Here is a 63,680-nt window from a genome sequence, read left to right as displayed (position 1 = left end):
TGTACAAAGTCGCCACACTCGTAGGACACCAGCAATCCCTACTTTCAACAGTCAAGCGGCGTAAGCTGGTCTTCTTTGGCCATGTGACCCAGCTTGACACTGTCCAAGACACTCTGCAAGGTACATTTGAGGGCAGTGGACAAAGATTGGTGTAACACGTGACCTGGTCATTAGCAGCACCATAGCTCGTGTACCCTCCCCCAGCAACAAGACATCATGGACGCCCCCGAGCGCTCGCATCTCACTGATTACTTGGAATAGGGGTCAGCGAGACATGGAAAAGGTCTGTGGCATCAGGTTTACTACAAAGTACAATCTGTACAAGTCCCTTGTAGTACTGATGCTGCTTTTAGGGATGTCAAACGTAGACCCAGTCAACAGTCAAGCGTGTAAGGTGGTCTTTGGCCATGTGACCCAGCTTGACACTGTCCAAGACTCTGCAAGGTACATTGGAGGGCAGTGGACACCGTGGTAGTCAGAAAAAAACTGATTTACGAACGTCAGGGACTGGGTTGGTGGTCTTGTACAAGGAGGGGTTGTATTTTAGTACACATTTAAAGGATTTTGTGTTGGGTAGCTGGGGAATGTGGAAGGGGAGCCGTTGTTTAGCTGCACAATAACTAAACATTCTGTGACCACATGTTGTTCTTCTTCTGCTAAATTGCTTAGTTCAATATGGTTATCATACGAAGAGCGTAGTTGTTTGGTTGGGAAGAAAGGACAGAGAAGTTTAGAGAAATAGTGAAGTCAGGAGCTTGCAAAGAAAATAAAACACAAGAGTACAGGTAGGGCGCGTAGAGAATAAGAAGACTGACAGACACCTGTAACTTTAATCATAGTTGGCAGACTGACAAACACCTGCAGCTTCATAATAGACTGACAGACACCTGTAGCTCATCTGTCAAGGTAATGTTAGCAGTGACATACAATCCCAGATTCCTGGTGAAGGTGGTTTTTGCCCAACGTGACGTGCTTGGGCTGACTGCGGACTGAAGTACGATGACTGATTTCTTCTCGAGCATAGAAGTTCACGCGACCATCTGAACTTTTAATCACTCAAAAAACTCTCGTGAAAAAAGTACCGCTGCTTGGCTGTTGGCTATGGCGGGGAAGTGCTTTCACCTAGAAGAGATTTCGCACTATGAGGGGAAAGTGATGAAGGAGGAAACCTGACGAAAATCTCCTGACAGGTATCCCTGAGAATAGATGTCCCATTGAGGACGTGTCCCATCTGAACCCAGGGTCAGTGGAGACAAGTCAATGTTTTAACCACTACGCTAATTGGCGCCCCACCAGTCATCATGCTTGCTGAATTATCTACAAACAAAATATCAGCTATCCTTTCAGATTGCCCTACAATTTCTGGAAATAGGGTATTTTCTTTTAGTTCTTTTCTTGCTGTGGTATAACATAATGTCTGGCTGGAAGCAAGCTGTGAACTTCAGCGTAGGGCCACCAGGCTTCACAAAAAAAAAACAAAAAAAACAACCGAATGCATTTTTTATTTAAGGCTAGAACAGTGGAAGACTGGCACCTTTGGTTACTTTGATTAAAGGATAAATATTTCAAAGTGCTCACAACTTATTTATATCTAAAATCGTAATAAAATTGTAAATTATTTTATGAGTTAAACAATTTTATTTTAATTTTAAGTCGAACTTTTAAAAATATATTGATTCAAGTGACCTTAGAATTACTAACACAAGTTATAACATCATTGTATAAAAATCTGCCCAACCCAACTGCCTCCCCGTGCCCTGGAGAACTCGGTTAGCGACCCAGGTTGACCAACTCCATACGAGCTGGCCGTCCCTTCCTCATTAAATTAGCCAGACTTATCTAATTTTTGACAGATAATATACTTTAAACACGATGTTCTTACGCGTTTCAAAACAACAAATATGCACTCATCTAACCACTTTTAAGACTTTGTTTGTGGATAACATTTTCGTGGGTTCTGTAGGTTGTCGATGCTTATTAATCTTTAAGTTCGTTACTTGCGGTGTTCTGCTTGGGTAGTTCTATTGAATATTACACACGTAGGTTTAATATCTTTCGTGGAATGACAAACACTACATTATAAAACTTCAGAAAAACACTAACGACAGTAAACGGGGTGTAAACATGAGGGTGTCATGTCCACTGAGAAGGGAAAGCTGCCAAAGTAGACACCAGACTCATCTCCCCGCTGCAGGTCAAGTGGTTCCTGATGAACCTCATCAACTCCTTCTCATTCCAGCTCCCCGAAGGTCAAAAGATGGAGAATCTTACGGCGAGCTACAGCAAAGAGGTCCTGCCACCAGTCAACGACGTGCAGGTTCACTTCCGGGTCAAACAGGCCGCAACGGTGTCTCCTTATGTAAACGGAACGACAGGTGCTGAATTTTTGTGGATTTTTTTTTTCAAAATAGTAACTCTGATACTTTGGTTTTAAGGTAATTTTCTGTGCAAGGCACTCTTACTGCATCCAATTGTGTGTAAGGTCTAAGCAGGACCAGAGCAAAGGATTTCGTTGACCTTTGACCCGTGTGCCTGACGTTCCATGCCTCTCATGACTAAGTATTATTTCATATTCATTAACCAAGGTACCGACGCATGTTAGAAACTAAATGTATAAATAAATACAAAACTTAATTAGTTGAATTATCTCTCATGTTGTATTTCACCAAAGGACAAAGGAATTCATTTTACTAGCAGCATTGAGTTCCGTTAGTGAGTTAAAAAGCTGATCGTAGAAAGTGTTAGGTTCTAAAGCTTCCAGTCAACATGTCCATTAACTCGTAAGTTGTCATGGCTTGCTTGTTGACAGAGATATTGTTTGTTTGTCGCTGACACACGATACAGGTGTTTGACACAAATACTCGGACATGTTAATGACAAGATGCTGGAGGATGTAAAGACCTTTCTTCACATCCAAAATTTAGTAAAGGTCAACCTGACCACGTGACGGGGACCAGTAGAAACCTGCGAGATAGACTGCGAGCCACACGCAAGTACAAATACCATTACTTTAATTTGTAATTGCTCTCTTGCACTCTCTAACCAACATACTAGACTTGGGAAATAGCATATTAATCGTATCACTATTATTATTAATATTATTAATATCACTGGCATTAATCATCAAATACTATTTCGCAAAGCTCACCATCTTAAGAGCAAAGAGCATTAACTTAATATTTCTTTCTTTCCTTCTTTTTTTCGCCTCTTCCGATGCATGCACGTCGTAACTTATCGAGTGAGATGACATCTCTTGTTCTCTATTATCTATTCTAGTCCGATGTGAAAAGAGGGGCGGGGCGAGTAGGGTGGAGCGAACCTATCGCGGCGCTCAGCATCAATGAATAGTTCAAATGCTCCTCCTTGAAGAGATTACTAATGCGCAGGTCGGCTGGCGCCTGACCAGACTTACCTTGTGTACTTATTTATTCGCCAAAGCTCACAGTGGAATAGTTTCTTTCTCGCAGGGCTACAGGCAAGACAGGGTGTCATCTACCTTTCTCCTTAGGAACGTCAGACGCAGCATCAGCATCAGAAATGTTGATCTCTGGAGTATTCATCTTGGTCATCTTTCTTGTTCTTGTGGCCTACCTTCGATTTACTTTTCGGATCAGGTAAGGAGAAAGAATAAATGAACCAGAAAATACTCTGTCGTTCTGTTCATATAGACCACCACCCGACACATGAAAAATGGATTGAATTGTGCACAGACCTGTTCATCATATCACATACATTTATTGTGTCAAATGTACTCTCTTCACATCATTATTGTATGTTGTTTTCTTCTCTGTTCTGGAAACCCATCATGATGATGATGATGATGATGATGATGATGATGATGATGATGATGTGTAGCAGATGGCTCTCTGCAAAGTAACTCTGGGCTCTTGAAATTGTGTTCTTTAGGCGGAAAAGCGAGCCTCCCTACGTACCCGGACATTTTCTGTGGGGTAACAGCGCGCAGTTCTCAAAACATCATGTGCGCTTCCTGCAGACATCTCAGAAACAGCTGGGCGACATCTTCACCATCCGTCTTCTTAACCACTACTTCACCGTCATCATGGACCCACACTGCTACGAAACCTTCGTTAAGGTGAAGAATTTTGATTTCTTTGCAATTATGCATCAAGTCCTCAACAACGTCTTCGCCCTTGAGGTGAAGTCTTCTCGCAAGTTGTCTATTGAGATCGCCAAACGCCTAAAAGGCATGTACGTGAACACTACGATGGACAACTTTGCGAAACACGTGCAGAACTCCTTCACAGATTTGACGAAGACCTCAGCCATGACCACCTCGGACTGCAATGCCAACATCAACACCGACGGTAACACCAGCGTCGACTGGAGAAGAGAAATGCTTTTCACGCTGATGTCGAAGACCATGTTTCCCTCCTTGTTCTACACCCTGTTCGGGCGCAGCGTGGACCCCTCAGGTGAGGAGAAAACAAAGAACTTCTGCCCGAAAGTTTTTCATGATAATTTTAACCTCTTTCACAAGTACTTCACCTACCTGTGGATTGGCTTGCCGCTGAAACTCTTTCCCCAAGCCGTCGAGGCGTTGACGGTCCTGTTACAGCAGCCGACATCCCACAACATGTTGCGGCGTGACGGAGTGTCCGAGCAAATCAAGGTCTCCATCAATCACTTTCACCAACACGGTCACAGCGAACAAGATATTGCACTTTATAACCTCGTTATTTTCCACGTCAACTACAATACTTTCCGTGCTGCCTACTGGTGCGTGTACAAACTGGCGGAGGACCCCCGCATTCTGAAGGACCTCGAGAGGGAGCTTCACGAAGCCATCGAAATGAAACGCGCAGACGGAGAGGAAAGTGTCGCCTTCACCTTGGCAGAGATCGGTGAATTCCCTCTTCTTGGTAAGTGTTCAATGAAGTATAGATATATAAATTTATGGTCTCATCATTATTCTGGTACAAAAGGCGATACTCTTAACTACTATCACATGGAAGTGTCGATCCTTTGGCGACCTGATAAAAGCGATTATTTTCTCTACATTCACTAACAGCATCGTGTCTCCTAGACACCGAATTCGCTAGAAAAAAATTATATCAAACTGTCTAAGCGAAATTAAGTTCTTCATTAACCTTAACTGTTTAAATGCAAAGAGACTGGCGAATATTATTTAAAACTATGAGTAATACTTATTCGCTTGAACTTTACTGTACAATCAACTCGTCTTTGCAGATTCCTTCTGGAAGGAGACCCTGAGGATGTACAGTGGCACCTTAATGACTCGGTACATCACTGAAGATACAGAGTTCGAGATGCCCAGCGGACAAAAGTACACAGTGCGCAAGGGGGACCGTGCAGTCATGTGTGCAGCAGGCGTTCACATGGACCCTGAAATCTTCGAAGATCCAGAGGTGAGTACATGTATCTCTACGATAGTCACAACGCCATTCATCAAAAACCATTATGGTTAAGATGACTGATAATTTTGCCATTCAAATAATTATTATGATTACTCTTTTAACAATCCGTAGTCGAATGCCTTGTTGAAGTCAAAATGTCTGGTCTGTAAAATAGCTTCTTCACCATTATAATATTTATTTCTTACAGTTATACTATTGTGTTCTTTTATCTCCTTGGTTGCGTAGGTTTTCAAGCACAAACGCTTTGTCAACACAACTTTCTACAAGTACGGCAAGGAGCTGAAGAAACTGATCTTCTCCTTTGGCTCACTCTGCCCAGGCCAACGTAGCGCCATACTGCAGGGCAAATGGTTCCTGATGAACCTCATCAACTCCTTCTCGCTCCAGCTCCCCGAGGGTCAGAAGGCGGAGCCTAATACGGAGAAGTATGGCAACGAGATCCTGCCACCAGTCAACGACGTGCAGATTGACTTCCGACCAAAAGAGGGCGCTCCAGTCCTAGTGTACAGCAAATGAGTTTGTGGACAAGAGGGCTTCCAACTCATTGAAGGGTTGTGGCTTTGCTGCCTCTGTCACTCCTGTTTAGAAATCTAGGAGTTCGAAGCAAGGTGGTTTTTCGGTTTTAACTTCTCTTGGTCTGTTTCTTAAGACTCTTTTATCTCATATATATATATATTAACCTTTTGATTGATGTCAGGGATTTTTGAGATCTGACATTTAGGCAATACGCTGGACGCGTTTGCTCAAAGCAAGAAGCATGGGGTTAGAATTAATAAAGTTAATATTTAAATATTTTATTGTATAAAGTCGTTCGTTTAAGTCAGGAAGACAATAAACTTCCTGCAGTTTTTATGCTTCGAAATCAGTGCAGCAGACAGTTTACAAAATTTTTACCTGGTTAATCGTTTTCCTTTTTTTACTAACTTTCAGTTCTGTTTGAGCAATCGTCTATGGTGTCCTTTGTTATTATTATTATCGTAAGCACTTTACGAATAATGAAAAGTTCATATAGCTTTATTGTTATGTCGTTATATGTGCATATACAGTGTGGGGACATTGAGCCACGGTCCAATGATCCGCTAAACATTCGAAAAATGCTTGGATTCCAAATTTTTGACACTTTAGATGGTACCGACCTGGAACTGGCCTCTCCAACACTCGAGACAGGTGTTGACAGTTGTCACTTTGGCATTTCCAATGTCCGTGATTAACATGCTAGTTACTATCGCCGATTAAATATTTAAATGCTGGCTTATAACTTCAGAGAAGTATTTCTAAAACATCAGTCTTTTATTTATCAACAAACAGTAAAGTAACTTACCATGAAATTCAAATATTAATCTTTTTTATCCACGCTGTGTGTCATCGTTATGGAGGCCGCCATTATAACCGATTCACACCTTACAATGCTACAAAATTAAGAAAAAGTAATGTGATGAAACCTTGTACTTTTTCATTATTTATTATAATTTATGCATTTCCAAAATTTAGTATGCCGAGGATAACCTTATCCGCGATGAAGCAGTTTGGACCTCAATCACCGCGGCTTAATGGCCCTACACTGGGTGTGTATATATATATATTGATGTTGTTATGTTTACATACATATATAACATATATAAAACAGAAAATATCATAAATTATATTTATTGCTATATATGTATATGTTGTGAGTCAATAAGTAAAACACTGAATTCAACGTAGACTGCATTAATTATAATAATGATGATGATGAGAATAATAAAAGTAAAAAATAAACCGGTTTAAAAGAAAGCACCTGACCGTTTGACTTTTATCGTCTTAGACATTTATTCACTACTAGGAGTTTATTCTCTCCTCACACATTTGGGTTACGATTAGTTTTCATTTACATAAGTCATTACTAGTGATGAAAATTTATTATGCGGTTATTTAAGTATATTAAATTTTGTTTACATATTTCAAACAACAATTACAATTTCCAAATCATTGACTGACATTCTCAGTCTTCTTATTCAAATTCTTAGTCATCGCTGTTTTCAGCACCGTGTCAAAATTGAAAGGTTTCAGTAGCTTACAAGGCTAGCTCAGACTGTTTATAATCAAGCACTCTAGTTTTGTATGTTAGTGCTTTCTCGATAAACTTTGTTAATATTTTGTTGTGCACTTTGTATACATATTTCTGTGTTCATCTGATACCGACCTTTAAAGGCGTTCTCTCTCGCCCGTGTGTAAAGCGTTTTAAATTCTGCTGATACAGAAAATTCAACTTCAAAATCTTTCTCTTCTTTTTATTAACCATGAAATATTGCCTTCTTTTGTTTTTTGTTTGTTTGTTTGTTTGTTTGTTTTGTTTTGTTTTGTTTTGTTTTTTTTTGGTTCTAAAAATTATTACTTTTTTTCACTGTTTTCTTACATCAATAAAAAAATTTGAAAGTTAGAAAAAAATTTCTATTCTCCTTGTGCTGTTGTCATGAGATGGTTTGATACATTCTGATATATTTATATAGACACGTAAATATTTTTACCTTTAAAAGATCTATGAGTGGTTTCGTAGACGTCTGTCAGTTAGTTTATTGCTGTGGCAGCCTGGAAGCGACTGCATTTGTTCCTACGACGGTTTTGGAACGCACGCGCAGGTCAATGGTCAAAACGTCGGTAGTGGTTGTGGTGGTGTCTATGGTGGTGGTATAGTCGCAGTCCGGACCCGGTGTCATGTCGGCCAGTACAGAAGAGTTGTCAGAGATGCTGGGAGACAATAGGGCCGCCGTCAGGATTGTTTCCCCTGCACTGCTGTGGTGAGACATTGTTTTCATGACGACCAAAGACAGAAAAGACGAATCGAACGCAAAAAAAAAAAGCAGTTAAAATAGAAGCAGTAGCATTTCTAACCACTTTTTTTCAAAATCAAACAGCCAATCAGTGATTGCTCTGTGTAAATAAGGAGGGGAGGTCTCGTGAACCACTTGCTTGACTCCACTGCACTGACAGTGAATGTTCAGATCTCGTCTATGGACATTCCCACATTAACTGAGATACGGAAAATGACAAAACAGCAGAAAAATAAACATATATGTGAGCCTACGAACAACGTAGGGGAAATAGGAGACAGCAAGTAAGGCTACATCACGGCAACAAGCAGGTGCTACATCCAGAGGAAGAACAGAGATGAGAAGAGAACTGAACCCAGGTCACCCAACTCCCATCGGATTGTCGCTGGAAGCAAAATAAATAAACCATTAATAGAGGACAACACATTCAATTTTTTAGATAAATATGGAGAATAGGGGCCGTAAAATTTAGAGGCAAAACACGACCAAACACACAAACATGACCCTTTAAACATAAAAAGATGAGGCAGTAAAACTTCTAACACAGATAAACATACTACTATAAATGAAGATAATAAAACAATTAAACATGGAAGACAAACAAGCAAAGAGTATTCCTGAATGCATCCTTAAATCAGAAAAAGAAAACAACTAAACTACAGAGGGAAATATGCAAATGTTGCTATAAACTAGGAAAGTAAACACTAGATTACATAGTCAAGTATAAGTGGCAATCAAGATGACAATGAAGATGTTTGCTCTTCAAATGTCATCACAGAGATAGAGATGAAGGCAGGTGATGTTGAACAGCGGTCAGAAAGAAAAGTGAAAAAGGTATATTGTATAAAGAAATGTTGACTGAGCACGTGTGTTTGTATGTTTGTCTGATTGTTAATGTCTTCTCTGTCATTCGGCATCATTACTTATTGTATGTGTACAGCGCATTCAACTCCTGTACGTGTTGGAAAATTCATTCTAGAAATCCCATTAATAATGTTAAATATTTTTATGCATAAACAAAATAAACTAATAATTGTATCTAGAATTTAAACAGTCTCGTTTCAAATTAGTTCAGAATTTAAAAAAAAGTATCTTAAAAATTATCAAGACGGTGTAAAATATTAAAAATTGTGCACAGCATAAGATAAATATAGAAGAAACGGAGTAATTTATTGAAAAATTAAGTGTAATGCAAGATGTAGTACAATGGAAAGTATTGAATGACAACATTACAGAAAGAGCAAGACATTATTTTAACCTGAGGACATGATGAAGAAAAGTCACGCATGCCTCTAAAATAAAATTAAGTTTGATTATCAAACCGCCTTTCCTGTCTAATATTCTTGGATATTGATGATAATGAGAAGTAGTAGTAGATTTTAAAACACATTTTTCCATTTTGAAGTAGACTCAATGCACAGTACAGTAGAGAAACAAAACGAAAAAATCGCATTGCAATTGTTTGTGTTTGTGTTTGTGTGTTAGAAAGACTGTCGTGGCTAAAGGAACTTTCTCTAATTTTGTTGTAAATACGTTTATCTTTGTTCGCCATTTAGGACGAAGTCACTTGAGAAATGTTGTATTTTATCGAAGGGGTAAGGAATTCGTTTTACTAGCAGAATTGAGTTCCGTTAGTGAGTTAAAAAAGTTGTCATAGAAAGTGTGAGGTTCAAAAGCTTCCAGTCAACATGTCCATTAACTCGTAAGTTGTCATGGCTTGCTTGTTGACAGAGATATTGTTTGTTTGTCGCTGACACACCATGCAGGTGTTTGACACAAATACTCTGACATGTTAATGACAAGATGCTGGAGGATGTAAAGACCTTTCTTCACATCCTAAATTTAGTAAAGGTCGACCTGACCACGTGTCGGGGACCAGTAGAAACGTGCGCCATAGACTGTGAGCGACACACAAGTACAAATATCATGTTCGCCACCATAACTTTAATTTGTAATTGCTGTCTTGCACTCTCTAATCAACATACTAGACTTAGAAATAGCATACTAATCGAATGAAGCATCAAACAGTATTTTGCAAAGCTCACCATCTTATGAGGACAGTAAAGGAAATGATTTTTTATCTTTCCTTTTTCGTGAAACAGGCTTAATTAAATTTTTTTATCCCTCTCTTTTTTTTTCCATTATTTCTCCTCTTCCGATGCATTCTGGTTGTAACTTATCTGCTCCTCGAGTGAGAGGACATGTCTTATTCTCTATTATCTATTCTAGTCAGATGTGAAAAGAGGGGCGGGGCGAGTAGGGTGGAGCGAACCTATTGCGGCGCACAGTATCAATGAATATTTGAAATGCTCCTCCTTGTAGAGATTTCGGACTATATCACAGTTCTTCTGTCACCTGACCAGACTTACCTTGTGTAGTTATTTATTCGCCAAAGAACACAGTGGAATAGTTTATTTCTCGCAGGGCTACAGGCAAGACAGGGTGTCATCTACCCGTCTCTTTGGCAACGTCCGATCTAGAAACCTCATCACAACCAGAAATGTTGACCGTTGGAGTATCCATCTTGATCGCCAGTTTTCTTCTTCTTGTCGTCTACCTTCGACTTGCTTTTCGTATCAGGTAAGGAGGAAGAAAGAATGAACCAAAAAGTACTCTGTCCTTCAGCTTTCATTTGTTTTGTATCAGGACTATTTTACCACCTAACCCAGACATAATGATCATCTAAATAACTGCTCGCACTAAAATGTTTTCTCCTTAAGAAGACATATTGAAATTAAAAGATTTAGTACTTAGTATTAATACTATGACTAGACCTTTGTTATTCTTTTTAATTAATTAAAGGTATGAGAAAGAAGATAACATATTCTAAAATATTCTTAATACAAAGAAGAAGAAGAACAAGAACAAGAACAAGAAGAACAAGAAGAACAAGATGAACAAGAACAAGAAGAACAAGAAGAAGAAATCTTATGTAGCAGATGGCTCTCTGCAAAGTAACTCTTTTCTCTTGAAATTGTGTCCTTTAGGCGGAAAAGCGAGCCTCCCTACGTACCCGGACATTTTCTGTGGGGTAACAGCGCACAGTTCTCAAAACATCTTGTGCGCTTCCTGCAGACATCTCAGAAACAGCTGGGCGACATCTTCACCATCCGTCTTCTTTACCACTACTTCACCATCATCATGGACCCGCACTGCTACGAAACCTTCGTTAAGGAGAAGAATTTTGATTTCTCTCTAGTTACGAAGCAAGTAATGACCAATGTCTTCGGCCTTGAGGTGAAGTCTCCTCACAAGTTGTTCAGTGAGACCACCAAACGCTTAAAAGGCGTGTACGTGAACACTACGATGGAGAACTTTGCGAAACACGTGCAGAACTCCTTCACAGATTTGACGAAGACCTCAGCCATGACCACCTCGGACTGCAATGCCAACATCAACACGGACGGGAACACCAGCGTCGACTGGAGAAGAGAAACGCTTCTCACGCTGATGTCGAGGACCGTCTTGACCTCCTTGTTCTACACCCTGTTCGGGCGCAGCGTGGACCCCTCAAAGAACTTCTGCCCGAACGTTTTTCATGATAATTTTATCATCTTTAACAAGTACTTCGATTACCTGTGGATTGGCTTGCCGCTGAAACTCTTTCCCAAAGCCGTCGAGGCGTTGACCATCCTGTTACAGCAGCCGACATCCCACAACATGTTGCAGCGTGACGGAGTGTCCGAGCAAGTCAAGGTCTCCATCAATCACTTCCGCCAGCAGGGTCACAGTGAAAAAGATATTGCAGTTTATATGCTCGTCTTATTTCGTGTCAACTACAATATTTTCCGTGTTTCCTTCTGGTGCGTGTACAAACTGGCGGAGGACCCCCGCATTCTGAAGGACCTCGAGAAGGAGCTTCACGAAGCCATCGAAATGAAACGAACAGACGGAGAGGAAAGTGTGGCCTTCACCTTGGCAGAGATCGATGAATTATCTCTTCTTGGTAAGTGTTCAATGAAGTATAGATATATATTTATATAAAGTTTATAGAAATATATATTTCTTTTTTATTTGTAACTTTTATCTCGTTATTCAAAGAAAAAAAACATTATGAATGCGTTAAATCAACCGATGTAAGATGTTGCCTAATCCATATTTATTGATCTACATTGCGTATAGTAGATTCTGTGTACAGATATGAGGACTTTGCTTTCTCCTGTTTTCTTGCTTTGTTTTGTGAATGGAGATCCAAAGGAATTCTCATAATTAATGATTAAACATACATTCTCAGCTTAACATACACACAGGGCACACAACCGCATGTGTAGTTCGTCGTCTGACGGCTGTAAGCTTTGATGTTTCTGCTGTTTAAATACCACGAAACTTGTAAATTTCATTTAAAACAACTAGCACTGCATTAAATTTATCTTTTTTTCGTCCTGTCGTATGAAGCAATTGTATTTCATTTGTAGTCTTAAGAAGTCCTCGATAAAAACTATAGAGATGTCATACAGAAGATAGGAGTTTTATCTGTTGTGGTGAGCTTTTATTTCAGTTCTTCACTTGATCTCTTGAATCAACTCACCTTTGCAGATTCCTTCTTGAAGGAGACATTGAGGATGTACAGCGGCGGTTTAATGGTTCGGTACATCACTGAAGATACAGAGTTCGAGATGCCCACCGGACAAAAGTACACAGTGCGCAAGGGGGACCGTGTAGTCATGTGTGCAGCAGGTGTTCACATGGACCCTGAAATCTTCGAAGATCCAGAGGTGTGTACATGTATCTCTGTGATATTCACAACGCAATTCCCTAGAAAGATGAAGTATAAAAGTATTGAGCAAACAACAAACACGCCAACAAAAAGCTCATCTTGTTATAATAAATTAGGCACTCAAAATTAAAAAAAAATTTAAATATATAATGGTTAAGATAACTTATCTTACCATTCGCAATATTGATATTAATCATTTAAAAATCTTTGTGTGGTCGAAAGTTTCGCTGAAGTCAAAATGTCGAGCCCATAAATTATGTTCTTTACCATTACAGTATTTATTTCTTTCAGGTGAAACGTTTTCTTTTATCTCCTTGCTTGCGCAGGTTTTCAAGCTCGAACGCTTTGTCAACACAACTTTCTACAAGTTCGGCAAGGAGGTGAAGAAGCCCATCTTGTCCTTTGGCTCTTTGTGCAGCGGGCAGCGCATCACCTTACTGCAGGTGAAGTGGTTCGTGGTCAACCTCATCAACTCCTTCTCGCTCCACCTCCCCGAGGGTCAGAAGGCGGAGCCTGACACGGAGAGCTACGGCATCGAGATCCTGGCACCAGTCACCGACGTGCAGGTTGACTTCAGACCAAAAGAGGGCGCTCCAGTCCTAGTGTACAGCAAATGAGTTTGAGGACAGGAGCGCATCCACCTCATTGAAAGAAGGCGTCAGGGTTGTGGCTTTGTTGTTCTGTCACTACGGTGCATGAATCTACGAGTTCGAAGCAAGGTGTTTTCTCGGTTTTAACTTTTTTTTTCCGTTTCTTAACACTCTTTCATCTCAGTAATATATTAATATTTTGATTCATGAGAGGGATGAGCTCTTTTTGTCTTTATTTTTTCCGTGTATGAGATCTGACATCTAGGCAATACGTAGGTTGCCTTTGCTAAAAAGAAATAGATACATTTCAACAATTCAAGTCGGTCGTTTAAGTCATAAAGACAGGATGGTGTTAGGCAGAAAGAATACACCCAGCCTATAGTGGGGCTCCTACTACCCCACTAGTTTTGCAGGCACTTCCTGCAGTTTTTGTGATTCGAAATCAGTGCAGCCGACAGTTTACAAATTTTTTTTTTTACTTTGTTAATCTTTTTCCTCTTTTTACTAACTTTCAGTTCTGTTTCAGCAATCATCTATGGTGTCCTTTGTTATGATTATAGTAAGCAGTTTACGAATTACAAAAGTTCATATAGCTTTATTGATATGTCGTTATATGTGCATATACAGTGTGGGGACATTGAGCCACGGTCCAATGATCCGCTAAACATTTGAAAAATGCTTGGATTCCAATTTTTTGACACTTTAGATGGTACGGACCTCGACATGGCCTCTCCAACACTCGAGACAGGTGTTGACAGTTGTCACTTTGGCATTTCCAATGTCCGTGATTAACATGCTAGTTACTATCGCCGATTAAATATTTAAATGCTTGCTTATAACTTCAGAGAAGTATTTATAAAACATCAGTCTTTTATTTATCAACAAACAGTAAAATAGCTTACAATGAAATTCAAATATTAATCTGTTTTCTCCTCGCTGTGTGTCAGCATTGTGGAGGCCGCCATCATAACCGATTCCCACCTTACAATGCTACAAAGTTAAGAAAAAGTAATGTGATAAAACTTTGTACTTTTTCATTATTTATTGTAATTTATTCATTTTCTAAAATTCAGTAAGCCGAGGATAACCTTATCCGCGATGAAGCATCCTGGACCCGAATCACCTAGCTTAATGGCCCTACACTGTGTGTATATATATATTGATGTTGTTATGTTTACATACATATATAACATATATAAAACATATTTATTGCTAGATATATACTGCATGTCCATATGTGAAATACTGAATTCAACGTCGACTTCATTATTATTATTATTATTAGTAGTAGTAGTAGTAATGATGAGAATAATAAAAATACAAAATAAACGTAGAACTTTGAAAGAAAGCACCTGACCGTTTGACTTTTATCGTCTTAGACATTTGTTCACTACAAGGAGTTTATACTCTCCTCACACAATCGGGTTACGATTAGTTTTCATTTACACAAGTCATTATTAGTGATGAAAATTTATTTCAATGCGTGTATTTAATTATAGTAATTTTTGTTAGCGTATTTCAAACAACAATTACAATTTCCAAATCATTGGTTTACATTCAAATTCTTAGTCATAACTATCTTCAGCACCGTGTCAAAATTGAAAGGTTTCAGTAGCTCAGACTGTTTTATAATCAAGCACTCTAGTTTTATATGTTAGTGCTTTCTAGATAAACTTTATTAATATTTTTTGTGCATTTTGTATACATATTTCTGTTTATCTGATACCGGCCTTTAAAGGCGTTCTCTGTCGCCCGTATGTAAAGCGTTTTAAATCCTGCTGATATAGAAAATTCAACTTCAAGATCTTTCTCTTCTTTTTATTAACCATCAATTATTGTTTTCTAGTCTTTTGTTCTAAAAATTATTACTTTTTTCATCACTCTTCTTTTACATCAATAAAAAATGTGAACGTTAGAAGAAATTACTGCTCTCCTTCTTGGTTGTGCCTTTTGTCATGAGATGGTTTGATTCATTCTGAGAGATATATAGACACGAAAACATTTCTACCTTTAAAAGATCTGCAAACATCTGGCTCCTATGAGTGGTTTTGTGGACGTCTGCTAGTTAGTTTATTGCTGTGGTAGCCTGGAAGCGACTGCATTTGTTCCTACGACGGTTTTGGCACGCACGTGCAGGTCAATGGTCAAAACGTCGGTAGTTGTTGTGGTGGTGTCTGTGGTGGTGGTGTAGTCGCAGTCCGGACCCGGTGTCATGTCGGCCAGTACAGAAGAGTTGTCAGAGATGCTGGGAGACAACAGTGCCGCAGTCAGGATTGTCTCCCCTGCACTGCTGTGGTGACACACTGTTTTCATGACGACCAAAGACAAAAAACACGAATCCAACGCAAAAAAAGCAGTTACAATAGAAGCAGTAGCATTTCTAGCCACTTTTTTCAAAATCAAACAGCCAATCAGTGATTGCTGTGTGTAAATAAGGAGGGGAGGTCTCGTGAACCACTCGCTTGACCCCACTGCACTGACAGTGAACGTTCAGATCTCGTCTATGGACATTCCCACTTTAGCTGAGGTACGGAAAATGACAAAACAGCAGAAAAATATACATATACGTGCGCTAATGAACAACGGAGGGGAAATAGGAGACAGCAAGTAAGGCTACATCACGGCAACAAACAGGTGCTACATACAGAGAAAGAACAGAGATGAGAAGAGAACTGAACCCGGGGCACCCAACCCCCACAGGATTGTCCCTGGAAGCAAAATAAATAAAGCATTAATAGAGGACAACACATTCAAATTTGTAGATAAATATGGAGAATAGGGGGCGTAAAATTTAGAGGCAAAACACGACCAAACACAAACATGACCCTGTAAATATAACAAGATGAGGCAGTAAAACTTCTAACACAGATAAACATACTACTATAAATGAGGATGATAAAACAATTAAACATGGAAGACAAACAAGCAAAGAGTATTCCTAACTGCACCCTTAAATCAGAAAAAGAAAACAACTAAACTACAGAGGGAAATATGCAAATGTTACTATAAAATAATAAAGTAAACACATTATTTTATTTATTTTATTATTATTAGTTATTTTAATTTTGAATTTATTCCCTATCGTTCGGTAAAATATAAAATGAAAATGAGCAAACTATCAAGGGATCACTTTTCTCTTTAATTCAAATTAAGGGTTACATGAAAACGAAGAGAAACAAATCATCTCCGATTTTGGAAGTAAGATTTATTTCGGGCATTCTTTATTTCCGATGAATTTAAAGATAGCTTCCATTGCTTCGTAAGAAATTGATGGTAACAGCACACAAAGAAATTAAGTATATTGAAAAAAAGATGTTCTTATAAATCCAATAAGAAGCGATTCGATAGTTTTATCTACATGATGTTTCGAACACTTACGATGCCTAAACAAATGTATAAAATGGCAAGATTGAAGAAAAAGCAGTATATAGGTTATCATTGAACTAATTTCCTTTTCTTTGCTTTACATGATGACTATAAAGAACGGTGGATGGCAGAGAGAGGGGGACGGAATATTATGGATATAAAATGCAATGAAAGATGTAGTACAATGAAAAGTATCGAATGACAACATAACAGAAAGAGGAAGACATTATTTTAACCTGTGGACATGATGAAGAAAGGTCACTCATGCTTGAAATACTTGTTTGTGTTTGTGTGTTAGACTGTGTCATGGCTACATGAACATTCTCTAATGTTGTAAATACCTTTTGTTTGTACGCCATTTAGGACGAAGTCAATTCATAAATATTGAGATTTATTCCCTTCTCCCTCCCCGCACAAAATGTTTTGTGTATATATATATATGAGTGTGTGTGTGTGTGTTAAGACATGAAAATAACGAGGGAAAATGCAGTTCTTATTTATTCTTTCACATAGCTTTCTTCAAAACACATGCTGTTTGAACACGTGCAAAAAGCAGGTGACAGTTTGTTACTTTTGTTTACATCTGTCACTAGGTTGTTGTTGTTTTTCAATCCACGTTTCGTCTATTTAACACGAATCAAGGTTTGTGGATATACCTATTTAATTAAACCCTTTTGGCTGTCGATTCGACACCACAAGAGTTTGTGAAATCACTGTTTCATGCTTTTTCTGTGGAGTTTGATGATGACGACGACGACGACGACGACGACCTGTTGCTGGTCTACAGGGAATGAAGCTACGAGTTTGTTGCCGTCTGGACTCCTCGTCCCGCACCATTCAACCCGTTTCTCAACTCTCTCCTACTACAGGCCAGAAATCAACTCTGGATTCCCTTATGTAAGCAGAACGACAGGTGCTGAATTTTTGTGGATTTTTTCCCATAAAGGTGCTTGGTACCTTGGTGCTTTTGTTATGAGGTAATTTTCTGGGTAAAGTACTCTTTCTGCACCGAATTGTGTTTAAGATCCAAGCAGGACAACTGCACAGGATTTCGTTGACCTTAGGTGACACGTGTGCCGGACGTTCCACGCCTCTCATGACTAAGCATTATTTTCTCTGCTCATTATCTCCTATTAATTAACCAAGGCACTAAGGAATGTTACAATTTAAATAAATAAGCAAATATAAAACTTAATTAGTTTCACTATCTCTGATGTTATATTTCATCCAAGGAAAATGGAATTCGTTTTATTAGCAGCATTGAGTTCCTTTAGTGAGTTACAAAGTTTATCTCGTAGAAAGTGTTTGGTTCGAAAGCTTCCAGTCAACATGTCCATTAACTCGTAAGTTGTCATGGCTTGCTTGTTGACAGAGATATTGGGTGTTTCTCACTGACACACCATGCAGGTGTTTCGCACAAATACTCTGACATGTTAATGACAAGATGCTGGAGGATGTAAAGACCTTTCTTCACATCCAAAATTCAGTGCAGGTCGACCTGACCACGTGTCGGGGACCAGTACAAACCTGAGTCATCGACTGTGAGCCACACACAAGTACAAATATCATGTTCGCCATCATAACTTTAATTTTTAATTGCTGTCTTGCACTCTCTAATCAACATGCTAGACTTAGAAATAGCATAATAATCGTATGAAGCATCAAACAGTATTTTGCAAAGCTCACCATCTTATGAGGACAGTAAAGGAAATGATTTTTATCTGTCCTTTTTATTGAAATAGGGTTAACTTAATTTTCTCTCTCTCTCTTTTTGTTCTCTTTCAATGCATGCTGGTTGAAACTTATCTGCTCCTCGAGTTAGATGACATGTTTTATTCTCTATTATCTATTCTAGTCAGATGTGAAAAGAGGGGCGGGGCGAGTAGGGTGGAGCGAACCTATCGCGTCACTCAGCATTAATGAATATTTCAAATGCTCCTCCTTGTAGAGATTTCGGAATGTGTGCACAGGTCTTCTGTCGCCTGACCAGACTTACCTTGTGTAGTTATTTATTCGCCAAAGCACACATTAGAATAGTTTATTTCTCGTGGGGATACAGGCAAGACAGGGTGTCATCTACTCGTCTCTTTGGCAACGTCAGATCTAGAAACCTCATCACAACCAGAAATGTTGACCGTTGGAGTATCCATCTTGATCGCCAGTTTTCTTCTTCTTGTCGTCTACCTTCGACTTACTTTTCGTATCAGGTAAGGAGGAAGAAAGAATGAATCAAAAAGTACCCTGTCCTTCAGCTTCTATTTGTTTTGTATCAGAGACCTAGTTATTTTACCACCTAACCCAGACATAATGATCATCTAAATAACTGCTCACACTAAAATGATTTCTTTTTAAGCAGAGACATTGAATGAAAAGAAAATATTAAATGATTATATTAATACTGTGGCTAGATCTTTGTTATTCTTTTTCATGAATTAAAGGTAGGGGAAGGACGATAAGATATTCTAATAATAAATACAAAGCAGAAGGAAAAAAAAAAAGAACGCTTTCTGCAGATTAATTCTAGGCTCTTGAAATTGTGTCTTTTAGGCGGAAAAGCGAGCCTCCCTACGTACCCGGACATTTTCTGTGGGGTAACAGCTCACAGTTCTCAAAAGATCATGTGCGCTTCCTGCAGACATCTCAGAAACAGCTGGGCGACATCTTCACCATCCGTCTTCTTAACCTCTACTTCACCGTCATCATGGACCACACTGCTACGAAACCTTCGTTAAGGAGAAGAATTTCGATTTCTCTATACTTACAAAAGAAGTAATTTCCAATGTCTTCGCCATTGAGGTGAAATCTCGCCGCACTTTGGTTAGTGAAATATCAAAGCGCTTGAAAGGCATGTACTTGAGCACTACGATGGAGAACTTTGCGAAACACGTGCAGAACTCCTTCACAGATTTGACGAAGACCTCAGCCATGACCACCTCGGACTGCAATGCCAACATCAACACCGACGGTAACATCAGCGTCGACTGGAGAAGAGAAACGCTTCTCACGCTGATGTCGAAGACCGTCTTGACCTCCTTGTTCTACACCCTGTTCGGGCGAAGCGTGGACCCCTCAGGTGAGGAGAAAACAAAGAACTTCTGCCCGAAGGTTTTTCACGACAATTTTGACATCTTTAACAAGTACTTCACCTACCTGTGGATTGGCTTGCCGCTGAAACTCTTTCCCAAAGCCGCCGAGGCGATGACGGTCCTGTTACAGCAGCCGACATCCCACAACATGTTGCAGCGTAACGGAGTGTCCGAGCAAGTCAAGGTCTCCATCAATCACTTTCACCAACACGGTCAAAGCGAACAAGATATTGCACTTTATAACCTTCTTGTTTTCCACGTCAGCTACAATACTTTCCGTGTGACCTTCTGGTGCGTGTACAAATTGGTGGAGGACCCCAGCATTGTTAAGGACCTCGAGAGGGAGCTTCACGAAGCCATCGAATTGAAACGCGTAGACGGCGAGGAAAGTGTGGCCTTCACCTTGGCAGAGATCGACGAATTGCCTCTTCTTGGTAAGTGTTCCATGAAGTATATATATATTTCAAGTTTATATCAATATATATTCCTTTTTTTTTTGTCACTTTTATCTCGTTATTCAAAGACAAAACATTAGCAATGGAAATAAACGAGCGAAAAGGACCGATGTAAGATGTTACCTAATCAATATTAATGATCTACATTGCGTATAGTAGATTCTGTGTACAGATATGTGGATTTTTCTTTACTTTCTCCTGTTTTCTTAGTTTGTGAAATGGACATCCCACGGAATTGTTTCAATTAAGTATTAAATATAAGATAAGACTTCATTTGTCCCTGAGGGCAATTCTGTTGTAGCTGGATTAAAATTAAAATTCATACACAATTGCATGCACAAAACTATTCATGTCTCCTTCATTCGCACAGCCCCATTCAAAAGTCGCACTGCTGAAACAACAAAATGCAGGCACACAAAATCGGCGGCCCGACGGGAGCCGGACAAGTTCTGTTGACAGAGCATGCCTGTCATCACGAAGGATGGCAGCCGCCTTCAGAAGAGTCCGCCGATTATACAGAGTCTGAAGAGAACTCTGAGTGGACCCAATCACTCTGGAGCAGGTGGATACCACACGATGCAGGCTGCTCTTGTCCTTCACTGATAAACTATTATAGAAACAAATAAAAGAGAAGGACAGTACGCTCTCTATGTGCGATCTGTAGAAAAGCTGAAGAAATTGGTGGGAGACAGAGAAAGACCTCAGCTTCCGGAGAAGGAAGAGGCGTTGTTGAGTCTTCTTCACGACAGATTGAGTGTTGACATCCCAGCAAAGTCGCCTATCGAAGATGGTGCCCAGGTATTTAAAGGCAGAAACAATTTCCACCTCCTTGTCATGTATGACACATACAGGACATGGTGGAGAATTCCGACGGAAGTCAAAGACAATCTCTTTCGTCCTACTCACATTAAGCTCTAGAAAGCTGTCATCGCACCAGACAATGAATTCCTCCAAGGCTACACCGTGGGTGTGCACCGGCCCGCTAAGGAGAGAGAGCAAAGCAGTGTCATCACAGAATTTGACAAGATGTTGATCCTCATGACTACTACGACAACTGTTGGTATACAGAATAAACAGAAGCGGGGACAGAACACAGCCCTGAGGTGAGCCGGTGCACATGGTGATTAAGTCAGTGCCATTGACAATACCTCGTCGCTGCCTGTCAACAAAAAAGTGAATGATCCATGACAAGCTGATGGTCAAGGGAAAACTCGTCTAGGAGTCTTCTAGCTAGGATATGTTGCTGAATAGTGTTGAAGCCCGACGAGAAATCAGCAAACAACAGTCGAGCATGGGCTTGAGGATTCTCCAGGTGTTTGAGTAAAAAGTGGAGGATGAACAGTTTAGCATCATCAATACCTCGTTTGGACTGGATTGCATATTGAAAGGGATCAAGACAATTGTTAGTGGCTTTAAGAATCAATGCCTTGATGATTGTCTCAAATACTTTCATGACCAACGATGTTAAGGCCACTGGTCTAAAGCCATTGAGATGCCGAGCTGAAACTTTCTTCGGAACTGGGACAATGGCAGACAATTTCCAAGCGGCTGGCATGGAGAGTAAATAAATATTGTCACAAACCTCCTGTGCTATTTTTTTAAAAAAATTTTTAGTCTGGAAGGGGACAAGTAAAAGTAGCTGTAAGGGGGAGATGTGAAAGTCAGCAATTAATGCGTCTGTCAGTGTCAACAGTCTGAGGAGTGCGCGGAAAATGGTCTCATCATTATCCTGGTACAGAAAAAATACTCTTAACTATTATCACATGGAATTCTCCGCATTCACAAACAGTTTAGTATATCCTAGACACTTTCTTTGCTAGGAAAAAAACCGAAATACAAGGTCTACATTAGTCTTAACTGTTCAAATGCCAAGAGACTGGCAAACTTCATTTAAAACAACTAGCACTGCATCAAATTTTTTCTCTTTCCCTTTGAAGTTTTTTTATTTCATTTGTAGTCTAAAAAAGTTCTGGATAAAAACTATAGAGATGCCATACAGAAGATAGGAGTCTTATCTGTTGTGGTGAGCTTTTATTTTAGTTATTCGCTTGATCTCTACTCTTGAATCAACTCACCTTTGCAGATTCCTTCTTGAAGGAGACCATGAGGATGTACAGCGGCGCCTTAATGGTTCGGCTGGTTACTAAAGATACAGAGTTCGAGATGCCCACCGGACACAAGTACACAGTGCGCAAAGGCGACCGTGTAGCCATGTGTGCAGCAGGCCTTCACATGGACCCTGAAATCTTCGAAGATCCAGAGGTTAGTACATGTATCTCTATGATATTCACATCTCCATTCCCTAGAAAGATGAAGTAGAAACTTAATGAGCAACCAACAAACGGGCAACGAAAAGCTCATCTTGTCATAATGGATTAGGCACTTTAAAAAACATTAAAAAATACATAATAGTTAAGATAACTAATCTTACCATTCACAATGTTAATATTAATCATTTTAAAATCTCTGTTTAGTCAAAAGTTTCGTTGAAGTCTAAATGTCGAGCCTCTAAATTATGTTCTCTGCCATTACAGTATTTATTTCTTTCAGGTTAAACGTTAATATCTTTTATCTCCTTGGTTGCGCAGGTTTTCAAGCACAAACGCTTTGTCAACACAACTTTCTACAAGTATGGCAAGGAGGTGAAGAAGCCCATCTTGTCCTTTGGCTCAGCCTGTCTAGGCCAGCGTTCCGCCCTCATGCAAGTGAAATGGTTCGTGATGAACCTCATCAACTCCTTCTCCTTCCAGCTCCCCGAGGGTCAGAAGACGGAGCGTGATACGGAGAAGTATGGCAACGAGATCCTGCCACCAGTCAACGACGTGCAGGTTGACTTCCGACCAAAAGAGGGCGCTCCAGTCCTAGTGTACAGCGAATGAGTTTGAGGACAGGAGCGCATCCACCTCATTCAAAGAAGGGTTAGGGTTAGGCTTTGCTGCCTCTGTCCCTACGGAGCATGAATCTACGAGTTCGAAGAAAGGTGTTTTTTTTCGGTTTTAACTTCTCTTTGTCTGTTTCTTAACACTTTTTTTTACCTCAGTACTATATTAACCTTTTGATTCATGACAGGGATTTTTGAGATCTGACATTTAGGCAATACGCAGGCCGCGTTTGCTAAAAAGCAAGAAGTACGGGGTAAGGTTTAGGGTTAGTATTTAGTTAATATTTAAATATTTCAAGTCGGTGGTTTAAGTCAGGCAGACAATACACTTCCTGCAGTTTTTATGCTTCGAAATCAGTGCAGCCGACAGTTTACAAATTGTTTACCTCGTAAATCTTTTTCCTCTTTTGACTAACTTTCAGTTCTGTTTGAGCAATCATCTATTGTGTCATTGTTATTATTATAGTAAGCATTTTACGAATTACAAAAGTTCATATAGTTTTATTATTATGTCGTTATATGTGCATAGACAGTGTAGGGTCATTGAGCCACGGTCCAGTGATCCGCTTAAGATCCGAAAAATGCTTGGATTCCATGTTTTTCACACTTTGGATGGTACGGACCTGGACATGGCCTCTTCAACACTCGAGACAGGTGTTGACAGTTGTCACTTTGGCATTTCCAATGTCCGTGATTAACATGCTAGTTACTATCGCCGATTAAATATTTAAATGCTGGCTTATAACTTCAAATAAAAATTTATAAAACATCAGTCTTTATTTATCAATAAACAATAAAATAACTTGCACTGAAACATTGATAATGATGATGAAAATAATAAAAAATTAAAAATAAACCGTACAGGTTTGAAAGAAAGCACCTGACCGTTTGACTTTTATCGTCTTAGACATTTATTCACTACTAGGAGTTTATTCCTTCCTCACACAATCGGGCTAGGATTAGTTTACAGTTACACAAGTCATTTGTAGTGATGAAAATTTATTTCAATGCGTGTATTTAATTATATTAGTTTTCGTTTGCGTATTTCAAACAACAATTACTATTTCCAAATCATTGGTTGACATTCAAATTCTTAGTCATTACTATCTTCAGCACCGTGTCAAAATTGAAAGGTTTCAGTAGCTTACAGAGCTAGCACAGACTGTTTATAATCAAGCACTCTAGTTTTGTATGTTAGTTCTTTCTAGATAAACTTTATTAGTATTTTGTTGTGTATTTTGTATACACATTTCTGTGTTCATCTGATACCGGCCTTTGAAGGCGTTCTCTCTCGCCGTATGTAAAGCGTTTTAAATCCCGCTGATACAGAAAATTCAATTTCAAAATCATTCTCTTCTTTTTATTAACCATCAATTATTGTTTTCTAGTTTTTTGTACTAAAAATTATTACTTTTTCATCACTCTTCTTTTACATCAATAAAAAATTTGAACGTTACAAAAAATTACTGCTCTCCTTCTTGGTTGTGCCTTTTGTCATGAGATGGTTTGATTCATCCTGAGAGATATGTTGTAGACACGTAAATATTTTTACCTTTAAAAGATCTGCAAACATCTGGCGCCTATGAGTGGTTTCGTGGACGTCTGCTAGTTAGTTTATTGCTGTGGCAGCCTGGAAGCGACTGCATTTGTTCCTACGACTGTTTTGGAACGCATGCGCGGGTCAATGGTCAAAAGGTGGGTAGTTGCTGTGGTGGTGTCTGTGGTGGTGGTGTAGTCGCAGTCCGGACCCGGTGTCATGTCGGCGCGTACAGAAGAGTTGTCAGAGATGCTTGGTGACCGTTAGGATTATCTCCTCTACGCTGCTGTGGTGAAACACTGTTTTCAGGATGACAAAAGACAGAAAACACGAATCCAACGCAAAAATAGCAATTAAAGTAGAAGCAGCAGCAGTAGTATTTCTAGCCATTTTCTTTTCAAAATAAACTAGCCAATCAGTGATTGATCTGTGTAAACAATGAGGGGAGGTCTCGTGAACCACTCGCTTGACCCCACTGCACTGAACGTTCAGATCTCGTCTAGGGACATTCGCTCTTCTCTCTGGATGTGACGGGACTTGTTTACAGAACCCAAAGAAAACAAGAGAATAACAGAACTAAGTTTGGGGTTGAAATAAAAGATAATGTGGAAAAGATTTTTCCAATAACACAAGAAATCTGGACAACATAGAAGACTGAACGATAACTGCATTCGGACGCTTCAGGACTACAGTGAACACCATTGACAGTTGTACAGTTTCGACAAAAAGATAGATAGACAGTAGAAGAGAGAGAAATAAAAGGTAAACGTTATGTAAGAAAAAGCTGTAAGTGATAATTACATTTTCGTGTCAGGTTTTCAACTTTATCTTTGCTGAGATAGGGAATACGACAAAAAAGCATAAAAATAGACATACACGTGCGCCTAAGAACAATGAACGGGAATAGGAGACAGCAACTCAGGTTACACCATGTCATGGCCGCCAGCCAATAAACAAGTGCTACATACAGAGAAAGAACAGAGATGAGGAGAGAACTGAACCCAACTAACATCGGATTATCCCTAGAAACTGAATAAAGCATTAATAGAGGACAACACATTCAAATTTTTAGATAAATATGGAGAATAGGGGGCGTAAAATTTAGAGGCAAAACACACAAACATGACCCTGTTAATATAGCAAGATAAAGTAAGATAAAGTAAAGTAAGATAAAGTAAAACAAGGCAGTAAAACTTCTAACACAGTTAAACATACTACTATAAATGAGGATGATAAAACAATTAAACATGGAAGACAAACAAGCAAAGAGTATTCCTAACTGAAACCTTTAATCAGAAAAATAAAACTACTAAACTAGAGAGGGAAATATGCAAATGTTGCTATAAAATAATAAAGTAAACACATTATTTTATTTATTTTATTATTATTAGTTATTTTAATTTTGTATTTATTCCCTATCGTTCGGTATAATATAAAATGAAAATGAGCAAACTATGAAGGGATCACTTTTCTCTTTAATTCAAATTAAGGGTTACATGAAAACGAAGAGAAACAAATCATCTCCGATTTTGGAAGTAAGATTTATTTCGGGCATTCTTTATTTCCTATGAATTGAAAGATAGCTTCCATTGCTTCGTAAGAAACTGATGATAACAGCACATAAAAAAAATGAAGTATAGTGAAAAACAAACATGTTCTTATAAATCAAATAAGAAGCGATTCAATAGTTTTATCTACATGATGTTTCGAACACTTACGATGCATACAAAAATGTATAAAAAGGCAAGATTGAAGAAAAAACAGTATAATGGTTATCACTGAGCTCGTTTTGTTTTATTCCCTTTACATGATGACTATAAGGAACGGTGGATGGGAGAGAGAGGGGGACGGAATATTATAAATATAAAATGCAATGCAAGATGTAGTACAGTGGTACCTCGACATACGAGTGCCCTGACATACGAGTGTTTTGAGATACGAGCCGCCGAGCGAGAAATATTTTGCTTCGAGATAAGAGCAAGATTTGAGATACGAGGAATCGCACACTACACCGCTGCACACGACCCCAACATGCGGGGCGGATGTTGGGGTCGTGTGCAGCTTCTAACAGTTTCTCCCACCTCAGACTAGACCTCAGTCTGTGTTGTGTGCTTGTTTCCCTCGTTTTTGAAGCATTTTTGATAAGTTGGGTTCGCGTTGTTTTGCTTTTTGTACATTTACAAAACATTGTCACATTTATTTTTGTAACCATGGGTCCGAAGAAGAAGATGATGTCTATTGAATTAAAGCGCGAAATCGTAGAAAAACATGAGCAAGGTGTGCGAGTAATTGACTTGGCGAGGATGTACGGGCATAGCACATCACTGATATGTTCTGTGCTTAAACAGGAGTTGATAAAGGGTACAACGCCAGCTAGGGGCGTTACAATAATTTATAAGCTCCGGACTTCTCTCCATAAAAAGATGGAGAAACTATTGACTGTGTGGGTGACAGAGAAGCAGCTTCAAGGAGGAACCTTAACACAAAGCATCATGTGTGAGAAGGCACGAGCGATTTACGGTGATTTGCTGAAGCAGATCCCACACACTTCCACAAACGAAAAATTTAATATGTTTTTATAGAATATGTATTTGATATTCATAAATAAATGTTTCTTCCTGTAAATACACTTTTTCTTATTCAAAAACACTTAACAAAAACAACTGAGGTGGTGTTTTGGGAGCTGGAACGGATTAATGGCATTTCAATGAATTTCAATGGGGAAAATTGCTTTGAGATACGAGCAATTTGACATACGAGCGAGGTTACGGAACGAATTAAACTCGTATGTCGAGGTACCACTGTATAATGAAAAGTATCAAATGACAACATAACAGAAAGAGGAAGACATTATTTTAACCCGCGGACATGATGAAGAAACGTCACACATGCTTGAAATACTTGTTTGTGTTTGTGTGTTAGACTGTGTCATGGCTACAGGAACATTCTCTAATGTTGTAAATACCTTTTTTTTGTCCGCCATTTAGGACGAAGTCACTTCATAAATATTGAGATTTATTTCCTTCTCCCTCCCCGCACAAAATGTTTTGTATATATATATGTGTGTGTTAAGACATGAAAATAACGAGGGAAAATGCAGTTCTGATTTCTTCTTTCACATAACTTTCTTCAAAACACATGCTGTTTGAACACGTGCAAAAAGCAGGTGACAGTTTGTTACTTTTGTTTACATGTCACTAGGGTTTGTTTTTTTCAATCCACGTTTCGTCTACTTAACACGAACAAAGGTTTGTGGAAATACCTATTTCATTAAACCCTTTTGGCTGTCGATTCGACAACACAAGAGTTTGTGAAATCACTGTTTCGTGCTTTTTCTGTGGAGTTTGATGATGATGACGACGACGACGACGACGACGACCTGTTGCTGGCCTACAGGGAATGAAGCTACGAGTTTGTTGCCGTCTGGACTCCTCGTCCCGCACCATTCAACCCGTTTCTCTACTCTCTCCTACTGCAGATCATGAAATCAACCGTCGATTCCCTTATGTAAGCCGAACGACAGGTGCTGAATTTTTGTGGATTTTTTTTTTTTTTTTTTCATAAAGGGAAAGTACCTTGGTGCTTTGGTCATGAGGTAATTTTCTGGGTAAAGTACTCTTTCTGCACCGAATTGTGTTCAAGATCCAAGCAGGACCACAGCACAGGATTTCGTTGACCTTAGGTGACCCGTGTGCCGGACGTTCCACGCCTCTCATGACTAAGTATTATTTTCTCTGCTCATTATCTCCTATTAATTAACCAAGGCACTAAGGAATGTTACAATTTAAATAAATAAGCAAATATAAAACTTAATTAACTTCACTATCTCTGATGTTATATTTCATCCAAGGAAAATGGAATTCGTTTTACTAGCAGCATTGAGTTCCTTTAGTGAGTTAAAAAGTTTATCATAAAAAGTGTTAGGTTGAAAAGCGTCCAGTCAACATGTCCATTAACTCGTAAGTTGTCATGGGATGCTTGTTGACAGAGATATTGTTTGTCGCTGACATACCATGCAGGTGTTTCGCACAAATACTCTGACATGTTAATGACAAGATGCTGGAGGATGTAAAGACCTTTCTTCACATCCAAATTTCAGTGCAGGTCGACCTGACCACGTGTCAGGGACCAGTAGAAACCTGAGTCATAGACTGTGAGCCACAGAAAAGTACAAATATCATGTTCGCCACCATTACTTTAATTTGTAATTGCTGTCTTGCACTCTCTAACCAACACACTAGAGTTGGGAAATAGCATATAATCGTATGAAGCATCAAACACTATTTTGCAAAGCTCAACATCTTATGAGGACAGTAAAGGAAATGATTTTTTATCTTTCCTTTTTCGTGAAACAGGCTTAATTTAATTTTTTTATCCCTCTCTTTTTTTTCCATTATTTCTCCTCTTCCGATGCATTCTGGTTGTAACTTATCTGCTCCTCGAGTGAGGTGACATCTCTCATTCTCTATTATCTATTCTAGTCAGATGTGAAAAGAGGGGCGGGGCGAGTAGGGTGGAGCGAACCTATCGCGGCGCACAGTATCAATGAATATTTGAAATGCTCCTCCTTGTAGAGATTTCGGACTATATCACAGTTCTTCTGTCGCCTGACCAGACTTACTTTGTGTAGTTATTTATTCGCCGACGCACACAGTGAAGTTTATTCTCGTGTGGGGCTACAGGCAAGACAGTGTCATCTACTCGTCTCTTTGGCAACGTCAGATCTAGAAACCTCATCACAACCAGAAATGTTGACCGTTGGATATCCATTTGATCGCCAGTTTTCTTCTTCTTGTCGTCTATCTTCGACTTACTTTTCGTGTCAGGTAAGGAGGAAGAAAGAATGAACCAAAAAGTACTCTGTCCTTCAGCTTCTATTTGTTTTGTATCAGAGACCTAGTTATTTTACCACCTAACCAACATAATGATCATCTAAATAACTGCTCACACTAAATGTTTTCTCCTTAAGAAGACCATATTGAAATTAAAAGATTTATACTTAGTATTATACTATGACTAGACCTTTGTTATTCTTTTTTAATTAATTAAAGGTATGAGAAAGAAGATAACATATTCTAAAAATATTCTTAATACAAAGAAGAAGAAGAAAAGCAAGAAGAAGAAGAGAGAAAGAAAAGAAAGAAGAAGAAGAAAGAAGGAAGAAGAAAAGAAGAAGAGAAGAAGAAGAAGAAGAAGAGAAGAAGAAGAAGAAGAAGAAGAAGAAGAAGAAGGAAGAAGAAAGAAGAAGAGAAGAAAGAAGAAGAAAGAAGAAGAAAGAAGAAAGAAGAAAGAAGAAAGAAGAAGAAGAAGAAGAAGAAGAAGAAGAAGAAGAAGAAGAAGAAGAAGAAGAAGAAGAAGAAGAAGAAGAAGAAGAGAAGAAGAAGAAGAAGAAGAAGAAGAAGAAGAAGAAGAAGAAGAAGAAGAAGAAGAAGAAGAAGAAGAAGAAGAAGAAGAAGAAGAAGAAGAAGAAGAAGAAGAAGAAAGAAGAAAGAAAGAAGAAGAAGAAGAAGAAGAAGAAGAAGAAGAAGAAGAGAAGAAGAAGAAGAAGAAGAAGAAGAAGAAGAAGAAGAAATCTTATGTAGCAGATGGCTTTCTGCAAAGTAACTCTTTTCTCTTGAAACTGTGTCCTTTAGGCGGAAAAGCGAGCCTCCCTACGTACCCGGACATTTTCTGTGGGGTAACAGCGCACAGTTCTCAAAACATCTTGTGCGCTTCCTGCAGACATCTCAGAAACAGCTGGGCGACATCTTCACCATCCGTCTTCTTTACCACTACTTCACCGTCATCATGGACCCGAACTGCTACGAAATGTTCGTTAAGGAGAAGAATTTTGATTTCTCTTTAGTTACGAAGCAAGTAATTTCCAATGTCTTCGGCCTTGAGGTGAAATCTCGCCGCAAGTTGTTCAGTGAAACCGCCAAGCGCTTAAAAGGCGTGTACTTGAACACTACGATGGACAACTTTGCGAAACACGTGCAGAACTCCTTCACAGATTTGACGAAGACCTCAGCCATGACCAACTCGGACTGCAATGCCAACATCAACACCGACGGGAACACCAGCGTCGACTGGAGAAGAGAAACGCTTTTCACGCTGATGTCGAGGACCGTCTTCGCCTCCTTGTTCTACACCATGTTCGGGTGCAGCGTGGACCCCTCAGGTGAGAATACAACAAAGAACTTCTGCCCGAAGGTTTTTCACGACAATTTTGACATCTTTCACAAGTACTTCACCTACCTGTGGATTGGCTTGCCGCTGAAACTCTTTCCCAAAGCCGCCGAGGCGTTCGCGGTCCTGTTACAGCAGCCGACATCCCACAACATGTTGCAGCGTGACGGAGTGTCCGAGCAAGTCAAGGTCTCCATCAATCACTTTCACCAACACGGTCACAGTGAGCAAGACATTGCAGTTTATAACCTCATCTTGGTTCACGTCAACTACAATATTTTCCGTGTGACCTTCTGGTGCGTGTACAAACTGGCGGAGGACCCTCGCGTTCTCAAGGACCTCGAGAGGGAGCTTCACGAAGCCATCGAAATGAAACGCGCAGACGGAGAGGAAAGTGTGGCCTTCACCTTGGCAGAGATCGATGAATTCCCTCTTCTTGGTAAGTGTTCCATGAAGTATATATATATTTTTCAAGTTTATATAAATATATATATTTTTTTTCTTTGTCACTTTTATCTCGTTATTCAAAGACAAATCATTAGCGATGGAAATGAACGAGCGAAATCGACCGATGTAAGATGTTGCCTAATCAATATTAATGATCTACATTGCGTATAGTAGATTTTGTGTACAGATATGTCAGACTATGTCAGCTACCTCCCCTTCATGGGGTAGTCCTTACCCCCTCCCCCGCCCCTAACAAAAAGTTTACGAAATGGTCTCATCATTATCCTGGTACAGAAGGCAATACTCTTAACTATTATCACATTTCACTGTCGATCTCTTGGCGACCTGATAAAAAGTGATTATTTTCGCCGCACTCACAGACAGTATAGTGTATTCTAAACACCTTCTTTATCAGGGGAAACAAGTGAAATAAAAGGTCTACATTAGTCTTAACTGTTCAAATGCCAAGAGACTGGCAAATTTCATTTAAAACAACTAGAACTGCATCAAATTTTTCCTCCTTTCATATGAAGCGTTTGTATTTCATTTGTAGTCTAAAAAAGTGCCCGGTGAAAGCCGTAGAGATTATCATATATAAACTATGAGTGTTATATGTTGTGGTGAGCTTTTATCTTACTTATTCGCTTGCACTTTATTCTAGAATCAACTTATTATTGCAGATTCCTTCTTGAAGGAGACCTTGAGGATGTATAGCTCCGCCTTAGTGGTTCGGTACATCACTGAAGATACAGAGTTCGAGATGCCCAGCGGACACAAGTACACAGTGCGCAAGGGGGACCGTGTAGCCATAAGTGCAGCAGCAGTTCACATGGACCCTGAAATCTTCCAAGATCCAGAGGTGTGTACATGTATCTCTATGATGTTCACATCGCCATTCCCTACAAAGATGAAGTAGAAACTTAATGAGATACTAACGACAAGCTCATCTTGTCATAATGGATTAGTCACTCAAAAAAAAAAATTAAAAAATACATAATGGTTAAGATAACTAATCTTACCATTCACAATATTGATATTAATCATTTTAAAATCTCAGTGTAGTCAAATGTCGAAGTTAAAATGTCGAGCCTTTAAATTATGTTCTCTGCCATTACAGTATTTATTTCTTTCAGGTTAAACATTAATATCTTTTATCTCCTTGGTTGCGCAGGTTTTCAAGCACAAACGTTTTGTCAACACAACTTTCTACAAGTACGGCAAGGAGGTGAAGAAACTTATCTTGTCCTTTGGCTCAGCCTGTGTAGGCCAGCGTTTCGCCCTCATGCAGGTGAAGTGGTTCGTGGTCAGCCTCATCAACTCCTTCTCGCTCCACCTCCCCGAGGGTCAGAAGACGGAGCCTAATACGGAGAGCTACGGCGTCGAGATCCTGCCACCAGTCAACGACGTGCAGGTTGACTTCCGACCAAAAGAGGGCGCTCCAGTCCTAGTGTACAGCGAATGAGTTTGTGGACAGGAGCGCATCCACCTCATTCAAAGAAGGCGTCAGGGTTCTGGCTTTGCTGCCTCTCACTACGGTGCATGAATCTACGAGTTCGAAGCAAGGTGTTTTTGCGGTTTTAACTTTTTTTCCGTTTCTTACTCTTTCATCTCAGTAGTAGATTAATATTTTGATTCATGAGAGGGATGAGCTCTTTTTGTCTTTATTTTTTCAGTATGTGAGATCTGACATTTAGTCAATACAGAGGTAGCGTTTGCTGAAAAGCAAAGGTATATTTCAACATTTCAAGTCGGTCATAAAGACAGGATGGTGTTAGACAGAAAGAATACACCCAGCCTGTAGTGGGCCCCTACTACCCCACTAGTTTTGCAGGCACTTCCTGCAGTTTTTGTGCTTCGAAGTCAGTGCAGCCGACAGTTAAAAAATTTTTTACCTGGTTAATCGTTTTCCTCTTTTTACTAACTTTCAGTTCTGTATGAGCAATCATTTATGGTGTCCTTTGTTATTATTATTATAGTAAGCACTTTACGAATTACAAAAAGTTCATATAGCTTTATTGAAATGTCTTTAAGTGTGCATATACAGTGTAGGGTCATTGAGCCACGGTCCACTGATCCGATTAAGACCCGAAAAATGCTTGGATTCCAAGTTTTTAACACTTTAGATGGTACCGACCTCGACATGGCCTCTCCAACACTCGAGACAGGTGTTGACAGTTGTCACTTTGACATTTCCAATGTCCGTGATTAACATGCTAGTTACTATCGCCGATTAAATATTTAAATGCTGACTTATAACTTCAGAGAAGCATTTATAAAACATCAGTCTTTATTTATCAACAAACAGTAAAATAACTTACCATGAAATTCAAATATTAATCTGTTTTATCCACATTGTGTGTCATCGTTATGGAGGCCGCCATCATAACCGATTCACACCTTACTATGCTACAAAGTTATGTGATAAAACCATGTACTTTTTCATTATTTATTGTAATTTATTCATTTTCTAAAATTCAGTAAGCCGAGGATAACCTTATCCGCGGTGAAGCATCCTGGACCCCAATCACCTGGCTTAATGGCCCTACACTGTGTGTGTATATATAGCTGTTATTATGTTTACATACATATATAACATATATAAAACATATTTATTGCTAGATATATACTGCATGTCCATATGTGAAATACTGAATTCAACGTCGACTTCATTATTAGTAGTAGTAGTAGTAGTGATAATAATGATGATAAAAATACAAAATAAACGTAGAACTTTGAAAGAAAGCACCTGACTGTTTATATTAATTTTTGTTTGCGTATTTCGAACAACAATTACTATTTCCAAATCATTGGTTGACATTCAAATTCTTAGTCATTACTATCTTCAGCACCGTGTCAAAATTGAAAGGCTTCAGTAGTTCAGACTATTTATAATCAAGCACTCTAGTTTTATATGTTAGTGCTTTCTAGATAAACTTTATTAGTATTTTGTTGTGCATTTTGTATACATATTTCTGTTTATCTGATACCGGCCTTTAAAGGCTTTCTCTGTCGCCCGTATGTAAAAGGTTTTAATTCCTGCTGATACAGAAAATTCAACTTCAAAATCTTTCTCTTCTTTTTATTAACCATCAATCATTACCTATTATTAATAATTTTTTCTTGTAAGTTTTACTAGCTTTTACGTCACTCCTTTTTTCTACCTCAATAAATAAAAAAAAAAACAAACCAGGAAAGTTACAAGAAAGTTCTGTTCTCCTTCTTGGCTGTGTTGTTATCATGAGATGATTAGATCCATGGTGATTGTTGTCATTACTATACACACTTGTCTATAGCGTGCCTGCACTAAAGAAAACACGCTAGAGCATCTTCTTTCTCGTTTTAGACACATAAGAAAGTTGTTTATTTATTTATTTTTTTTTTTTACATACACGCAGATATATATAGAGACACGTAAGCATTTTTTACCTTTAAAAGCTCGTGCATCAGTTGCTAACGAGCAGACGGAGCTTACCTACCCCCTCCAACCTCCCCATTCGCTAGCCACATCACCGACATGCAGGTGGTGTCTGTGGTGGTGGTGTAGTCGCAGTCGGGACCCGGTGTCATGTCGGCAGTACAGAGGAGTTGTCAGAGATGCTGGGAGACAACAGTGCCGCCGTCAGGATTGTCTCCCCTGCACTGCTGTGGTGAGACACACGTGTTTACAGGATGACAAAAGACAGAAGACACGAGTCTAACGCACAGAACCGGTAGAAGCAGTAGCAGGAGTATTTCTAGCCACGGTTTTTCTTTCAAAATAAACTAGCCAATCAGTGAATGCGCTGTGTAAATAACGAGGGTGGGTCTGCTGCTGAGAGCCTCAGCGTTCACATCTCGTCTCGGGACATTCGCTCTTCTCTCTGGATGTGGATACTTGTTCACAGAACCTAAAGAAAACAAAAGAACAACAGATTTGTTTGGGGTTGAACTGAACAATAATGTGTTGAACTGAAAAATAATGTGAAAAACGTTTTTTTCAACAACAAAGAAATCCGTACTGTATAGAGGACTGAGCGATTCAGGAATACAGTGAACATTATTGACAGCTGTCTTGAGGAAAAGACAGATGAGCAGTAAAAGAGAGCTCCACACAGACATGTTCAGCTGATCTTTATTTTTCTGTAAAATGTCCGAATAACCCAAGCAGTCAAAGAATTAGACGCAGGACACCATTCATATATGAAAAAATATAAGAACACACACAAACACATGTATAAAGCTAAGTACATGGCAAAGACGTTCTTCTTGAAAATTAGATATGAAGCTATTCCATAGTTTTTTAAAATACTTTTCAAGGAGTAAATGTATTGATGAATAAACCGTTGTATAAAAAAGAAAGATGCATAAAATGGCAAGAATGATTGACGAAAAAAACAGTATATAGGTTGTCGTTGAACTAGTTTCTGTATCATTTGTATCATCAGAAAAATACTTTCATCTCAGGAAACAGAAGACGTTTGTGAGCAAAAGAAAGTTTCTCTAATTAAATTTCTAAAAACTTTAAATACGTTTCCCTTTGTACTCCATTTAGGATGAAACCACCTGATAAATGTTGAGATTGACCCCTTATATATAATTATATTAACATAGAAATAACGAGGGAAACTGATTTATTCTTTCAAACAGCTCTCTCTTGAAAAAAAACATGCTTTTTGAACACGTGGATTAGGACGCTTAAACACCTGCAAAATCAGGTGACAGTTCGTTGTTTTTTGTTTACACCTGTCACCATGTTTATGCTGCTATGTGCGCTCCATCCAGTTGAAAAGAACGACTGCCAAAGCAAACTGAAAGTTGGTGAGAAAGCAGACCTACTGACAGGTGGGTGGACAGCAACGGGAATGTCTGACTGCCGAAACTTCAGTGCCAACATCTGTTTTTCACTGACATCGAATCACTTCGTTTAGTTCGTGAATGATTCACACTTTTCTTTGAACTACATGATCGAAACCCTAGCACCGAATTCCTCACCTATCGATCTGATCATCGATCACAGAAGGAGATCGAACTGCGAGAATGAGCGCGAGTAAGCAACACAGAACCATGGGTGATCCAAGAACTCCCAGTAGGCGATGAAGGTATGCAAAGTAGGTAACCGAAACCCAAACGAAGATGATGAAGACACGGAAAGAATGAAATCAAAGAACAAGCAAGTGATCAAAAGAATGTAATCACGAACTTGTATTACTGGACTGCTTGCAGACGATTTAAACTGCTAAAACGAGGTTGGTGTATACAAAACTTTCGGTTTAGTCACATTCATTATTTAGGCTCTCCGAGACTAACAGCGGATAGAAAAATAAGTAAATAAATAAAATAAATTCTTGCCTGTTTCTGTCAATCAGAAAAGAGCGTCTTCCTCGGAAGCGATCCAGAAAAGTTCGATCTTCACAACACTAGCAAAAAGAGGTTGTAGAATTTGTAGAATTTAAAAAATCTTGTCTTTTCATATATTATTAGGAAGAGAAACTTTACAATAAAAATAAGATAACTCTTTATAAAGAATTAAATTTAAAAAGTGGGGAATTGTAATTACACTGACAACCATACTTCCCCTTGTGTCAAGAAATTCTCATTTCGCTCTGTGTACCCCACACTCCATGTACAACTGCCAATGATCGTGTACAAAGGCCTTAACCTCAAAACGACCCATTTCTTTAACTTTATTCCATGAAAAATCAATGAACAATCAGTTTTTCTTCAATCAAAACATTCAGAAGTTTCTTTCCGTTCCATTTCTATTCCTCTGCTTGTGAGCTTGAAAGTTTGTCAGCAGAAGTGGGAGGTAGAGGCTTCAGGGGATGTTAAATGTAGTTTGATGCTGGGTTCACCACCCCCTTGAATGAAAACTTTTAATGGCGAGTTCCCAGTGTTCACCCCTATTTTTATCTTCTACTCCAGTTGCCAAACTGTCGCCGGGGTCTCAACACGTATCCGACGGAAAGTCTTATATCAGGGCGCTGACGACCGTTTGCTTTCCGACATGATCTCATTGATGCGTGAATCCTGTCTTGACGCAGCGACGATGGCGGTCGGGAGTGGAAGGTGGTGGAGGAGGTGGGGGAGAGAGAGTGGATGGTGGTACGTCACGCACTCGAGATGGTCGGTAAAAAAAAAAAAATCACTGGGGAGAAATATATCCAGCGGTTTGAGCCCTTGAGCTGTAGATAATTTCTTATTCCAATTTTTTTTTTTTTTTGCTGCAGGGAACGTGAATGTTAACCCTGGTCTAGATTACATTCCTGCAGCTGATCGAGAATTATGGGTAAACAAAGCACATTTTAAACAGAACTGGACCAGTTGGGAAAACAACCCGCTCTTCTTTTTCACTTCTATCGGCTAGACCTGCGAACCAGAAAAAAAATTGAAATCACAGACAAGATCTGAACCCAGAGCTATCCTCACTGCATTGTCCAGACGTCTCTTTTATTACTGCAAAAGTGAAACGACAGCAATGTAGTCCCATGCCAGAGACACAAACCAGTCAGCCTGTATGGCTCCTGGCGCTCACCAACACCTCTCGTTGACCTAGACCTATATAGATACAGACACCCATGTCATGCAGATCATAATATAAAAACACCCAACTTATATATATATACACGTCGATTACGATATACAAACACCCAAGTTAGACCCAGACAGCATTAAAATATTTTAATATTTTATACAAGAGTTACTTGATGCCTCACAAACCACCATTGATAGACTTCATTCACTCACAGTGGAAGTATGTAAAATTGAATTGTCCACTTTCACAACTCTTAAGCCAGCAAAGTCTTGTTGTCTGACCCTGCCAAAGCAACCATTAATTAAATGTTTGACCAAATATAACAAGCTATTATTTTTAAGTTGATAGCTTTTATGGCCTGTGAATATTATAATTATCTATAAGCCCTCGGCCGAAAAAAGGTTTGTGTAGGCAAGTGAATGTTGTGCATTTTGTGTATGGTTCAAGCTTTGCTGGTGTTTTTGAGCACAAATAATTAAAGCCATGTATATTTTCACTTCACCTTTTCTTGCCCATGACATGTGGCATATTTTTGACAGATGTGTTTACTGTATTTTAATGCATTTGCAGATCAAAAGACTCTCGTGTGTGGGTGGCATGAATGAAAGGATTGCGTGACAGAATTTTGTGGCAAAGCCTGACTGACAAGGTTGCTCGGAAGTATAACTGAAAAGGACAAAAAGGAGAGAAGTGTGCTTTAAATAGACTTAAAGTACAGACCATGATCTGCAGTAAGTAATGATGTATAAATGATCTATATATATATTAACATGTATGTCTGTATATCGTTATCTATATATATATTGTGGGTGTCTGTATATATTGATTTGCATATAAAATGTGTGGTGTCTTTATATTATGATCTGTTTCGATCTATAGATAAAGCATGTCTCTTATAATAGTTCTGTGTATATCGTAAACTTTTACGATATATAGTCGCCCACATTATATATATATAGATCACAATATACAGACACCCACGTTTTATATATATATAGGTCATGATATTCAGACACCCATTGTATAACATATATTGTAGAATATATTTATAGATCACGAAATACATACACCTAAGTTAAATATATAGATATCATGTACAGAAACTCATTTTTTTTATATGTATAGATCACTATATACAGATACCTACGTTATGTATGTAGATCACGATGAGCAGACACACACGTTATATACATCATGATAAACAGACACCTACGTTTTATATATATATATATGTAGATTACGATATACAGACATCCACGTCATATATATATATAGATCACAATATATAGATACCCTTGTTTTATCTATATATAGATCATGATATACTGACACCCACATTCTATAGACAAGACACGGAGACACTTAAAAAAATTACCCTGACATATATGGCGGGTGGGTCGTAAAAAAAGGATTGGGGGAGGGGGACACTTGAGTTTACCCGGAGTTTTGAAGTGGGTAGCGGCGGCGGCGGCCCTTGTAATACGTGTTTGGGCAGCAGCCTGCTGCTTGAACTAGTCCAGCACATTCCACACAGGTTGCTGTCTACAACAGCAGCAACATCTCCAGCCTTGCGCCACAGCAGCCTCCTACCTGCCCTTTCACATCCTCCGGAAGTCAACACAGCTTTTCTGTTGCGTCTTGGGTGGGGTTCAACGGGAAAGAAATTATGACTTCATCATCTTGGAAGTTTGGTCAGCGAAACCTTTTACTCGAGTTCTCTCTGTTTGTATAACCCTGGAATATGACCTGTTTTCTGTATACTGCCCTTAACATGAGACATCACTCATAATTATTTTATTTTATTTATTTATTTTATTTTATTTATTTATTTTTATTTATTTGTTTGCTTTATGAGTTATTTACATTTTGTGACTGCTTCAGTGTTTACGTATTGTCATAATGCTTCAAGATGAACGTTGTAACTTGATACCATTCTTTTTATGTATGTTATTCATGAATATACTTTCTCTGTGGGTGTTGAAATATTTACTTTCCTGTATCAGTATGGGCGTTAACAGATGAATAAAGAAAATTGTCGTTGTCATAACTCGCTATTTATAGGTCTCGTAGACGACTCAAAAATATCTCTTTTGTTTCCTGACTTAGGTGGATAATGTATATCCTGCTGAAAGAGAGAACTTTGTCTCATGTTCGGAGATTAGTCTGGCCTTGTTGCAGCAACTGGCTTCCCTAAGGCAGATTTCCTGCACCAGTCAATCAATCAATCTTACCTATCCACCGATACACCGCAGGACGTAAACAAGTCACACAAGAAGGTCACTAGTCTACCGTCTCGTGACCTGTCGATGTTGTGTCGAGAAGAAATGTCGGTCGTCGGATTGGAAGGGTGCTGAAGGACGGTGGTGGTGGTGGTGGTGGTGTGTGTGTGGGGGGGAGGGTAGTTTTTCCGCAACAACGCCCACCAGCGCTTAGCAGAAACAATGCAAAGCGCCGTCACTCACTTCTGTTTGTTGTGACGACTCATCGCGCCCCTCCCTTCGCCACCACCACACCCACCCACCACCATAACCATCCGACCCCTTCCCTAACCCTACCCCACCCTACCCCTACTTCAGCCCAGACGCCCGCTAGCAACGAGGGACTCTGTTTTAAAAGCATCGTTACTAACCACCCGGCAACGGGAACCTTTGTCGCACGTTGCGCTGGGAGTTGGGGAGGGGGAGGGCTGGTAGGTGTGTGGGGGGGAAGTAAGAGGCTTCAAGAGTAAAACAAAAGATGCTGAACTGCAACTGACCTCGTCTGTCGTCGACGTGCTTTGTTTTCACTGCAGGCGGCGTTTGTTGAAATCGTGTTGAAAGATCGACCTGCCCATGACGGGTGGGAGGAAAAGACACCGTCACGTGAAATCTCGCTTTTCCTCCCCGACAGACGCCGCTCAACACGCCGACATTTTTGCGTGTGATATTAACATGCTGTCAATTACTTTGGCAACGGTGCAAGAGTTTGTACCTGAGGGAGGGGTGGGAGGCTGAGGGTGGAGGGGGATAGGTGATAGCAGGAGACGCCCGACGATTGTCACGAACGACAACTGGGCGGACAAAAAGGGAGATCACTGACGCCGGTGTTGTAGCTGCTGATGTACACCTTGCTACTGCCTGCGGTTGTAACCCACTTTTAATGACCACGAAAATGCATGAAAAATATTCACACAAAAATATTAATATATTCCATCGTCATTCTCAGTGTCTGTGGGGAAAAGTAGTGGTTTGGTGGTGGAGGGGGATAATATACTTGAGGGCTGTGGTTGGGGGTATCGGAATCTGTGTCTCGCACTTTGTTTCGTGAAACAACTATCGGATGGCCCCTCAGGACCTCTCCCTACCCCCAATCCCTCTTCATGTGTGCCCACATTCCGTAAGACGGAGGGACGGCCACGTTTAGCCACAGGAGCTGTGAGACCCTAAGTTCGCCCAATCATTTGGGGGAAGGGGATGGGAGATCAGGGGAGACAACGTTGATGACATCCCACAACAGTAAAAAATAACTTGTAGCATAAAATTTATTTTTGGATAACATTAACTTTAGACTGTCTTTTTTCTGGTTCCCCTCGACCCTTCTTCTCTCTCTCACGCACACACACAAATTGTTATATTTAAAGGCTTAGTGAAGTGTAATATTTATTAATGATTTAGTAAAGTAAGATACTATGACCCCAAATCTGTGATACTACATAAAATACTACATAAAATAAACTTCACTAATGTCTCTTGCTAGTGGCTGGGTTACAGGAGAGAGTCTAACCTGACACAAATATGATTTTTTTTTTATTTATTTAGAAAAATGCACATGAGCTACCCTTAATTCTGAACACTGACTTTGTTAAAGCGGAAGTTTAAAACATACGTCGATAAAATGCTGCCCAATCAGCGAGCTGATTTGGGGGAACTAAATTCTCGAGAGTTCTCTAATAGGGTGAAAACTGCGAGATTCAAAATTCTCAAATAAATTAGTATCCTTAACCGACCTTAATCCACTCCACCCAATCATTTTTTTCTCTCGGGTTAGCCTTTAAGTCTCATTATCTTTTTAAAGCATCTTGCCTTGCACTGAGCCCTTCCATGCTGCACTTCATTTCAGCTGCGGGTGGACACAGCTTGCTCCAGTGTAAAGATGTTGAACAAAGCACACACACAAACACACGCGCGCGCGCGCTTCGGCTGTGGAAAAGTTCAAATCATCTCCTTGCCTCAATTTTGTCACGTTCCCGCACACTAGTGGGCCAAAAATATCTCGCGCTGCAAACTACCCGTATGTGCGGCCCCTTACTTCCGGGAGGTCATTAATCACGGTTAAGTCCCCTTTTTATCAGGCCGTCGATAAGGCGATTTTTGTATCCCTCCCCTGTCCTGGGAAAGAGGGAGGCGAGACGAGAAGTCTCATGTTATTTTGCTGTCGCCAGTCGTCAGTCAGTGACCGGATTGAGCAATCTTGTGGGGTTCATACGATAGCGCTCAAACTACAGGAAACTGCAGCCTGACGGGATTCTCTCTCCCTCCCCTACCCATCCCCCCTAACACACACACATCACCCGTTGCTGGCCAATGCACCACATAAATCGTCCACCCGATTACACCACCTTCCCTCCCAACCTGAAGCCCCCCTAAACTAACCTTCCTCCATCCCCATCGTCCGGAGTTAAAACTGGGATGAGGGTTTGTGCGATATTTCACACCTGGACGGGCCACGGTCCAGCTTGGCTCTGTGGCCTCCTGATTCTTTCTCCTTCGTTTGCAGTCGTTGGCTCAGCATTATGGGTACAAAGGTGTGCCTTCGAGGATAAGGGCAATACAGCCCTTTCCCCACCCCCAACCGTCCACCCACACATCCCTCACGCGCTTCCTTACTTTATTAATCGATTCATTTATTTATCGGTTCCTTTTGAGGGTAGGGACAGGGGTCACAAGCCTCTCCATGTGATTCTCGTCGAGACTTCATCGTGCTGCTGATAGCATGAAGGGGGGGGGGTTGGGTGGAAGACAAGAGGGGAGAGGAGGGGGACGATGGCTCGCGTTCCACGGACTATGCTAATCACCCGCGGCGATTAACGGGGCTATTTTGGAGCGATGCGAGGGCCAGATTTAGATGACAAATATCGTCTATGACACGGCCAATGTTAGCAGTACCTACATGTCAGGCATGCTTTTAGGGCGTGTGGTTGCAGCCATCCACGTTGGACAGGTATCACAAAACAAGGAACAAGGAACAAAAAACTTTAACTCGTTCATTGATGATGCATTCTAAAGTAAATGAACAAGAATTTACAATATACAAAATATTTTAAATATTCTTAACCTATTTCTATTTCTTCTAATTTTTCTTTGAACCTGAATTTGTCGATATACAGCAAAGTCAACAACAAACAAATTTACATTATTACAAATACGTTTTATCACTTGAGCTCCTCCTTCGTCTCTCTCTTTCATCCCCTTTTCTTCCAGCTGTCCCCTTTTTCTTATGAACATTTTATTAATGATGCTTCGTAAAATTACCGAACACAATTTCCAACCCTACATATACATTTGTTACAAGTACAAAGATTAAACGTCTTTGGTCAGAATTTTTATCGTGATATCATTTTGAAGTACAAATATTGTCGAATGTAGACGACGGCTTGTGGAGAAAAAAAAAAAAACCAAAAACCAAAAAAACCAAAAAAAACCAAAAAAATAACAACAACAACAAAAACAAAAAAAAACCAAAACAAAAAAAAAAACAAAGAGCACAGACCATTCTCGCCTGAGTCGAGAGTTTGTATCAACATGTCGGGGTACGACGACGGTTGTCGGGGAGAGGTAAGTCGAGATGCGGTGTTCATTTGCAGCGCCAAATTCAGTCCCCTGACACTATTTTCGTTCGCACCTACCCATGTTTTCTTCTTTCTTCGTAATTCACAGAGCAATTTTGCTATCTACTTTCGAGGAATAATTTTTTTTAAAACTAAAAGTATGAGTTTTTGCTTTAATAAAGTTGTCTTTTTTATGTTTCAACGTTATGGGCTCGGGATAAGGAAACGTAACATTGAAAACTGATCTTTTACTATCAGTCACTCAAATTTCTCAGTTTTTTTTTTTTTTTTTTTTTTAGGAAGGAGACAGCAAAGAAAGTAGGGTGGGGCTATTTAACTACATAGAGGACGTGTTAGGTATTAGCAGGAAATTATCGCGGTGCTGATGACACCGACAGGGATGAAAGAAAAACAAATAAAATAAAAATAAAGTGATTTTGGGGGGAACTCTCCACTTCCAATAAACCGTCCTTTCCAAGCTTCGAGAAACCAACTAAATTTCTCAGAAGCTGTGCATGACTTAACAGCAGCTTCATTGGAGGCGGGGGTGGGTGACGGAAGGGTCAGGAGGAGGTCACGTGGTCTTGACGAGACTGCCTGTACGCAGTAGGATGAGCTGCTTGCGTCAGGGTCTGATTGGGGTTGATGGCTCAGCCAGGATGGTGCTGGGAATGGGGGTCAGATCGCAGCCTCGGTTGAGATTTTTGACTTGTTCGTTAGATTTTCCCCTGAGGTGCTTGAAAGATTACGTGAGTTCTATTTTTAAACACCATGTGCGAGTTTTCTGTGTAATTCGGGAATGTTCCTCCTGTCGGGTGTAAAACACTGTGGGTGCTGGTTCCAAAGACGTGGTTGTTTTTGTTGTTGTTTTTTCTCTGACAGCTGCACTAAGAATTATTATTTATAATTATTTTGCCGAACCAGTTTAACTCATACTGGGGACCTCTATATTCCAGCAAACACGCAAGATTCCGCCAAGCTTGGGCCAAGCTAAAAACATTGGCCCAAGCTTGGCCAGAGCTTGGCCGAATCTTGCGTGTTTGCTGGGATATTCTCAGTTATGTCGGTTGGCCTGCGTGGTCACCTGTCTCGGTGCCAGGCTTGCACTCTGTTCTCACCTCTCTTCCTCCTAGAAGTTTATCCAAAACAAAACTTCAGTCATGAGACTCGCCTATCTCTTCGCAGTCACGGTCTTTCTTGCTCCTGTTGATGTTGTTTGCCTCTTTATAGTTATGGATATTTTTGTGTATGTGTATTATGTTTGAATCTATAGTCATTAGAATGTTATTAGTCTTTTATTGTCATTACTCTTGTCACCATTGCTACCATTAGTGTTCACTTGCTGTGTGTGCTGGTGTCTATGCCTTCATATATCTGTGAGAGAGAGAGAAACTCAAAGAAGACGGAGAAGGTTTAGGTAAGGAGGAGGGGTTTGTTCAAATGAAATACATTTCAATAAACTAGGGTGGGAATGCCACAGCTCTTTAGACAGGAAGGAAAAATCAACCCAAGCGTGGTCCACAAATTTTCTTCTTTTTTTTTTTTCCACCTGATACAACACCCTTCGCAAACGTGGGTAGCAAGGCAAGAACACTTTTTCAGAGAACGAGAGAGCGAGAAAAAGAGAGAGAGAGAGGAAGAGAGCACAAAAACACGATCACTTACAATTGCCCCTTTTAAGTCCCTTGGCTGGCAGCGCGAGTGCTCTCCCCTCGGCCCCCATAACGATGTCGGGCGACCAAACGTCGGACACAATATCGTTGGTGTATGCATTTCAGACGCACAACCTTTCTCCCTGCTCGAGCAGTTCACACACTCCGTACAAGCGCCATACGATCAATTATGTGCGACTGAAATGCTGTGCCGTAATATTAGCGGACAGGGTAGGCCATTATTCACACTGTTTACTCACTTTGAAGCTGAGTTGATTTTTAGGTGGAGGGAGGAATAAATAGCACCCATTTTCGACGTCTCGAACACTAGAAGCGAATATGGGATCTTAAAAAAAAAAAAAGAAAAAAAAAAGGAAAACACGCGCCTACTTCGGGGAGGGAGGAGAGGGGTGTTAGATGAAAGTGCTTCTTCAGCCGACGATGATAACAGCAAAAACACAATTCGGTGGAAGTGGCGATTAGACAGCACCGATCTCCGTCACAGCTTTTAACCGCCGTAATTTGGAGCTAGTAACAGGACACATACACACATACATACGGACAGACTTGACAGACTTGACAGACAAGCCAGTGGCAGACTGAGATCGGGTGTTTACGAGGCGCATTCCTCGGATAAAACATCTGTGCACATTTGCCGACACCCCTGCCTCGAAGAACTGTGAATGTGCAGGCGGTCTTTTCGTCTTGTCCTTACTCTTTTTTTTTTCAGGAAGTTTTGCATGCCGCCCCCAACAGGTTGTATGGCTTTCCTCGCGCTGGGTGAGAATGGCCTGGGCAATGTCACTCCACACGTCACCACCGCAAGACGACCAGGTGACGTGTCAGGCCACCAACGTCCTGCTGGCAGCAGCGTCCTCCTTGTGACGTCACTGTACACGTGACCACGTTGAGGTGTATGTGAACTCACCACCACCACCACCACCACCACCACCACCACCACCACCACCACCTTTATCATCTTTCATAGTTATCAAAAGTTATCCCGGGATTGGAACTGGGACTGACGGCAGTTTATATCGTACATACTGACAAGTTCTGTACAGTAGATCGGAACCTATCCAACAAGAGACGATGACACCTAGATAACTTGTCGCCGGCGATGATAGACCTCGCGAAAGAGGAAAAATGTAGTCCCAAGGTCTGATTTCCCTCCCCTCCCCACCACCAACTCTTTTCCCCTCCCCGCCGCCGACTGGGTAGCCGTGCTCAGGCGGGCATGACGGGGCAACCTTTGAAGTGGCACCGGTCGCTCATAAGGTGTCGTAGCGGGAACCTGTGACGGCGAGACGGGGGTCGCTAATTGATTTAGTACCTTTCCTTCACCTTTTTTTTTTTTTCACCTGCACGGCTCTCAGACCCCCACAATCCCCTGCCCTATGCCCCCACCCAGCACGCTTGGCTCCAGTGGTCACGGGACATTGCCAACAGCGCGGGGTGACACGCGTTTATAGACTGAGTAAATGGACTGCAGGAAGGTGAAACCAATGATTAAATATACAATACCTACACGTATCACCAAGTGTTGTTGACCAAAGCTAACCACTTGTCGTCATGCAATATTTATGAAAGTGTAGTTTTTTTCAAAATAAGAGAAATTTTATGGAGAGAGAGGAGAGCGATGGTAAGGAAAGACGAACGAAGTAGTGAAGAGAAAAGCTACAGACGACAGTAGAAACTGGAAAATCTACGACCAGACCTAGCAGTCCTAGAAAACCAGACCCATGAATTACAACAATGAGTTCTCTATGGAGGATAGTTAAATACTAGATATAACTCGAGGCGCATTCAGTATTTTTCATGAGTATCTTAATTGCAGAAAGATGGTAAAACAAAAAAAATACTTTTTGAATTACTGGGGAAAAATCACAATCTTATGAACACAACAATTCATAAGAGATTATATTAACTGTGCAAACTCAGATTAGTCGTAATTTTTTTATAATTTTCTCGCAAATATGAGAAATCGACCTTTTGAGGAACACGCATGCTCGCTCGTTTACTCATTCCCTCCTTCGTGACATTCGCTCTCTCACTCACTCACTGGTGTGAGCATGACAGAGGCCGTTAAGATTTTTCATTGTATACAACTATGGCGTCATGACGTGCCGTGGATGGTACACCACATTGCATTCTCGTAAAACTTTCAAAGATTGACACCTTTATAGTGTCTGCGACATGGTCCTGAGAAATAAAATTGTCTCCCTTAAGTTCAGCCATGTGAACGAACGGCAATAAATCAGAGTACCAGAAGTGCGCGCACGCAACAGAGAGAGAGAGGGAGAAGAGGGAGGAAAGGAGTTTACATATACATATATAAAAGTTATATAAATAAAAAAAGTGACTAAAGAAAAAGCCCTTATAAATAATGACCTCTGAAAATTCATGCTTTCGAACGAGGAAACTTGTAAGTTGTGTCCCCCTGTCTTCAGATCGTGAACTGGAGTCTTTGATGTCTTGCGGTCATATCGCTTATTTCTTGATGTCATCAGCGCTGAAGATGTCACATCGATGACTCAACGTCATCTCATACACGAGACATTAGAAGAAGGAAATGGAGGAATACAAAGAGGATGCTGAGGCGTTTATAGGTCAAGAAGCCAGCCACCACTAGGGCAAGTAAAGTATGTCAGTAGTTGCTTCAGGTCCTTCTCAACTGGACGCACAAAATGCTTCCGAATATGCTGGATTGGATATCTTTGTGATATTTATGGAGGAAAGTTTGGGGGTTCTGAGGCCGGATTTGAATCTTTCTAACCCAGACGCATTTCGAACAGCAAAGGGCAGAAAATTCCAGACAGTGGAGCCTGAGAAGGAGGAGGAGCGGCACCTACTTTCTTTATGTCTGATGTGTGGTACAGAGGAAAGGGCAACACTAACAGATTGAAGAGACTGACTCGGGTTGTCAGAAGCTCAGACGGGTATGCTGAGGTTTGGGCAACTGGATGGAGAAGCTTCAGGGCGAGTGATGAGGGTCCGACGAGTAACCTTGAGAGTCTCAAGTGGAAGAGATGAGGTTTCGACTAGTGGCTTGACAGGTGCGAAGGGCGAGTGCTGAGGTTGTGACGAGAAGCTTGACAGGCTCAGAGGCCAAAGGCTTGATTTTCTTGACGAGTGCCCGGATAAGTTGAGAGACGAATGACGAGTGTGCTTGAATGAATCACGTGTGAGGGGGTGAATTGGCGTCTCATCCTCGTGGTGAAGATATTGCAAATTGAGGAATATGTGTGAGGGAAGAAAAGGGATGAAGAAAGAAAACACCCTAAACAACAAAAACAACAACAATAACCACAGAGGCCAGCTGCAATAACCGAGCACGCGTCACGTCCGACACTGGTTGTCCCCCTTGCCATCCTTGCCAAGCTCTTGGCCCATGGTGACGACAACCCCTTGTGACGAGCAGCCTCTAAGCCGCAATGATCCTTCGCTGACGCCTAGACAAGACTTGCTAATCTCCCTTTGCCGTCCATCTTGATCTTCAGTCCCTAGCCACCATCCTCCCACCTACACAAAAAGACTGTAGAAGTGACGGAAGGGGGGTAAAGGAATTTACTGACTGGGTGGTGGATGCAATTGTGTGAGGTGGGGGGTCAGGGGAGAGGACGGAGCTAGAGAGCAAGGAAAGACCAAAAACAGTCAGGCGGTCCCCTAGGCGCAACCAGATCATAAAAGAAGCCATCTCCTTCAGGCCGGGGCGTGAACAAGATGTATAGATCTTCATCGCCGTCTCTCGGCCCACAATCAAATCACACGGGCCCCGGCTGAGTGCCCGGGCGTATACGCGCCGCTGACGGGAAGCCAGGGGCCCCGATTGAGTATGGTAATGCAGCCACCTCCTCCAGGCTGGGGCCGGCCCCCAGGGTCCTTATAGGCGGCGCCGTGCCGCGGAGAGTGGCGGTGTGCCGCCGAGATGGAGGTTTACATGGAGGGAGGGAGCGAGAGAGAGACGGAGGAGCTTCGACCGTTGCGCCGTCGATGGCGGCCAGCCTCTGACCTACTCTTGGCTGCTTGATCTTTGCGGTCTGCGCCATGCCGGTGAGTCCATCTCCAGGGACGGACATTGCAGCGAAGATCCGTCCCAGTTACAGTCAGAATTAGTTATTGTTTGAGATGGGTCAGGGGTGGTGGGTGGAGAAAGGGAGGAATGAGGAATGAGCGAGAAGGGAGGAAAGGAGGAATCGAATTTGAATTTGAGTGTCTCGACAAAACAACAGATGAAGTTCCCGCTGAAAGGAAGTCAGTCCTCGCTTTGGTGCTCACATTCACACCAGAAGGGTTGTGTGTGTGCGCGCGCGTGCGCTCCAATGTGCTTGTGTGTGCATCTATAAATACCACTGGGTTTTTTTCATGCACATTCCCATACATGTTTGTATTTGTGTACACTTATGTGTATGTAGGTGTATATTTTATTTGTGTCTATGGCTATGTAGGTATGTATATTAGGCTATGCATGTATTTGCCAATAGATGTATGTAGTGTATATGCCTACATGTAAATCTGTATCTAGAAATGTGTATTTGTTGTGTACATGCACGTTTTTAATTCAGTCTAACGCTCCATTCTTCAAATATTTACTTTAATAATTAGTTAAACTATTTGATACTTCGCAGTCTCTTCTTCCTTCCAAAACTTATGACTATGACCAAGTGTAGTTATTATCTACTTGCGCGCAAGAATTTGGCTTTTAAAGATCTCGGGGTCATGTTTATTGTAATTTAACTAAATATTTGTCATCATTATCATCACCACCGATCTTCATCACCATCAGCATCAACCACATCAGACACGGTGATCGCAAAAGGTCGCAACAGCAGCGATGATCCTCCCCTTTCCATCCTCCCACCCCCAGCAGGCTGCGGAGGAGGCTAGAGGGAGGGGACGTGCACAGGTGAGGTCCGACACATGACAGGTCGGGGGTCTCCTGTAGCGGGAAAGTCTGTGGCGGGCAAAGCAGTCCCCGCCCCGCCTTTCGTGCATGTCAGGCTCCGACCCTGATTTACGTCAACTGCGGGGACAGGTCCGCCATTTGCACGTCTTCGCAGGACCACCAAACGAGCGATGGTGGGATCATTAAAAGACGCGGCCCCCTTTGAATCCTGAAGTAAGCCACACAAAAAAAAAGGGTGGGGGGTGGGGGGTAAAAAGACAACAACAAAGGGGAGAAAAAAAATGACAGGGGGAAAAAAAGAAGGAAAAATTAATGATAATGAACATTTATATAGCACATTTCTAAATGATATTCAGACCGATCCCAGCTAAACTAACAGCTATGCACTCATATTCTCATGTCACAGACGCTCACGTCTACAACAGACACACCTACTCATGCACGTTATGCATCTCGTGGTCAGGACAGGGTTGCAGTGTTTTGTTCCATGATTATAGCAAAGAAAAAAAAATCAAGACAATAAGACAAAAAGTAACCAAAGACAAAACAAAATACTAAGAGGCATTAAAGGACAAACAAATGCTCAAAGAGGAAACAAAAGAAAGAGAAAACAAAAGAAAAAGAAATACAACCAAAAAATGGCAGCAAAATAGCAAAAAACAGAAAAAATAAAAAATTAAAACAAAAAAAAAAAAAAAAAAAAAAAGCAGAAACAAAGAAATAGAATAATACAAGAAAAAAAATAAAGCAATAAAAGAAAGAGAAAGACAAAAAAAAAAAAAAAAAAAACAAACTAATTAAAACTATAAAAATAACCAACAGAAAAATACACAAACCGAGAAAGACTGAGAAACACAAAAAGGCAGAGAAACAGAAATAAAGAAATTAAAACGGAGCGAGAAAAAGGAGAGAAAAACAGAGAAACACAGAAACAAACCAAAAAAGTTAAAACATACATACAAAAACAGGAAGACGGGTAAAAAATTAAAACAGATTGAGAGAGAACAACATAAAGAGACAGCGAAAAACACAGAAAGACAAGAAAAATAAATTAAAAGAGAGAAAGACAGAGGAAAACATAGAAAGACATTGGGAAGCAAAACAAATTAGAGGTAGAAGCACAGCCACAAAGAAAGACAAAGAGATAACTACAGATATACTCATATTAATTAAATTTGTCATAGAAAGAAAAACAAAATAGACATAAGCTGAAAATAAATCTCAGAGAGAACGAACGAGAGAAAGGACTGTCTGGAATCCACTTTCTAACTGTATAACTACGGAAACGACGATCGTCTTCGAACTTCCCCATGTTGCCCCAGAGCAGAATCTTACCCTCACTTTATAACTACCCTGGAAACAAATGCTAAAAACAAAACAAAACAAAATATAAAGCTAGTTTGCCTAAGATGACAGGTGAACCCAACAGCCAGTCACATTAATAATATGGCGGGAGCTACACCACCAAACCATGCTTCTTCTGTCGATAAAAGGGAGGGAAAAGAATCAGTGTACAAGATATAACGACCTACAATGGGTAGATTATCCTTTAAAGTGTTTTCAAGAGATTCCTCCGAATAGTTGAAAAGTATCTGACATTTGTAGGGATAACCACTATTTCTTTGCAACAATGTCTCGGGCGAAGTCGCTTTCGAACTTTGAAAAATATTTTAATATAAAATACCAAGGAGTTCCGTAACCTTCAAACACCACAGGGCGCATGATGATATAGAGTATAGATAGTAACACTACTGACACCATGGTGTTTGAAGTTTGGTTTAAATCACGAAGGGTACTAAGGTACAATCGACAAGTTCTATGAAATGTTCAATGCCATGAAGATTGGAAAAAGAAGGGATGGGAAAAAAAAGACACAAAGAAACCCCAAAAAAATCCAAAGGTCCAATGTAACTTGAAAAAATAATTCAGTACTACACTGCATTCACAGTGAGCGTCTCGCTGGAGGAGTAAAATAAAAAAAAAGAGGAAGAAAAGATCAAACGATTCGATTACCTGCGAAGAATTTTAATGTGCATCTTCACCATTTAAAAAGTGGGACCACACGAGGAAATCCCTAATGTTTGCAAGGTCCCAGACGCGAGACATGGCAGCGCACAAAAGATTATGAGCCAGCCCACAAGGCATTTCCCAGCGATGAAACATCACGACGATGTCTTAATTTTCCTCCCAATCCCCCTTTGCTTGACAACGGACCCCTACCTCCACCCTCCACATCCCACCTACCCCATTGCAACCAGACTTTTCTAGCTTGAAGTGCTGTTGGCGCCCTAGCCTTGAAGGTGTCTGGTTTTACGCTTGGCCTGTCCGCCGAGACATGAAAGACACGATTCTGGGTCCTTTTCCCCTCCCCTGTTGGCAGCAACCCTCCCGTAGTTTCATGCTTTGATTTGACGAAAAGAGATTAGGTGGTTCACCCTTCCCGCGCCGTGAGTTTATTGCCAGCGACAAGAAGGGGACCGTCCAGGGCCCAGCTTTCCACGCTGGCGACTACAGGTAATTGGGGAAAAAAGGGAGTTTTCAAAAGGCAGTTATTGTTGCGGACATCAAAACCTCTCTCCGCCCAGAAAATAATCCCTGGCGTTGCCTCTGTTTGAATGACGTTGATCGGAAAGGAAAAAATCAGAGGAGAAAACTATTTTCGGTTCCTCCTTCCAGCACCTCCCTCTCATTCCTTTCTCCCCTTCCCCTCCCTGCCATCACACACCCAGCCTCCTCTCCCTCTGTATGTATCACTGGAAGATTAGCTACCCATGCACCGTGTGGGGCTTGGTTATTCGTATCAAGACCATGCCAAGCGTATTCAAGAAAGGCATTGAAGTAAGAGGGCGCCTTTTCTCGCTTTTCAACCCAGGGTTTATTTTTATTCCACATTAACTTGTTTTCGCACGGTTAACTGCAGGCTAATCACAAACGTCGCTGTCTGGGAATTTGTCCCGTCGACGAACCTCCAATAAAATCCCACTTCCACTAAAGAACACATACGGGGATTTTTTTTTTCACGCGGATCCCAGTCAGAGATTAAGGTATTTGTATAAGGCGGCAGCTTTGTTGTCCGTAACAGAAACTTGTGAAGCGATCATCGAACAATACCCAAAAGAAAGCGGCCACCCTGGGAGTAGGGACAAGAACCCTACAGTCGGGTCCTCAGTTACGCTACCAGAACCGATTCACATCCAAGCCTGTAAATTATTGTGCGCGTGTTAGATGACAGCCATTCCCAGTTACGGAGGATCTGCTGATGTGGATACGGCTTCTGGACATAAAAGAGAATCATTTTCAAACCTTACGCATTTTTTTATATCAGCGAAACTCACCCGCATTCTATTGAAACATTTTTATACTTAAGGTGGCATTCTTTCGAGGCTGTGGTATGCCAATCGGTCATATTAGTCCTTAAAAAAAAATCTCGTGGTATTCAATACTTATAGGGTGTCCAATCAGCTGAAAGACATCAACTGAAAGATTACATACTCTAGCGCGCACGCAACACACATACGCAAGCACGCACACTATCTCAGGTAAACTTTTCAGTCACACGTCAGTTTGTAAGGACTCATCTCCAAGCTGAAAAGAATACTAAAAAAACAGAAAGGTTTGCGATCTGAAAACAAAGCTACTTGATGGATTCCTGTATGTCCTTTATAATAAATTAACAATGCCATTTCTTCTACTCAAAATTATCAAATTTAAAATATTTTCTATAACAAAAGATGAACCGCGTAGTCATGTTTTAAACTAATATGTCTCATGTTGTGACATACTCAAACTATGGCGGTAGACTATGCAAATAATAAAAATAAGAATTTATAATAATAATAATAATAATAATAATAATAATAATAATAAATAATAATATTAATAATTTAAAAAATCCAAAAGTTTTAAAGCTCATATTCACACTCCTAAGGAGTATGTTCTTAGGCTTTTCATGCATGCTTTTCCTAAATAATTTGCTCACAGCGCTTCACAAAATAAGAAAATTAGAAACAGGCAAAGACTTCATATATCATCTTTGGTAAACTTACACACAAACATCCATAACAACATTCTCTTACAACAAATACACTCGCAAAGTAAATGCAGACCCACTTTACATGACAAGGTGAAATCAACTATTTTGAAAAAAGCATATTTTAAATTTGGACTTGAAGGTGGTAAAAAAATTTAGTGGGGCAAAGGCTGACAAGTAATTTGTTTCAAGTTGATGGCACGTGACAGGACAAAGACATCTGTCCATACGTCTTTGTCTTAGTGGGACTGGAGGATGCCGGGTGTCAGAAGATGGGAGGAGTAGCAGTAGTGAGGGGGGAGAAGTATGGTGTGGTTGTTTTTTTGGTCAGTGAAGAGCTGTGTTCAAGACTAAATGATTAAAAGCTGCTTGTATCGGTGTTTATTGATGGACCATGCACCGGAAGTCTCATTTTTCATTGCCAGCGTTTGTTGTCACAGGACTTGGTTTGTTGGAACTGTTGTCCACCGTTGGTCTAGTGACTGTTTTTGCTCGTTGCAAACGTCAAGTATATTTTCGTCCTGAATCTCTTGTCTCAGCCTCTGGAGTCGACATCTGAGCAATCGACGGAGATTCAGAAGAAGAAGAATCGAGAACTTTCTTTGAGCTTCTGGTACGGGGTCAGTGAGACACGGACACAAACTGGAGAATGCGGTGAGAAGACCATCGCTCTCTTCCTACACAACTAGTTAAACATGAACATCTACCATGTGCGGTCCTCTCTTTCTTTGAAAAGTATTGAGTCAGTGGAAGAAAGAGAAACAATGAAGATAAACCGGAGCAAATGCCTGTGCAAAGTGTCAGCATGTTATTCTGTGACCGCAGTGGGGTCTAGTTTCTAGACCCCAGCATGCCACGTCACACACCAAGGATTGTGAATGCAGGGAGAAAGGGTAAGTGAAGATAGCAGGGAGGGCATCGTTTCACTAATTTTATGGATCAGTGATTGCATTAAAAGGTGTTAGATTCACGCCAGCTGGTTGTCTCCCTACTTTAATTCGAAAGTCGTCTAGACAAACTGTCGCACCCAACCCTCAACCACCGACGCACGCACCCATCCCAGCCCCTCCACCTTCCAGCATACAATATACTCTAAAGCATGCACGAACAAAGAGACAAACAAAGAAAAGAAACAAGGAAGGAGAGAACAAAGAAATCAAGAGAATCAAACACCCGTTGAAACTGGAGCTGGATACATCAGACACAGGCTTGCAGTTTTTGTTCATCCAGTACCGTGTGTATAAAAACTGAACAAATCATTTAACTCAAGGCTCAGTCTATGAAAGAAATCATTTCAAAGTTATTTAATTCTTCCTGAAATTTATTCTGCTGGAATACAGAGGTTGATTCCCTAAATAGTTGGTGGTTGGGTAATGCAACGGTTAGCACCTGTGAAAATACAGTGACAACTGTCTTGTCCTGGGTTCAAATCTCGTATAGGCACATTGTTCTTTCTCTGCAGATGGCACTGAGAGTCAGCTGCTTTACCGTGAGATAGTCGTGTTAACAGCTCTAGTGTAGAAAATTTAAATAAATACTAACTGCAAGTCCAGCAGTTCGCTAGCAGCCAAGACTTGATATTGAGTTAAAGGGTGGACAGAAGAAATGAACAAACATAGGTGATGTTAATAAAAAGGAAAACTTTTGAAGCGAACACGACCTCCAACATTTATTTTCTGCGATGGCTGAGGTCTCGGTTGAGGTAGGTGGATTTGGAGAATTTTGTAATTCACTTAAAAAACAGTTATATTCAGCCGAAATTTTTCTAGAAAGAAATCATTTAAAAATGAAAAATTTTCAATGAAACTTTATGCCAGCCAGCGTTTCCAAAAATTTGCCTTTTCAGGGGAGGTAAAAGACTTCACTGATCCCCTCAAGGATTGGTTGTGTTGTAAGCGGTTTGGGGCGATGTTGGTGGCTCGGAGGTCAGCAAACAGTTTCTTCTTTCTGTTCCTTGACCTCAGCTTTCAAAAGCACCTCTAAATGCATAGACCTCTTTACTAAAGTGAATGCAAACAGGTCCAGATGTAGCCAGCCTGCTTTTCTTCGAACCACATACAAGACCAAAACAAGCACTTACAGGGGCTGAGAAAAAGAATGTGGACAAAAGCACCGTTTGCTAGTTTGACACAATGAGAAAGTAGAACATTTGTGTTGACCTATAGCCTGGTCTAACAGTTCCTGTATGTCCCGACCTATAGAAGTCGTGGAGACTTTGAACAGAACCTTATCAGCGGACAGACCAACAGACCCCACCGTTGCAAGGAAGACTGTGACAGAAAGTCCAGAAAACAATGAAAACGATCTTTCCCTAGCTAATTACAGGAGATAGAAACTGGGGATTGTGATCTTTACAAAATTAAAGTCAGTTCCGTCAGCTTCCAGTGGTTGGAAAGTGAGGTGTTAGATGGTGAACCAGTTGAAGGGGTAGGAGCAAGTATATCCATCTCCTCATCCTCGTTGCCTTACCTTCCCCAACTGATTCGAAGATCGGAATTTCGAAGCGCACGCAAGTATCGAACCATCGTGTCTGTGGGTTTGCACACCTCTAACGACTCAGCTTTAGCCAGTAGCGGTTGGTTTGGCTTTCAACTTCGTGGACAAGACCCTGACTTCAGTTGTGTCCCCTCCCGAGTGGCGATCTTCTGCAGTTCGGGAAAGAACGTCGTCAAGATAAGCACGAGGATCCCGACGCTGTTCGCCGAACAGCTGCAGCGCAGCTGGACAACAAATTAAGACGGCCGACGGGAGGACGTGACAGCTTGATCCGAGGACAAATCCCTGGCTTATCGCGCCAGGTCGCGACATCAGTCACGTGACCGCTCAGCTCGTCGCTTTCGTCTTCGCTAGAGTAGGGCGCAGACACAGTTTCCTCCAAGATTTCAGTCCAGCAAGTCACTAACCACTCAAATAGGCAAGTTTCAAGTTTACATGGCTATGGTCAAGATTTGTTGTGTGTGTGTGAGAGAGACACAGAAGATGCTAAGAGTATGCAAAATCCTGGGGAATCCCCTTGATGATATACAAACTCAGTCACATGACCTACTACTGTCTCACAGACACGTTTTAATAATTGTTTGTTTGGCTCGTCACTCTCTTGGTGCTTAGACATCAAAGACATTTTAAGAAGAAAAGCCGGGCTCATCATTCATACCTACACAAACTACCACGTGACTTTTTACCCACAACACCAACACATACGGACAAGTCTGCTGCTGCCAATAGGACCTGCCGCATTGCTATACGGATGCTGATGCGTATACGTTCGTGTAGCTAAAAAAAAAAAAACACCTTTCATCCAGATCGTTCAACATGCAGGCAAGAAGCCGGTGAGTGCAGCTCATCACACGCGTGGTCCTACGGCCACTCGACACGTGCAATTCAAGAATCAGGAACTACAACCCTGTTCTTAAGAAAGAAGAAAAGAAAGAAGACAAATAGGAAAAAAAAATACAAAAAAAAAAAGAAGAAGAAAAGGTCGTGTAGCTTAGTCAACGTATCACGATGTTTTCAAAGTTCATGTTACCCCGGGTATCGCTGCGTAAACCAAGTTTAATTGCAGTGACTTGTCAGGCGACTTCCACCCGAGTAAATGCACCTCATGGTCATTCTGCATGCCGTGGTCACTGATCCACCCCGGATGACACCACCACGTTCGAGAAAGATGATAACGGCGGCAGGGGCTGGCGCTGATGTTGCAGCCTTTGAAAAGGATATTTTTTGAGTCACGTGACTGAAGAATGGGCAATGCGACGCCAGCGGGTCTCGGCAAGCGCTTGACATCAACTTGCAGACAGGTGTAACAAGGTGAGGATCGACACCCCTTTAAGAATGTGTGTGCTTTTGACGCTGTTTTATTAGCAGCGATTGAGACGGCCACAGTGTGGAGGGAAGTTTGCTAAGGTCAAGGGTCAGTGTGACTACAGCAAGGAAGAGAATGTATTGAGTTAAAATATATATGTGATGAAAAAAAGGCAACTTTATTCAACAATACATTTTAAAGGTGAACACTACAGATATATATATATATTAATGAATGGGGTTTGTTCAGATGTAGACATTACTTTCTGAACATTGCTCCGTTCCCGATATACAAGGATGTGAACAAGGCGATTAAATTTGTAATTGTTGCTCAAAAAGCTCGGTCTCAAAATGCCGACATCTGTGGGACAGTTAGTTAATGCGCTGGTCAATAATAATAATAATAATCGAAAATCGAGTTTTTTTCAGAAGAAAGTTATCAATAGAAAAATAACATTTCCCATTTAAACTCAGTTTGTTGAGGCTATATCTAGCTGCCAGGACCCAGACCTTCGTCTACTGCGACATCACCAACGTCTGCGCAGCAAAATAAAGCCATTGGATAGTCAGACTGTAAACAACAACAGTCAAATGTCCAGGCACAAAAATAGAAAACAGAACAAATATCGTCGTCCTTCCCCCATCCCTTTACTATTCTCAATGTCTGCAACATTTTTTTTTTTTAAAAAAAAATGTTTTGTTCTCAAAATATATCATTCAGGCAAAACGAGAGAGAGAGAGAAAATAGACAACAGGGTTTTTTTCTTTTTTTGTTTGCCCCGGGCTGTCTCCCGCTGTTCAGTGTGGTGCGAGATGAAACGAGATGAAAATCATAGCAGACAGTTCACATTCGCCAAGTTGGCGACTTATTCCCAAACAAAAAAAATGAGGGGGGGGGTGAGAAACGAGAGAAAGAGAGAAGGTAGCTGGAGGCAGAGGAGGGGGATGAAAGCTCCGTTTCCTTCTGTGGAGGCAGGCGAGGGATGCTTCTCAAACCCCCGGCACAGTAGGTTCGTCTGGTGTCCGGCAGGGGGGAAGTCTGGGGCCCCACTTACGACTTTTCGCGGCGTTGAGTCACGGCCTCGTAATATCCCAGGCCACTTATCTGCCCTTGACGGGCTGCTGCAGTGCCCTCCCCTACTTCACTCTCCCTTCTCCTTCTCCACTCAAAGTAAAAAAATACTGGAAAATACAACGCCGAACAACAATTTTCATTGTTGCCGCTGCTGTCATTGCTGTTTATTTTGTAATAATTTATTAATTATTATTGTTGTGACATGGAGAGGGTCATCCTTGTGATACATTTTTATCTGTGCCTCCCCATGTTCGGTGAAACCGTGGGTTTGAAGTGATGGAAGGAGTGTGGAAGTGATGAAGATTTGAGGGGAAAGGTAGGGTTACTTCGCGAACTTACTCGACGACGATTTTACTATGATTATCGGATTTCACGTTGAACTCATGCAGAAGGCAGTTTTGACGGCCAGGTCAGGGGTCACGGTGGTCAGACAAGATCCCGTAGAGACTAAAGGTTGAAGAAGCTGCTTCCGACCCCAAAACTTCCTCCTCAGCCGGTTCAATACCCGTACAGCGCCGCTTTCTTCCTCCAACTGTGGAGTCAGTATAGTCCTTCACTTCTCTCAACGTGCACATGCATCGCGCATGCGTGGATACCTATTTACTTGGAAGCAGAAATTCCTTCTAAACTTTCAACTTTGACTTGGAGTCCCGCCGTTGACCGTGCAACATAAAAGAAGTATATGGTGACAGAGGTGATCAAGGATTGCGCCTATTGAAATGTTTATACTTTCTAGCGGGGAGGGCGTAGAGGAATTTGTGAATATTGCGCTATAAAGAAACGGCGACGTTTTATAATTCGATTTTCCACGCGGGGTTCAAAACTTGTCTCGTGCGAGCACATGGAGGCTTAGGAGAGAGAATTACCGAGGGCGTGTCTTGCTCCATAAATTTTTACATAAGCACGCCTTTAGTAAAATTATGTCGGCGTATAGAAGTGTTTCAATCACATCAAAAATCGCGCCGAGCGATCTGGCGTTAGTTGAGCGAGGAAGGGGGACTAGGAGGCGCTTTCCTTTGATCTTCTCTCTGTGTGTGTGAGAGAGAGTGAGAGGGTTAGTGTGAGAAGGTCTATAGTAGTTTGAAATTAAATTGTTCACAGCTTTTTTTTTTGTGGGGTCAAAATCGTTGTTAGCGCATAATGTCAGAAGGTCTTTTCACGAGTGTTTGGTAAAGCAAACTAAAATATTTATTCTCCCAGATTACAAATAATTTTTTTCAATTTTGATTTTACGTGATATGTATTCACGTGACAGCTGGGCCAATGAGCTGGCAGCACTTCATTGGAAACTGTATTTGCTGGTCCAGCCACCACCATCAGGGATGACGAGGTTCTGACAGCTACTGTAGACGATGAACATAGAGCAGACTAACTGTTGAGTTTTATCATGTTTACTCCTTTTTAGGGATATTTTTTTTCTAAAATATAACAGCTATTTGAAAAATCGGATAAGTAAAACATAAAAAATAGCTTTTCGTTCTTCTAAAGCTTGAAACTGTTCTAAGGAAGCAAAAAAAATTTTTTTTTTCAAATTCACCTCTATCACATTGCACAAACACGTACAAAAATGTATTTTCGTAAACCAAAGTCTGGCGTGGGCAGTTTTATCTTATATAAAGCAGTTTTAGTATTTAAACTTTTCAGTATTGTGTTGCGACCTGTGTCTCCAAAAAACTGAATATTTTAACCAATTTAAGGTCTAAAGTATTTAAAATTAGAAATGCACTGTCGTTGTGCAACTGTTCTTTGACCGATTTCTTTCTTCTGCAATGATGTGGGCGTAAGATTCATTTTTCACTCTCGTTTAAAAAACTCGTATCTATTTTAACGGAACATCTAGTATCTTCAGTTTTGTTTTACTTCTTATTCTGATTAATTCTCCATTTTTTTCTTATTGCAATTCCTTCTGTTACATTGCTAGAAAGATAATTAAAGCGAAGGGAGTGACAATGTGAAAACGGATACAGCGCTCGACACAGAGCAAGGATACTTTATCCTGTACATTAATCGCTTCCTGCCAGCGTTTGTGTTCCCACCGGATGCTGATGCATGCTGGGAGCAGGTAAGCTCTTGTGCCATGCTTTCCTTCATTATCTGCGTGATAATCAGCGACAAAATAAACACGCGTCTGTCTTTCCTCAACATCCTGTCTAGCGTGCGCCCCCTACTTCCTCTCTGTGATTTATCTCCTCAGCTGTCTGTGTGTGTGTGCGCGCGCATGTAGACACTGCATATATCGATATATGTTGTATATATGTTGATTAGTGAGGTAAAGAATTCTGTTCCTCCTCTTTCCCTCATATTTCACCCTCAACATGTAGTGCTAAGCACTAAGTCCGGACACTTGCAAGTATTGCCTAGTACCAAGATATTACACTGAGGAATTTCTATATCTATGCCAGTGTGACTTGTCTGAATATTTCCTACTGATACTTTCATCGGCAAAGTTCTCTCTCTCTCTCGTCTAATGATGCTGCTGCTCTCACGTTGGCGATCACGTGTTTCTGTCATCTAACAACCCTCAGAAGCTGTTGTCCTCCAGTTAAAAGACTGATGTCCTCCTTACTCTTACAACAGAGCCTATCAGAAGACTATGTCAACACTCACCGACTAATCTCATAAAGAGGGATCAGTTACACAACTAATCTACGATACAACTGTCATGACGATCTTGTTTGTAACAGTTTATCGATCACCACTACCTACTGTGGCTTAGGGAAGTATAACTTACGCCCTCACGTTTTGTCTTCTGGCAAAAAAATATGAATAGGCAGCGAACACAGGGTGTTCTTTGATTCTCTCAGTATCCTCCCGTCACGGTCTGCCACCATCATGTCAGTGCATATAAAGTTTATTGGCGGGGTTAGGGGTCATGACGCCGCGAAAATTTAGAAAAAAAGGGCAAATAACTCTAAACTCCGCCACCCCATCAACCCAACTTTTACATACTCATTCGTTTACGGAAGCTGTTAAAGTGAGAGTAGAGTAACTATTGAAAGGATAACTAGAGATTTTCTGTGAAAGTTTATCAAGCTCTCCCTTCCTCTCACTGGCTGACACGTGTTTGCTACTGATGCAAACAAGTCTCCAAAGCGTTAACAAAAGCTGTTTTGGGTTCGAAATCACCGCCCCTGACTGCGAGAGTGATGTCCCTTTTTGAAAACGTGGGCATGAGGAAGTCGTCCCATGAAGGCAGTGAGCATCACAGTTATCTCCCGACTGTGAGAGTAAAGTCACACGTAAAATTGCTATTGACAATAATAAACACTATTTAAAAAAGTGAAACAGAAGTCATTACCTTAAAAAAGCAGAAATTTAAGATAAAAGTTGTATAAATAAAATAGAATAATTATACAAATACTTTATGTGTTTATGATTAACTAAATTAATTTTTGTCTACATTCAGTCCATTAACCTGAAAACATGAACTGCCAAGTGATACTTGTCTGAAACAGAAGTATGCAGTGTCATTTGTGATCTCTTCCCAGCCAGGATTACTGATGTCACGCATGGCTTCAGGTCAAAATAAAGATTTAAACAGGCGAGAAAAATAATATTTAATTTTTCCTTGCGGTTTCATGTTCGAGGCATTAGTAAGTGATACGAGAAGAGTCTTTTGAGCGTGGTGTATGTCACCATCGGGGTAGGTCTTTAAGCAAACTATAACTTGCAGACTTCCATTCTAATTCTGGCCATCAGAAGATAACTGTGATGCTCAATGCCTTCGTGGGACGTCCATCTTCATGGCTCGTGTTCAAAAGAGTTCATCGCCCACGCAATCAGGGGCAGTAATTTCAAACTCAGCAGCCTTCGTCAGAGACTTGGTCACATCATCAGCAAAAGACTTTCTTGGAACGTGAGGAAGAGGCAGAGCTTGGAGGATGTCTTTAGAAAACCTTTTACAAAAGACCTATCTCCCTCACACACACACATGTACACGCACACAAACACACATGCACACGCACACGCGCGATCGAACTTACAAACGCACGCACGCGTACCTCTCACTCTTGTTCCTCCCTCTCTCCGTTTCTCTCGTGGGCGTTAAACGGGATTGCCTACCTCGACAGATCATGCTGGCACATTGTCAGCGAAAATGTGATTTTCAGACCTTTTTTTCCTTTCACAGGCGTGTGTCCGAAAGGTAATGATCTGCTGAAGACTGGCCGCCCGGTGAGGTGGATGCGAACAGCCGGGCTCCAATCAGACTACCTGCGCTACCCGAACCACTTACCCTACCTGTAGTAGTCTGGTGTAGAGGCTTAACACTTGAGTGCCTCAAGATGACCCTTAACCCCTTCTCTCTCTTTTTCTCCCCTCACTGCTTATTATGGCGATGAAAGCCCAGGCATGAAAACACTGTCGTCAGGAATAAGAACTGCGTGAAACATTCGCTTTGAATGAAAAATGAGGTTCGTAACCTGACCACCCATGCTCTCCTCTGTC

The 63,680-nt window shown here is 40.8% G+C and overlaps 4 protein-coding genes across 4 annotated transcripts; all 4 read left to right on the top strand.

Moving 5' to 3' along the window:
* Positions 1–3,367: 3,367 nt before the first annotated feature.
* LOC112572563 (cholesterol 7-alpha-monooxygenase-like) lies at positions 3,368–7,145 on the top strand. The gene is made up of 4 exons (XM_025252300.1): positions 3,368–3,614; positions 3,907–4,880; positions 5,209–5,387; positions 5,622–7,145. Exons 1-4 carry the CDS (start codon positions 3,538–3,540, stop codon positions 5,910–5,912), a joined length of 1,521 nt encoding a protein of 506 aa, XP_025108085.1. The 5' UTR covers positions 3,368–3,537; the 3' UTR covers positions 5,913–7,145.
* Positions 7,146–10,706: 3,561 nt separating this feature from the next.
* LOC112572139 (7-alpha-hydroxycholest-4-en-3-one 12-alpha-hydroxylase-like) lies at positions 10,707–12,724 on the top strand. The gene is made up of 3 exons (XM_025251693.1): positions 10,707–10,786; positions 11,194–12,152; positions 12,705–12,724. The coding sequence occupies exons 1-3, from the start codon at positions 10,707–10,709 to the stop codon at positions 12,722–12,724; spliced, it is 1,059 nt and encodes a 352-aa protein (XP_025107478.1).
* Positions 12,725–18,992: 6,268 nt separating this feature from the next.
* LOC112572564 (cholesterol 7-alpha-monooxygenase-like) lies at positions 18,993–23,332 on the top strand. Its single transcript, XM_025252301.1, has 4 exons — positions 18,993–19,086; positions 19,427–20,399; positions 22,504–22,682; positions 23,009–23,332. The coding sequence occupies exons 2-4, from the start codon at positions 19,727–19,729 to the stop codon at positions 23,297–23,299; spliced, it is 1,143 nt and encodes a 380-aa protein (XP_025108086.1). The 5' UTR covers positions 18,993–19,086; positions 19,427–19,726; the 3' UTR covers positions 23,300–23,332.
* A 5,451-nt stretch (positions 23,333–28,783) lies between these two features.
* On the top strand, positions 28,784–33,201 carry LOC112572137 (cholesterol 7-alpha-monooxygenase-like). Its single transcript, XM_025251691.1, has 4 exons — positions 28,784–28,797; positions 30,472–31,445; positions 32,134–32,312; positions 32,625–33,201. The coding sequence occupies exons 1-4, from the start codon at positions 28,784–28,786 to the stop codon at positions 32,913–32,915; spliced, it is 1,458 nt and encodes a 485-aa protein (XP_025107476.1). The 3' UTR covers positions 32,916–33,201.
* Positions 33,202–63,680: the final 30,479 nt, after the last annotated feature.

Source organism: Pomacea canaliculata, linkage group LG9, assembly GCF_003073045.1.
Source record: "Pomacea canaliculata isolate SZHN2017 linkage group LG9, ASM307304v1, whole genome shotgun sequence".
Taxonomy (NCBI): Eukaryota; Metazoa; Mollusca; class Gastropoda; order Architaenioglossa; family Ampullariidae; genus Pomacea; species Pomacea canaliculata.
The sequence above is the reverse complement of the archived record's forward strand: the minus strand, read 5'-3'. Positions and strand labels throughout refer to the sequence as shown.

Bases quoted from the DNA above. Each gene is read 5' to 3' on its own strand.
- LOC112572563 (XM_025252300.1), top strand. From the start codon at position 3,538: ATGTTGATCTCTGGAGTATTCATCTTGGTCATCTTTCTTGTTCTTGTG. The intron at 3,615-3,906 runs GTAAGGAGAAAG...TGTGTTCTTTAG, and splicing joins CGATTTACTTTTCGGATCAG to GCGGAAAAGCGAGCCTCCCT. The intron at 5,388-5,621 runs GTGAGTACATGT...TTGGTTGCGTAG, and splicing joins AAATCTTCGAAGATCCAGAG to GTTTTCAAGCACAAACGCTT.
- LOC112572139 (XM_025251693.1), top strand. From the start codon at position 10,707: ATGTTGACCGTTGGAGTATCCATCTTGATCGCCAGTTTTCTTCTTCTT. The intron at 10,787-11,193 runs GTAAGGAGGAAG...TGTGTCCTTTAG, and splicing joins CGACTTGCTTTTCGTATCAG to GCGGAAAAGCGAGCCTCCCT. The intron at 12,153-12,704 runs GTAAGTGTTCAA...CTTTTATTTCAG, and splicing joins CGATGAATTATCTCTTCTTG to TTCTTCACTTGATCTCTTGA.
- LOC112572564 (XM_025252301.1), top strand. From the start codon at position 19,727: ATGTACTTGAGCACTACGATGGAGAACTTTGCGAAACACGTGCAGAAC. The intron at 20,400-22,503 runs GTAAGTGTTCCA...TCACCTTTGCAG, and splicing joins CGACGAATTGCCTCTTCTTG to ATTCCTTCTTGAAGGAGACC. The intron at 22,683-23,008 runs GTTAGTACATGT...TTGGTTGCGCAG, and splicing joins AAATCTTCGAAGATCCAGAG to GTTTTCAAGCACAAACGCTT.
- LOC112572137 (XM_025251691.1), top strand. The intron at 31,446-32,133 runs GTAAGTGTTCCA...TTATTATTGCAG, and splicing joins CGATGAATTCCCTCTTCTTG to ATTCCTTCTTGAAGGAGACC. The intron at 32,313-32,624 runs GTGTGTACATGT...TTGGTTGCGCAG, and splicing joins AAATCTTCCAAGATCCAGAG to GTTTTCAAGCACAAACGTTT.